At 35.8% G+C, this 72,089-nt stretch overlaps 5 protein-coding genes across 10 annotated transcripts; 3 read left to right on the forward strand and 2 right to left on the reverse strand.

The window, feature by feature from the left end:
* Positions 1-24,211: 24,211 nt before the first annotated feature.
* On the forward strand, positions 24,212-28,709 carry LOC121267266 (F-box/kelch-repeat protein At1g16250). Of its 2 annotated transcripts, none has more exons than XM_041171120.1 (4): positions 24,212-24,423; positions 24,860-25,457; positions 26,970-27,555; positions 28,275-28,709. In XM_041171120.1, the coding sequence occupies exons 2-4, from the start codon at positions 24,970-24,972 to the stop codon at positions 28,281-28,283; spliced, it is 1,083 nt and encodes a 360-aa protein (XP_041027054.1). In that variant the 5' UTR covers positions 24,212-24,423; positions 24,860-24,969; the 3' UTR covers positions 28,284-28,709. The 2 variants fall into 2 exon arrangements, with proteins under 2 accessions (XP_041027054.1, XP_041027051.1); XM_041171117.1 differs by having other exon boundaries at positions 24,213-24,423; positions 24,882-25,457.
* Positions 28,710-30,450: 1,741 nt separating this feature from the next.
* LOC121238765 (protein NRT1/ PTR FAMILY 4.5-like) lies at positions 30,451-33,251 on the forward strand. Its single transcript, XM_041135791.1, has 6 exons — positions 30,451-30,623; positions 30,781-30,880; positions 30,967-31,184; positions 31,438-31,860; positions 31,959-32,080; positions 32,177-33,251. Exons 1-6 carry the CDS (start codon positions 30,621-30,623, stop codon positions 33,063-33,065), a joined length of 1,755 nt encoding a protein of 584 aa, XP_040991725.1. The 5' UTR covers positions 30,451-30,620; the 3' UTR covers positions 33,066-33,251.
* On the reverse strand, positions 33,214-34,554 carry LOC121238774 (transcription factor HY5-like). 2 transcript variants are annotated; one of them, XM_041135803.1, is made up of 4 exons: positions 34,227-34,554; positions 33,902-34,091; positions 33,550-33,706; positions 33,214-33,408 (listed from the first exon to the last, which is right to left on the reverse strand). In XM_041135803.1, exons 1-4 carry the CDS (start codon positions 34,420-34,422, stop codon positions 33,337-33,339), a joined length of 615 nt encoding a protein of 204 aa, XP_040991737.1. In that variant the 5' UTR covers positions 34,423-34,554; the 3' UTR covers positions 33,214-33,336. The 2 variants fall into 2 exon arrangements, with proteins under 2 accessions (XP_040991737.1, XP_040991744.1); XM_041135810.1 differs by having other exon boundaries at positions 33,902-34,094; positions 34,227-34,551.
* A 16,186-nt stretch (positions 34,555-50,740) lies between these two features.
* On the forward strand, positions 50,741-55,458 carry LOC121237075 (chromatin structure-remodeling complex protein BSH). Of its 4 annotated transcripts, XM_041133657.1 has the most exons (12): positions 50,743-50,978; positions 51,078-51,166; positions 51,421-51,515; positions 51,666-51,737; positions 51,828-51,875; positions 52,012-52,095; positions 52,778-52,816; positions 53,001-53,083; positions 53,213-53,275; positions 54,242-54,337; positions 54,942-55,015; positions 55,102-55,458. In XM_041133657.1, coding segments are annotated over exons 1-12 (795 nt in total). In that variant the 5' UTR covers positions 50,743-50,928; the 3' UTR covers positions 55,104-55,458. The 4 variants fall into 4 exon arrangements, with proteins under 4 accessions (XP_040989583.1, XP_040989591.1, XP_040989600.1 ...); XM_041133649.1 differs by lacking the exon at positions 55,102-55,458 and having other exon boundaries at positions 50,741-50,978; positions 54,942-55,068; XM_041133666.1 differs by lacking the exon at positions 54,942-55,015 and having other exon boundaries at positions 50,746-50,978.
* A 690-nt stretch (positions 55,459-56,148) lies between these two features.
* Positions 56,149-56,850, reverse strand: LOC121237103. Its single transcript, XM_041133684.1, has 2 exons — positions 56,441-56,850; positions 56,149-56,314 (listed from the first exon to the last, which is right to left on the reverse strand). The coding sequence occupies exons 1-2, from the start codon at positions 56,532-56,534 to the stop codon at positions 56,193-56,195; spliced, it is 216 nt and encodes a 71-aa protein (XP_040989618.1). The 5' UTR covers positions 56,535-56,850; the 3' UTR covers positions 56,149-56,192.
* Positions 56,851-72,089: the final 15,239 nt, after the last annotated feature.

Below are 72,089 nucleotides of genomic sequence, written 5' to 3' on the forward strand. Positions count from 1 at the left end.
TGGCGAATATCAGAGTGCGCAGCAGAAGCGTGGTATTTTTGTTGTAGTCAGGAGTTCAAATTGTGCTGATTTGAAGAATTAACGGTGACTTGAATTTTGAGAAGATATTTGTAATTGGAGATTAATCATTTGGTTGTGCAATTTGTTATTGATGGTTAACATTGGAAGTGGCTATTAGGTTTCCAATAGTAGAATTCAATAAAGGTTTAGAAGTTGGAGCATAGGAGTTGATTGCAGTTGGCACATATTATTGTAAGGGCTTTTGATCATTGGAATTTATTGGATGTTGTATTAAGGTTCTCGAGGAAATGAGATTTTTGGATAGCAGTCACTCTAGGAATACTGGTCGTGATGTGTCATTGGGGACTAAAATGAGTATGATGGATAGTGCCATGCTCATTGAGGAATGTGCCACGTGCCGTCTAGTTAAGGTTGAGCATCAAGGTAGACTTCAACCTCTCCCTATTCCAGAGTGGAAGTGGGATGATATTTCTATGGATTTTGTGGTAGGGTTGCCGAGGACTCCTAGTGGGAAGAACTCAATTTGGGCGATTGTTGATGTCCAAGATATGTTGGCCATTTTCAGATCGTAGAGAAAGTTGCGCTTGTTGCTTATAGAGTGGCCTTGCCGGTCTATTTTGGCGGTATGTGCTCTTAGTTGAATCTTATTCCTGTCTTAGTCTTAATGTTGACCTTGCCAATTTCGAGGACGAAATTTTTTTTAAGGGGGGGAGGATGTAACACCCCGTATTTTAGTGTATTTTTACTGAAGGAATTATTTTTATGTAATTAAAATAATTTCTCTTATTTTAAATTGGTTGGATTTTTAGTGAGTTTATTTCTATGATTTTTATTTGGTGGAAATTATTTTTATATGCTTTCTTAATATTTATTTATTGTTATGCATTTAAATTGCTTTTAATATTTAAATTAATTACCGTGGAATTTAATTATTTCAATTTGACTTTACCATTACGTTTAAATTATTTTATTTAACTTGAGGTTTTGAAATCGTTTCCGTTGGATCATTTTTGTGATCCAAGTTATGAGGATTGGACCTCATTTCTTTTCCCTCTATTTTTTCTTTTCCTTTTCTTTTCTTTTCTTTCTTTTCTTTTTTTTTCTTCTTTTTTTTCCTCCTTATTTCCCCTCCCCGCGCGCGGACCCAGCTCCCTCTCACTCTCTCTCTCTCGCCGTGCATTCATCTCTCCCCCAGCCCGCCGCCGTGCGCCGGCGGTGGTCGATACCGCCCGGCTCCCCAGCTTCCCCAGCCACCGGCGACGCCACACCTCCGTTTCCAGCTCCATTCGCTCCGCTGTTAGCCACCACGAGCTCATTCAAGCCGCGGCGTCACTTTCGTTCCAGCGCCGCCGTCGCGCCACCTCCGGCCACCATCTTCCTACCACTTCATCCTCGACCTCTTAGCAACCCATTGGACCCAACCCCAGCTCCGATCCGTCACCGGTGAAGCCCCACCAAGTCCATCTCCGATTTGCACTTTTTTGGCCTAAAATCACCCCTTGCGCCGCCACCCACGGCAAACCACCACCACCACTAGCTTCACCGACCTCCCTAGGCCCTACCCTATCAATCTTGGGTCTTCGTTTGTCCTCGTTGAAAAGTTGGTATTTGTGACCCACGGCCACAGTGTATTTTACACTGTGGTGTTGCTCAAACGTCGCCTTTTTCAACTTCGTGATCCTCGAAAAATTATTATATTGCACTGTAAGTATTTCTCCAAAGAACTTTCGTAATTTAAATGTATTTTTGCACTAACCCATTTCACTGTGTTTTTGGCATGCCGGACTGAGTCCGAGGAGTTCGGGGGTCGGATGGATTTGTGATTGGAGTTGTTTGGTCGATTTGGTTGATTGGATATTTGTTGTTGATGGGTTGGTTAGATTTGTTGGTTTGGATATTGTGTTGGTGCATGTGCATTTCATTATTTCATGCATGATCATGTTTGTAAAAGAAAACTGGGTTTTCGTGTATTGCATTCATGTTCATGTGATTTGAAAAGCTATGATTTTATGTGATGATATTTTTGATGCGTGTGTATCACGACCCCAAGCCGAGATGGGGCATTAACTCGGTGGAGCTCCTCTGGTTACTCGGGAGCGGAATATACTGAGTAACGTCCCCTGGATTGTCGCCGGGCGACAATGGGATCGGACGAGATGGTCTCGTGCCGACTCCGTGGTCCTTCTGCTAGCGGGGACTAGAGGATGTCTGGCCACGTACGCGCTGGGCGCGGAACTGGGCATCGCTCGTTGCGTAGTGTGAGTGCTTGGCCATGTACGCGCTGGGCGCGGAACTGAGCACCGCTGCGAAGCCAGGACGTGCGGATGGTCCATAGGGGAGACCATGGTGCATAGGGGAGACCATGGTGCATATGGAAATAATGCATGGTGCATTTGGGATTAATGCACTATTTTCTGGGAAAATAGTGCGAGTTGATTTTTGGGTAAATCATTTTCTGGGAAAATGTTTTACGGATAATTTGGACCAAAATGAGATTTTGGTGTGTGTTGGAAAATTTATCATTTTCGGGAAAAATGATGTTTTGTGGAAAAATGCATGTTTTCATGTGCATGCATGTTAGTTGCGTTTAATGCATTTTATATTACGTTGTTGTTTGGGTTATACTTACCTGCGAGACCATTTTTTGGTATCGCAGATTTTGATGCAGATGAGGACGAGGAGGGCGAGCCTGAGGAGACGGCTCCGCCTGAGGAGTGATCTGGGATCACTCGTTTGTACTTTTAAAACTATTGTAAATTATTTTATGGATGACTGTATAACTGTTATTTAAATCTTTACTGATGTTTGATTGTAATTAAATTCTAGTACTTAGTTGACTATCTGCTGCGTTATTTTATTTGAACACTGTTGCATGTACACACACTGGCACTTCGTTGGGATGTGTGACCGTGTTGTCACCATCCTGGCGTCTCGATCCCTGTGTATTTATATAAGGGGGATTGGGGGCGCCACAGAATGGAGAGGATGTAATAACATGTAATGGTGGCACATGATAGTTAAAGTGAGTTGGCTATGTGGAAGTCACCTATTGGAGGGTTGTTGGATGGAGAAAATAAGTTTGACTGGTTATAAGATTAACTCAATGAGCAATATCATTTAATATATCTAGTGTTTTTGTATTTCAATTCTCAATATTTTTGAATTTGAAATTCTATGTTTAATTTTAAAACAGTTCACGTTCGAACGTTAATGAAGATTGTTCGAACATAAACTAAATCGTTCAAACTATAAGACAAAACATTAGAACGAAAAGCCTACACATTCTAACGTTCAAACGAATAACTTACATCTTCGCAAGTAAGTGGACTTAATGTACGAATGTACATGAACTGTTTGAACGTAATATTTTATACGTTCACATGTACTCATTCCAAAACGACATCGTCTGAGTTATGTTCGAATGAAATATTATTATAGTTCGAACGTATAACCATTTCTCATCCACCTTTAGTGGCAGTTTCCTTCAACTGTCACAGAAAAAAAAAATTATGGTGACGGTTTTAGGAATATCACAAATTCAAAATTGTCACAAAAACTCAATTATATTGTAATGACACACTCCTATTTTAAGGAAAACTTTCATCCGTGTTTATAAAAGTATTAATTAAAAGAAAGAAGAAAAACTCTTGCTGCAGTCGCCTCGTGCAATCGCGGGGCAAACGGGTCTGACGTGGACAAAATAAAAATGCACCGTTTTAACCAAATAAACAAGTGCCAGTTCCCCAAGATGAAGAAAACAGAAGCAACCAAAGTCACTTGCGAAGATATCACACTCACTGAAACAATTTTGGCGACAACTGATTTGGCTTTGTTAGGTTTTTATGTCATGCCTTTGGTCGAGAGTGTTTAGAGACTTACCATAGGGTTTTTGTTTTTTTTTTTTTTTGGTTTGGAATAGTAGATGATCGAACGATTGGGGACCAGTTGAGAGATCAAATGGGTCGGATTTCGTCACCGGATAGAGGGAGGTAGTGTCTCTAGACTTACTTGTTCTGGTATTGTTCATTTCCTACATTTCTTAAAGTGATAGGGTTTTTTTTGCATGTAAATTAGAGCAAAGATGTTTGCTTGGTTTGCTTTCAAATGGTGAGTTTACTTTCAAACAGTTACACAGCTTTTTTAACCTATAGCTTGACTGGGTACATACTTGGCACGAAATAGATCTAGAAATGTTTACTGGGTAATCCCTAAATTGATTGAAAAAATAGTTCATGTTTTTCTTTAAATTATTTTGGGGCGTTTTGGTTGTATCTAGATTCTGGGCATATGTGCTTGCATAACTGGTTTTAGAAATTGGTTTTACTGTCATTTAGTTGTGTTGGTAGGTAAATAAACTTTACATTTTTTAATAGAAAAGGGATACAGTTTGATTTTTCGGTACTCAATTATAAAAAAATTAGAAAGTTCAACCATTTCTATATGCATATCTATTTTTATTAGTAAGATAGCCACTTATTTAGAAAAAAATTATTAGTAAGATAACTGCCCTTTAGTTTATAGGTTTACTTGTTTATGTAGTATTATATTAATGAGAATGCTCCTTGGCCTACTTTCTTGAAGTTTCAGTAGTTTAATTTTGATATCCATTTGTGCCGGTGATGGCTTCCACAACCTGAAGGTAAGTTCTCTATTTCAAACTATTGATAATACGTCTGCTTGTCTCCCTGAAAATATTTTTAGGAGATAAAAACAATGGAACTTGTCAAGCCAACTAGCTGGGTTTATCTATCCTTGTTTGGAAATGATCTAGGTAAGTGACTGAAGCCATTTTTACGGGTTCTATTTTTGCTTTTCTCTCAACCGCTCGCATATTAATTATCTTTCCTTCTTGGAAATGATCCAATGTAGCCTTGCATTTGAGAACTTCAGAAATTCCTATGAAGAAGCTATAGCTATTGATTATTATTGATGTAAGCCATGTTAGAGCTAGAAGAGGCCAAGTTACTGCTAGTCACAACTTAACAGAAAGGGTTAGAAGGGGAAAGATCAATGAAAGACTTAGGTGCTTGCAAGACATTGTCCCTGGATGCTATAAGAGCCTGGTAATGGCAGTGATGCTATAAGAGCAGATGAGATCAATAAGAGAAAGATGATGCTATCCAACACTAATGAGGAGGTTTTGAAGGAGTTGGTGCTTCTTATTATGTATTTCAGATTGTAAAATGGTGTTCAGATTGTGTATTTCAGATACTATTAATTTTGCAAATGTATAGTATCTTTGGTGCTTTATTCTATCTAGGTCCAACTCTATTTCCCTCTTCATCAGTTTTGACTTATCCAATATGTATATGATGTCTTGAATTCTAACTGAGTAGAATTTATTGTGAGTCATCAAATCTTATTTCATAGGATTCTATGATTCTCTAGTATGTATGAAATCTGATATACTGCAAACAAATTCCATACCTGAAAAAAAAAGGTGACAAGGAGAAATTACTTGTTAATTTTGTTTATTTTGATACTTGCAAAACCAATCACTCATTCACCGGAAGGGCAAGTGTTTCATTATGGTGCTGCCCCCTCCTGTTGGGAACTTTGAAAATGTCATCTTGATAAATTGTTCACACTTCACTGGAGAGATACAAGAAAAAATAGAAGTCCCCATTTGAGAGTTCATCACCAACTCAAAAGTTGATATGCACTTATCCAAAGACAAATCTGGATATGCAAATCTGGAATGATATTACAACCATTCATCCAAAGAAAAATATTACCATAAATGTACCTATAAAAATTCATAAAGATTCATAAAAACTCATAAAAATTCCTTGAAAATTTCTTGAAATACATTCAATACACAGCGATAACATTCAATACATAAAAATTCCCTGAAATACATTCAATATACAAAATACATTCAATCCCAAGGAATTATATTCAATACAAGAAAATGCATTCAATCCCAAGGAATTACATTGGTTGTGATCCATCCAACTCAAGTTGTACCCGTTGTGATCCATCTAATCCAAATTGCATCTGCAACAAATAATATGAAAATATTAACCGTGATGTCGATACTAGTATTAAAGTATAAAAATATTAGAAATATTACACTTAGTTGACTCTCAAACACTTTTTTGGTTGCAAATGAGTTCATTGAGCTCTTCTATGATTGGTTGTCCAGACTTTTGATCATTGCCAAGCAAACGTGAAAGAATTGAATTATCCTTACTACTTTATAAAGTTTGAATACATGGAATTCTGATATGCATCTAATTATTTCAGGGAATGCCCAGCAGATCTCAAAGAAGGGATTGCTAGTTTAATATTTGCTGCTCCAAGGTGCTCAAAAATTCCAGAACTAGTGGCAATTAGGAATATTTTTAAGAAAAAAATATGGGAAAGATTTTGTATCTGCAGCTACTGATCTGCAACCTAACAGTGGTGTAAACCCCATGGTAACTACCATTTTCCTTTTGTTAATCATAAGTCATGCAAAAACTCATTGATTAGCTTGTATGTGAGTCAAACATTAGCTATCTTTTCTGTTGAACTCTGAATGTTATGTTCTCTTGTAACATTTTTCCTTCTTTATTTAAAATTTTAATTAAATTTTATATAATTTTAAGTAGTGTGATTTAAGGCAACAAAAAAATTGGTTTTTCCTTCTAATAACAGCTACCTAAGCTTTCTTTTACATAATGAGATGTAGACATCTTATGAACCTTGGATGAAGCTGCCCACGAAGAACACAAAAAACACACGCGAAGAAGAAGAAGACCCATACGAAGCTCTTACTAGTATGCACCAACTATTCCGACAAGGAGAGATCTACCCAGTTTGGAAATAGATGACGCCGAAGACAAAAACGGCTTCCAGATCCAGTTTTTCTCCACTTTATTTTAAAGCACAATGTGAAGAACACACGAAGAAGACCGCCAAGTAGAAACACATGAAGCCATGGTGGTTTGTGAACAAGCTCTGAATCTCTGTTTGAAGAACAAGCCTCAGACCACACAAATGCAAGATGGGTTTCGCATATTTTGTCTGCTTGAATAACAGGTTCATGCAGAATCTCTTTTCATATTTCTCTTTCTTGCATTTCTTCTCTCTCTCTTTTTTTTTTTTCAAATGTAATGACCGACGTGGCATAGCCGACTGCATGCCGTTTACATGACCCGACTGTCCCTAGAAGAATTGTATAATTTATTCCGTCGAACTACAACTGATCATTCAATCTGCGGATCGAGGACTAAATTATTAAGTGACAATTTTAATAATTTCGTAACCTGCATGTTACGTTACAAAATGAGTGATCATAAAATGTTTTCGTGAGATCAGTGCCTAGGGGTCGGACGTGGTGTAAAGAGCATATTTACACCCTCTAATAAAATTGTGACACGTATACTTTTTAGGAAGTGAAAAATAGAGTTTCATGTAGGGAATCGATTCTTGTGTACCTTCCCGGGTCAATCCCTCTCTCTCACTCCTCAAGCGAAAGCTACGTTCGAAATACCTCACGTGCGATAAATTTATATTGAGATGAGGTGATCTCTCGAATATCTTATGTTTGGTTGTTGATGGTGGCAAACCAATCTTGGTTTCTGACAGGAATGGTGGTTAACTACCTAAAATGTTTCAAAGCTTTTAGAGAAACTTTGCAAAATGAATCAGAAGCAAATTAATCATATGATTGCTCTTGCACAGGTCTTCTATGAAATTGAGTGGCTATTGATGTAATTTCCTATGCAAGAATCACACCAAGCATCACATCAAGCTTAAGGTTCATAACAAACTCAGATCTAGCTAAGGTGGGCAAAACTCTAATCCAGGTGATGTAAAATGGGCGAGGGTTTTGAGAAAAGAGAGCTTGAGGAGAAAGAAAGGGCTTTGCGAAGACGAGATGGGAGACGGGTTTTAGATGAGAGAGAGAGAGAGAGAGAGAGAGAGAGAGAGCAACAAACGAATAGGCATGAGAGTTTTGGATGGGCTTGAGGAGAGAGAGATTGAGGGATGCAGCTTGAGGGGGGAGAGTGAGTGAGAGAGAGAGAGAGAGAGAGAGGTGGGCACTTAGGGGTAAATGTTTGACTGAGGCCGGTTCTATTCTCACCTCCTTAGAACGATGATGTGTCATCCAGTTATTTGAAGGTGTAAATCCCTCTTCACACCATAATTGGTTTGAAGTTAATATCCTATTTTATTCTATATATTAAAAACAAGAAATTGTGCATATATATTATCTTCAAATATATATATATATATAGTTAGAATTAGGCTTGCACATAGGCCCGCCCAAGAACTGTTTTGGCCCGACCCGACTTGGCCCTCAATCATGGCCAGGGAAAAATAACTGGTTTGGGTCGGGTAAAAGTTATAACTTTTTTCTTTTTTAGTTTTTTTAAAATGAAAAAAAAAAAAAACTCATCACTAGCCCTCGTACATTATCATCATATGAATATAAAGCATTCTTAGCCACTTTCTCAAGAAATAATAATAGTTGAGAGTATTCAGATCTCAGAATCCATGAAGACATACAAAAAAGTTGGATTCAAGCTATTAAAAAGAACCTATCCATAAACATTGGCTAGAACCTTTAGAAACAAGCTGAAAAGCAGAGGTGCTCTCACTATTACATTTTGAGTTTACTATTAATCTGTATTTGTAACAAGACAACTAGCAACAGCAACGAAGGCAGCGAAATGTACACAGACCACGTAAATCATCAGTCATTACCCAAACTGGAATAAGGTTCAAAGCCACCCTGACAATCAAAAAAACTCAAAATGAGATTTTTCTCAATACTATAAATTAGACCATTAAAAAACCTTCTTTTAGGTACGAATACTAATATCCTCAAACGATACAAGTTAAAAAAGAATGAGGGAGCACAAAGACATTAACAAGCACGGGAAATCCAACGACACGGAACAACAAACAGGTTGCCAGCCTTCTTTATTCTTTTATTTTCTAGTTTTTGGCTAACTTGTGCACTCTAACTTCAAACTTTCATAAATTCAAAATTCAAAACTCAAATTTATGGGTATTTTGGTTCTCCTAATTTCAGAGAGAGATGCTACTTACAGAGTAGTCATATTTGTTATGATCACCTCTTGAAACAAACCACTTGATAACCTCTCAATTGCGGGAGGACTGCACACAGAAAAACAATGTAATAAGTTGAATGTTAACAACATAAACAATTTGGAGGAAGGGGCACCTCGAATGTTCCCAACGTGACCATACAATTCCATTTGAGGACTTTTATTAAATACCGGCTGTGCATCCATTTTCTTGTGGCTTCTAGCATTTTGTTAACTTTCTTCTTCACCATTTACATTACAAATAGACTGTAGTACATTAAAAGGGAAGGTTTCTATCAAAAAAATACTGAAGAACATCTAAAAATTCCAAAATCCAACACTGATGCTGAACTGAAAATTTATCCAGCCGAGGGGGGGGGGGGAACTTTCTCTTAGAGAAATGTGTCTGAGAGGGAGAGAGAGGCATGAAATGAGATCGAAGAGAAACATAAGCATCCAACGCATTCCAAAGTAAGAACGAAACCCACTTTTCAAAAGCATAACAACACTTCTTATGTGGAAGAAGAAATGGATCCAAATAAAACAAAGAACAAAAACTAAAAAAAAAAAAAATGGACCCAAAATGCTAGAGGGACTCACTGATCTAGATTTTGTTCTTTCCTCTGTCATGTTACTTCCCGCATAGTTTTATCTGAACCGTCCATTTAATCCAACCACTGGGAATTACCATCACGTGTTACTTTCAGAAGTCCAGTTGCTTAGTTTCTTTTGACCGAGTCCTTAGTTTAGTAGTTGTTATTTTATGTTATGGGTTTAGTGGTGTCCAGTTGTATGTAGTGGGTAAACATCATTGTAGTGGGTCCAACTTTGTTTGTTGGTTAGTTATTAATTGAATTGTATTTAAAGTCTTGTTATCTGATGAATGAACAAGAAGAATTCCATTTGACTTTTATCGATATTTGGAGGCACTGGTCCTTTGAAGTACCAGATTTCTTTACTAAAATTAGAGAGTTCGTAGCAGTGGTATCTAGGGCCAGGTCGGTTCCATGGCAAAAGGGACCCGAGTTTCACAACTTTCTAAAGTTGTTACAGAACTGAAAAATAAAAATACAAAAATGAAGGAGGCCCAGACTCGGAAGCAGACTTTACTGGAAGAGCTTGTCAAGCAAGTAGGCAAGCTTGCCAACAACTACACAACCCTTTCCCATACCATAGCCACCACACCCCACAAACAGTTCCACCCTCACCATTCCAATTCAAGTAGTACCAAAATCCTGAAATGCCCAACACCCATTTTAACCCAGTTTTTGAACACCAAAGTGGGATCCACAGCAGAACCATGAGACTTGATTGCCCCAAGTTTGATGGGTCTGACCCCAACGGGTGGGTCTTTAGAGCCCAACATTTTTTGACTACCACAAGACACCTGATACAAAACAAATTCAGCTAGCTTCCTTCCATATGGAAGGTAAAGCCCTTACTTGGTACCAGTGGCTATTGGCTTCCCATCCAATCACCACTTGGCCCGAGTTTGTGGAGGCATTACAAGTCCGATTCACACCCACAACTTTTGATGATCCAGTAGCAGATTTTACAAAGTTAAGACAAACATCCACTGTGGAGGAGTACCAAACTGATTTTGAAGTACTATCCAACCGTATCCCGGGGCTTCCGGAGGAGTTTCGAATTAGTACTTTTCTCAGTGGGTTACACGATGATATTCGGATCATGGTCACTATGTTTAGACCAACTACCCTCCCTACAACTTTTGGTCTAGCCCAACTATATGAAGAAGAAGTATGGCATAGGTTTAAAAATCAGAAAAATTCCAGCACATTCCAGCCAGTTCCAATCAATCAAATTCTCCTAAAAAACAACTTTCCTAGACTTCCAGCACCTAACCCCACTCAACTATTGGGACCCCCACCTCCTCATTACCCCCATCGACCAAACAGAGACCAACCCAATAAAGCCAACCTTCCCAAACAGCGTATTACCTCTGCAAAGATGAAGGAAAGAAGGGATCGTGGCCTTTGCTACTACTGTGATGATAAATGGGCTCTGGGACACCAGTGTAGAACTCCCAAGCTATTTCTTTTGGAAGGATTGGAGGCTGAAATTGAGGAGGAAATTTTTGAAGATGTCCGTGAAGAACCTGCAATGAGAGAAGAACAAAATATAGATGAGGAATGAGCATTACTTGGCATATCACTCATAGCTTCATCGACCCAAGCATGGCCAAGAAAACCAATCTAGGTGTTAGACGAAGCCACAACCTAACGATGATTGTAGCTAATGGGGATCGGTTACCTTGCGTAGACTGTTGTGACATAGTTCCATTTCATCTTCAAGGTAACTACCTTTTCGCTAATTTATATTTGCTGCCCTTAGTGGGATGTGATTTGGTTCTTGGGGTGGATTGGCTTTCCCACCTAGGTCCCATTCTTTGGGATTTCTCTCAGCTTACGATGAAATTTACTTGGTGCAGAAAAAGGATGCAGCTTCAAGGGCTTAGCCCTTCAGATTTAACTATGGAAGATGTAGAAAATTTTTACATGTAGACAAAGGGGACCCATAAAGGATTAGTGCTACAATTACTGGAAGTTTCAAATGAAGACTCATCAACTACTGTTCCTGAGAAGATACAGCCACTACTAAAGCGATTTCACTATGTTTTTCAGGAGCCAAAAGGCTCCCCCCACGCCGAAGTCACGATCATAAGATTCCTCTCATGGATGGCACTAAACCATTTAGCATTCGACCCTATCGCTATCCTTACTATCAAAAGGAAGAAAATGAAAGAATAGTTGACGAGCTGCTAAAAAACGGAGTCATACGACCTAGCCAAGTCCTTATTCTTCCCCCGTATTATTGGTGTGCAAAGCGGATGGCAGTGGGTGAGTGTGTGTTGATTATCGAGCTCTCAATCAAGCCACCATCAAAGATAGCATCCAATTCCTATCATTGATGAACTCTTAGATGAATTGGAAGGGGCGTCAATATTTTCTAAGCTTGATTTACGATCGGGGTAACATCAAATTCGTGTAGAACCTCATGATATCCCAAAAACAGCCTTCCAAACCCACCACGGCCACTATGAATTTCTAGTAATGCCTTTTGGCCTTACTAATGCCCCATCCACCTTCCAAGGGCTTATGAATGATAGTTTTCTCCCATATTTACGAAAATTCGTTCTTGTATTTTTTGATGATATTAGGATGACCATATTTTACATCTGGAAACTATACTGAAGCTACTCCAATAGCACCAATTGTATGCAAAGATGTCAAAATATAGGTTTGGATGTTCGGAAATAGAGTACTTGGGACATATCATCTCCTCAAGTGGGGTCCAAGCAGATCCCAACAAGATTTCTTGTATGTTGCAGTGGCCTTTGCCTACTTCACTTAAGGATCTAAGAGGTTTTTTGGGCCTCACGGGTTACTACCGCAAATTCATTAAAAATTATGGAACCATGGCAGCCCCCCTTACTGCACTACTACGAAAGGGTGCTTTTCAATGGAATCCAAAGGCCACAGAAGCCTTCCACCACCTCAAACAAGTTATGACTACTTCTCCGGTTTTGGGACTCCCAAATTTCTCAAAAATATTCATTGTTGAATGTGATGCGTTAGGAGACAGCATTGGTGCAATACTAATGCAAGAGGGAAGGCCTTTAGCCTATCTAAGTCAGGGACTCAGAGGAAATAACCTACATTTATCTACCTATGAAAAGGAGCTTCTTGCTCTTGTCATGGCAGTAAAAAAATGGAGGGCCTATCTATTGGGGCAAAAGTTTAAGATTCGTACAAACCAATAGGCACTTAAATATTTGGTCAAGCAGCCAATTGGTACCCCCAACATAGCAGAAATAGATCTCAAAGCTGATAGGTTATGAGTTTACAGTAGAATACAAAGTTGGGCGTGAGAACAAGGCTCGGATGCCTTGTCCAGAAGGGGGAATATGGTGCAAACAGTCTATGCAGTAACTCTCACACAGTTGGAAACACCTTGGAGTGACAGAGTAAAGAAGGCTTACCCAGCTGATGAGCTTCTTCAAAGACTTCTTAGACAGCTCCAAGATGGCACCCTCTTGGATCATAAGTTCCAACTATGGCAAGGCATAGTACTCTACAAAGGTAGAATCCATCTAGGCACTAGTCAAGAGCTTCAGCAATTGGCCATACAAGAGATGCACAATCACCCGTTAGTAGGACATTCAGGATATCACAAAACCTTAGCTCGAGTTAGAAAGAATTTTTACTGGCCTAGATTAAAGGTTGTAGTTAGACATCATGTACGAGAATGTGAGATCTGCCAACAAAGAAAAATTGAACACAACCACCCTGCAGGACTACTCCAGCCTCTACCCATTCTTGAAAGACCATGGACTGACATTAGCATGGATTTCATTGAAGGTTTGCCTCAATCCCATAACAAAAATGTCATCATGGTGGTGGTCGACCGTTTGACTAAGTATGCTCACTTTATTGCACTCAGTCATCCCTATGCTCACTTTATTGCACTCAGTCATCCCTACACTGCCACTACTATTGCTGGACTATTTATTGACAACATCTTTAGATTGCATGGTATCCCTAAATCTATTGTAAGTGATCGAGATCCCCTTTTTATCTCTCATTTTTGGAAAGAGCTCTTCCAGTTACAACAAACTCAACTCAACACTAGCACTGCCTACAATCAACTAACGGATGGCCAAACAGAGATAGTCAATCAGTGCCTAGAGGGGTACTTTTGCAGATTCACTGGGGACAAACCCAAAGCATGGAGCAGGTGGCTTTCTCTTGTTGAATATTGGTATAATACCAATGAGCCCGCCTCAACCAAAACAACACCATTTGAAGCTGTCTACGGCTACCAGTCTCCTCATATACTTCAATACACCTCAGGAACAACTAAGGTTCAAGCCGTTGAAGATGTGTTGAAGGACAGGGAAGCCACTCTCAAAATCTTGAAGGACAACCTACGAGAAGCACAAGAAAGGATGAAAAAATTTACAGATTTAAATCGGATGGAGAGGGAATTTACAAACGGTGATTAGGTGTATCTACGACTAAAACCATACAGTCAACTCTCAACTGCTGCCCATTGGAACTAGAAACTTGCACCCCGCTACTATGGACCCTTCGAGATTGAAGAAAAAGTTGGAAAGGTTGCCTATCGCTTGCGACTACCACCAGAATCGAAGATCCACCCTGTTTTCCATTTTCTTCCCTGAAGAAAAGACTGGGATCCTCCTCTACCCTACAGCCAAAGCTCCCACCAGTCAATGTGGATGGTTCTCTCTTCCCAAAACCAGAAAAGATACTCAATCGTAGACTTAAGAGGCAAGGACGGCGAGCTACCACAGAAATTTTGGTGAAATGGTCTAGTATGGGCGACGAAGAGGCAACTTGGGAGAACATTAGGGATTTCTGCAACAAATTTGGGGCCCTTGGGGACAAGGTCCTCGAAGAGGAGGAGTCTGTCATGTTACCTCCCGCATAGTTTTATCTGAGCCATCCATTTAATCCAACCACTGGAAATTACCATCACGTGTTGCTTTTAGAAGTCTAGTTGCTTAGTTTCTTTTGACCGAGTCCTTAGTTTAGTAGTTGTTATTTTATGTTATGGTTTTAGTGGTGTCCAGTTGTACGTAGTGGGTAAACATGATTGTAGTGGGTCCAGCTTTGCTTGTTGGGTAGTTATTAATTGAATTGTATTTAAAGTCTTGTTATCTGATGAATGAACAAGAAGAATTGCATTTGGCTTTTATCGATATTTGGAAGCACTGGTCCCTTGAAGTACCAGATTTCTTTACTAAAATTAGAGAGTTCGCACTTTCATCAACCTGATCGAGTTCCTTTTAAAGTAAGAGAGAAAGAGATAGAGTAAGGGATGGTGATGGAAGAACTGCAACTAGGAACGACGATGGCAGAACGGCAACTAACAAGGTTTCGTCAATTTTGACGGGTTCGACTTTGTTTCAACCCGACAAGTATCTTTTGACCCAATGAACCTATCTTTGACAGGTTGAGCGGGGCGGGTTGTTCGGATGGATCGGGCCCAAGCCCTATATGCACAGGCCCAAGTTAGAATTATTTAGTGAACGAAGACTACCTTTTAAAACCAAATTAATTAGTTTTCGCAGGGAAATTGATAACAATAAAACTAACATTAGTAGTACTAATAATGGAAAGAAAACAACAAGGGAAAAAATGTACGTTCTTACAAACACAGTATCGGATTCTCTAGTTTATCTTATTATATTTTTTTTTTCTAATAAGTTTTCCTATTATTAAATACAATAATACTAAATACAATCAATAATTATGCAAGTACTGCATACTCTATTTGAAAAAAAGTAAGATCTACTATTAAAATATTAATTTATTCACACAGATCTCATATTTATTCAATTTTTCAAAAGGAATGTGTGGCGCTTGCGCACTCCATAACTGTAAATATTATTTCTCTATTAAATAGCATGACTATCTAGCACTCAGAAAAAAGATATCAGAAAAAAATATTCTTTTATACATATATATGGGAATTGCTAAATGGTCCCATCATTTTGCTTTCTCATTTTGATCGCTCATTTATTTTTTTTTCTTAATAGTTAAGGAAATGACTACTAGTTAATTTGTATATTTTTTTTAAATGTTAAAGATATTTAAAAAATGTTTGAAAGAGAAAGAAAATGAAAATAAAAATGACAATTGCACTAATGATAACTTTAAGGGAACAAAATGATGGGACTGAGTAGCATTGCCTTATAAATATTTATATGCCAGTAAGATATTATTGAACATAATAGAGTTGATGGTAGTAAATTTAGCTAGGACTGCCTCGTGGATGCATGGCAGGCAACCACACTATAACTGGAAATGTACATTATCAGTTTCATTTTGATACTTATTCCTTCGAGTACCTAACCTAAGTGAAAAATCATCATGCATGAGGAGGGGATTTGTCCTTCAAAGCCATCAATACTGAATATGGGCTTGTCCAATGTTAGCAGCCAACTTAGTAATGACATGAGGGAAACATCTACTTCTGAAGTCAGTATGCACTCTAGTTAAGAAAATGATAGTTTTCCCGATGAGAGTGATCGATTATGAATCTTTAGTTTTAGGTTTTTTTTAAATAAAATAATAAATAGCCAAATGACATGCCACGTCACTCGATAAGTGTCATCAGTCAAAAGTGTCGGTCACCGTAGCATTGTTGCTAGTTATCAACTACACGAGATGAATTCCAATTCGGAACTTCCTTTCCAGTGCACCTGAAAATCAAAAGTCACAAAGTCTTCCAAACAAAAATATTTTCACAAATTAGTGTTTTCTTCCTTCTCAAATTAGTGTATAAAAAGAAAGGATAACCTTCCAAATCTCATAATTGAAGGCCATCTTTTCGAGCTGCAGTAGCAAGCCAATGCCTCCATTGTTGGCTTGGGTGGGTAGGCGCCTGTACCCAACCCATCCTCCCGCACGGATAGGCTATCGGGTGGACTACCTGCCCGGTATTACCTAGTAGGTGAATCAAAATCTTATACATAAAACACGGGCATGGTACCCACCCTCCACGCCCACTATTTAAGGCAAACAAACCTTACATTTAGTTGTTTACCCTCATTTTTTTCTCCCCCCAAATCTCTCCCCGCTCACTTCCTCTCTTTCTTCTCTTCGTCACCACAAGCGGCCTTCTCTGTAGCTCGTTTCTTCTTCTTCTTCTTCTTCTTCTTCTTATTCTTCGTCTCCTCCAATGGCCAAGTCAAAATCTTTTTTGTCTTCTCATCCTCCTCCTCACCTTTTTCTAGAGTTCTTCTCATAAATCCATGGTCGTAGGTCACTCAAATTAGTTGTGGCCGATCAATCCACGACCACGGCCATCGATCCCTACAGACTACAACCTATGGCCATGACTTAGACACAGTGGTCTACTAGACATAGTGGTTCACCATCTCTGTTTAACCATCAGATTGGGAGTGGTATGATGAGCTATAAGAAAATTGGGTGCCATTTTGTTGGGGTTGTCTCACATGACTTGTGGAAGGGGCTCGTGGTCACTTTATAAGTATGAGAGAAAGTTTCACCTCTTGAACTAACTTTTGGGGCTAAGAGAGGTCTAAGATCACCTAACATTGGTATCAGAGCCAATGTTTACCAACAGTCTCAGGCCCAACAGTTCACGGGAGAAACGAGTTGTTACTACTCTGACTCACGGCCTGATGTGTGAGGGGGAGATTGTTGAGGTTGTTCTACATCGGTTGTGGAAATGGCTGGTGGTCACTTTATAGGTGTGAGAGAAAGCCTCACCTTTTGAGATAACTTTTGGGGTTGAGAGCGATCCACAACCACCCAACACATGTAACGCAAACAACTCATTCTAAAAGGAGCTTGTGAAAGTTGCATCTTAATTTGTAACTATGGTTGAAGGCATACCATGGAGCTTGAAGACTTGTGAGAAGAAGAGGCGGGCCACCATGGTTGTAGTGTAGGGGTGAGAGAAATGGAAGAAATATACATACTTTGTGAAGCGATCTGCCACTACTAGGATCATAGAAAACCCATTGGATAAGGGCAAGGCCTCGATGAAGTCTATATAGTGTCCAACTCTTAGTTGGAATTAGTAGGCGCTGATAGGTATGACATTCTCTAATGTAACCAACAAGGCCTCCATAAGGAATGTCATGGACAAAGTGCAAAACTTGAGCTTTAAAAGAAGAATTCTTTGACGAATGAGTCATTCCCTTCTTCAACAAGAGATCATTCACTAGTGTAAACCCTTTATCAAGCATCTGGCCTTGCTGTACCTTCTAGCATAATTTAGAAAGCTCAACATCAGAGGAGAAAGGTGATGATGTACCTTTTGGCCTTACTGTACGCCAATTGAAATCTGTCTTCCTGACAAGCAACATATGAGAGGAGAAAGGTGATTGATTAAGCCTAATCACCCCAGCAACAAGCAATTCTTGAACGATCTTCTCAATTTCTAACTTGTGATAATATGGATACTTGTAGGTTCGAACAGATATCAGGATAGTACCCTCCTTGAGGTTGATATGATGGTTATAGATTTTTGGTGGCAGCCTCTTGGGCTCTTTAAAAACTCTGCTAAATCTCTATAGTACTTTCTCTAAGTCAAGGTCCACTTCAACTTCCTCACCTCCATAATCTGTAGAAACATTCACTTCTTCTCCACCTTAGCAAGCTGGGACAATTCCAATCCATCCACCAATTCTGAATTATTAGGGCAACCCTTGAAAGTAATTGATTTCTTAGTTATGGTAAATGCCATTGTAAACACTGGACTCAGTCTCTAGTAAATTTACCAAATCCTCTCTAAATGTGAAAAACGTGCCTAAGTCAGTTTCAACTACACTGAATTTCATTGCAAATAAATCACTCTTAACTTCACGTCACCCTTTCGTTATCCCTCTGTTTTCGGTATGATCACCGAGCCTTTCTCCTGCAAACTCCTTGAAGCACTTTGAGTGGGACACGTACAAGACGGTTTCCATCTATTTATCCCTTCCCCCGTTTGTAAATTCAATCACAAAAAAACATCAAGCAATCACACAACTACTCCCGCAACCTGATTTGTTCTTCATCTTACTTAGAACCAATATTCATCCATTTACCTTCAAAGACATTTTTGAGAGGCCTCCCTTAGTACTCCACCGCCGTCAATTTTCACCCGCTAGCCATCAGCCGTGTCTCTTCCACCCCGTGCCAACTTGCATGTCCAAAACCACCATAGGAGGACCCATTCCCGCAAACTTAAAAACCCACCAAGCATCTCACTAGAAACCACCTAGACAACCACGGAAACTGTCATCCAAGCACTCTCCCTCAGCCCAAATCCGCTGCATGCCCTCCCCTGCCTTTTAGTCGCACCACCCACTGTCAATCCAGCCCAGCTCCACCGAACCGTGCCTTCGTTCAAATGATGCCTCTTTTTTGCTCGGTAAGGTGTGCCGCATTAGTTCCAGAATCAATAGTTGAAATTTTGATGCTTAAAGTTGCTTTTTAGGTCTTCAGTTTTCATAAAAGTATAAGAATAATTCTAAACGCAAGAGACTCTGCGCACCCATTGTGCACCCGTCAAACATGGGACCCACAAAGTGAAAACTCATTCCTTCTTCTTTTCGCCTTGCAGCATCTGAAGCCTTGACTTCGCCCCAAGGATTTTCAAGTCCATTCTAGATGAGCCTGTACTTGGGTTCATATTTTCTTTTTTCCTTCTCAATAAAATCATAAATCAACCCAAAATTAGTTGATTTTGGAAAAAAACTAGTACTGCCGATTAATTTATGCTCTACTGGAGGAATTCAAGAACATGGGCACTGCTGCATCTTAGGAGGGAAAGAGGAGGACGGTAGTTCTTCAGGTATTGGCCGAAGGTGTTCCAGTCCCGGCACTTCTGGTTTTCATAGTGCCTGCTAGGAGCATAAGCTGTTGAAGAAGAGCTTGCGGCAGTTAAGTTGTTATTAATGGTAATAGAATCATTGATGCTAGTGTTGTCAGAGTTGGAACTCTCCATTAATTCTGGGATTGAGTCCATGGATCTCTTTTGGGTTTTTGTTTGGTTTTCTTGGATCTTAGAGCAACAGTAGCTTTTTTTCTAGGAGATTGTGATAATGTTGTATTTCTTTGCTTCTGCAATCTTGTACTCAAGCTTCCTGCTTCTATTTCTAAGATTTTGCTTCTTAAAGCAAGAATAATCTGAGGATAATGAACTGAGAGAGGGAGACTTTTATTTCAGAAAAGGATGCATATATACTGTGGTTTCTTGTATGGGAGCAGTGGATCATGAGTTGTCTATTTTATTCAAGGACATGAAAAGAGAATGGAAAAAAAGAAATTAAAGAAAACAAAAGAAAGATGGGATTTGGGGGAGGGGAGATGAAGGGGAGAAAAAAATGGATCCGAAAAGTCGATGGTGTTCTTCTTCTTATCTCTTCGTGTTTTTTTTTTCTTAAATAAAAAAAGCACTGACCGCAGCAAGCCACATCAGTTTCATACGCCGATTCGTCCGCCAAATCGTCTGTACCTAGACGAACTGTAGAAAGTATAAACCTATGTTGCTATAATTACAAGATTGCCATTTAAAGCTCTTGTCGCGTAGCTATCTGATGAAGAATTTGCACCCTTGGTGCTATGACCAAAATAACCCTAACCTTTTTAGGATAGACTTGACTCTTTTCATAGACTTAATTTTATAATGGGCTTAGCTATTACAGAAAACAGTATGTTATTTTTAATTTGGACTAGGCATAATATTTTAAGTTAGACTTAGTTTTAATTAAATAAGCATGTTAATCCATAAATCTATGTTTTACAGAAAATATTAGAAATTATCTATATTATTAAATATTAATTTTTTAACTAGATTTCAGAAGTAAATACTAAATGGTTTAATTATATAATGAGTCTATTTTATGAAACCAGTTTCCATTATTATTTAATACATCTAAATACAATACGATTTCCTACTAAATTAAAATATGTTATTAGTATTTAAATAATTTAAAATATAATCTTTCATTGATTTTATATTAAACAAAATATTTATTCATTATTTTCTACAGTATGAATTTAATTAAGTAGGATATTAGGACATATTTTCCTAGGCAGATTTAGTGAAGTTTAATACTTCATATAGGTGACGAGCTATAAAGTGAGATTTAGGAAGTAGCGCTGCGAGGTAAGTAATTTGATTACAAATTAGGATCATCACATGTTAGCTTAGATTAATTATTATTTAAGCCAATTCTTGCAAGCCAATATTTATGTATTTCGCATGTTATAATTATGCAAACATGTTATCTAGCATAGCATACGATCATGTCATTCCATATCATGTTCAGATTCAGAAATTATAATTATGTATGTATTATGTTATGTGTCTCACATCGCATAAGACACGTAAGATATCTTAAGTTCAAGTGCAATATAAGATCATATCAGTTTAATCAAATAGTCATTCAGATGCATGATACCAATGCAGTTTCAGGGTGAATGGGCAAACCATAGACTTAAGCGTGGTCCACCATAGTATGCCAGAATACTATCAGTGGCTCTCCTTACGGTCGCAAGACGTGGGGCCGGTGCACAACCTCGCACATAAGGTTAAGTGTGTTGACCAGTCAGATCAGTTAGTTAAATAAGATTAGTCAGTTAATTCAGATAAATCTGTCGTGTATAGCACAAGCATCAGCATGAACAATCATGGATTTTAAGCTCTTAGCATGAAATTTTTATGAAAAATCCTATATTTCTTACGTTTACGTTGTGATCGATTTCTTGCTGAGTCTTCGACTCATTTTAGTTTATTTCATGTTTTTAACCACCCAAATGAGGATGATGAATACGAGCAAGCAGACTAAGATTAGAAGGAAAAGTTGTTTTAATTTCATACTTCCTAGAATAAAATTTTCTTTTATGATAAAGATTTTATTCAGTTTATCTATTTAAGATTTTAGGAGGCCCAAGGTTCTCAACCAATGCATACCAAGAACTCAATCACATCCCCTAGGGGTAGTAAGAAAAAAAATAAGTAGTGAAGTGGTACCCTTGGACTAAAAGCTCTACCCTTCCAAATTACCTTCACTCCTAATCTTCTCACCATTTGCCACCCTGGCTTCAATTTGCTCCGAGGAATTTACAGCTAACTAAGCCTTAGAGGTAACGGTGGGGTTAAGGAAGTTGTGAGTACTGTCAGTATCGATCAAAATCATAATAGTCTACCCATTTAGTTTACCTAGTACTTGCATAGTTATGGGATTAAGTGAACCAGCAATTACATGCAAAGAGATCTCGGGTATCTTAGCTTCTAAACTCAGTACAACAATCCTTTCTTCCTCTAACTTATGTTCTACCCTACCCTCTACTTCCATCCCATCTTCTTGGGAGAATTCTACCCCTCTATAAGGTATAAATTGCCTTCTTACACCTGTGTATAGGGTTTCAATTTTCATCACAAAAGTAACAAAATCCCTTATCCCTTTCTTTGTTATTTATTTCAATAGCTCTAACCCTTTGAATGGGAAAAGTGCCTTTAGAAGGAAGCCCTTTCAAAGCTGGAAGGTCCTTCCCGATTTTCAGAAGGTGCAGTGGCGGAACCAACAATTTTTTTAAGGGAGCATAATTTTATTACGTGTGACACATATATACAATTAGATCTTGATAATTTGCAACATACATGTAGAAATAAAATTCTAAAAATAAAACTTAATATATGTTCAAATTTCTAACGATAAAGTTTTATGGAATAAAATTTATCTATTATTATTTTTGTAATGAAATATTTTAGAATTTATTTTTTTCATAGAAACTATCAAGTGATCAATCTTTTAAAAGGCCATCTTTTATTCTAGTATGTAAGGTAATTTATCAAGTTTAATGTAAAATCTAGATATTCACGTGTCACATTAAACATATGATACTATAACTGGGACCTTAAATAATTTTTTTTCTTGCTCAGTGAAGTCTAGATGATAAAACCTCACTTATTTCTCATATAAATCATCAACCTTAAATAATTTTTCTTATATTTTCACTTTGTATTCTATATTAAGAAGCCTAATTTTGTATAACAAAAAATTTTGGGATCTATATTAATAAGTTTATTATTTCTCCTAAACTTAGTTTTAATTTAATTTTGGTGAGGCCACATCCTTGAAAATGGATAATATATACAAATTATACAAAATTTTGGGATTATAGGGGAAAAAATGGAGAGAGAGAGAGAGAGAAATTTCTAGGTATATTGAGATTTTAGAAAATTTTAGAAAGCATATGAGAATTATAAATTTTTTAGAGGTCATTTTCTATATTTATAAAATTATGAATAAGATTTAGGGGGTATTTTGAATTTTCAGGTAAGTTTGCTCAACGTGGGTTCGCCACTAAGAAGGTGGTAATGATGAGCTTCCCACACCACCGAAGGATCTTGGTGAAGGTTAAATGTAATACCTCATAGGTTTATTTTCCCTCCTTGGGCTATTAATATATTTCTCCTGGATTTTAGCTGACCTAAAAGCATAGTTCAAATTATGCGATTTGATCCTTCTAAAGGGAGCCTAATTTCATCTTTAAGTCCATTGAGAAAATAACTAAGTTTATAACTCTCAAAGACTCTTCTTAGGCAATTAGGAAGTACTTCAAATTAGGTTTTGTAAGCTGCCAAACTGAAAGTCTACCTCAACCTTGTAATAGCCTCCATGATGTCATTGTAGGATGAACTCCCAAACCTAACCTACAAGGCTTGGATGAAAGAGTCCTTGGTGTGGAAAATGCTAGTTTCCTTTACATCTTGAAACCAAACCAGCACAACCCCTCCATATAGAAAGAAGACATAAAAATATTCGATGGTCCGGCATAGGGTGTAATGCGAAATAGTGGTTCACCTTATAGATCCACCCTGTTGTGTTTTCTCCTTCAAACCTTACAAACTCCAGCTTAATGTAGCAAAGTTGCATTTCCTCTAAAGCTCCATAACTCTCTGCATGTATTCCATTCTCAAGTGACCTATTGTGAGCATCCAGTGGAGGTGGGTGTCCCCCATTCAATGTTTTCAATAGCAAGTCCATCTTCTTTGATAAATCATCCAAGAACTTCTGCTGGTTTTCCACCCTTTCTGATCTTGATGCTGCTTAATTCCCAATATTAACTTCTCAAGTTCCTTATACCTAGTATGGTACCCTCTGCCATTGTTTATTATTTCAACCACCAAGATCAACTGCTCTGATGTCAACTGATAACAGTCTAAATGAGAACAGATGCCAAAAAAAAAAAAGGTGCAAAGATGAAAAGGCTAGAACCTTGATTTTCGTGAAAAACAACAACTCCAAAAGTGGCGATAAGCCTTCTATTATTCTACTTTCCATGTAATGTCACCAGAACATTTCTTTAGGTTAGGTTTGGATAGTAAGTTGAGATGAGATGAAAGTTGAATTAAATATTGTTAGAATATTATTTTTTCATATTATTATTGTTTTGAAATTTAAAAATTTTAAATTATTTATTATATTTTATATGAGAATTTGTGAAAATTATAATGATGAAATTAGAAAATAACAGAAAATAAGCTAAAAGAATGGGCCTAACCTGAAATAAGCTTGGTACAACTACAAATAAAGCCCTACATGTTCTTAAAATAAAACCCACAAGTTCTAAACGCCCACAGGGCCCACAACATAAAATCAGATACGATTAACTCCACCTGCTGTCGACTGCCTCCCTTTGCTGCCGTGGTACTTGCCTGAAGCCTAAGGGATCCCTAACAGAAATCTTGTTCGCGGCGTTTTGTTTCAGCTACTCAATCACATATGAAAGCCATATACTGTGATTTCAAGGAGGCGAAAGTTCAATGAGATTCCATTGACATAACTCATGTAAGATAATCGTCTATGTCGTATCTTGTTTTCCCATTCTTTTCTGTCATGGTTCATTTTTTGTGCTAAATCGACCAAATAACATATAAAAATACGCGTTTTAGAAGAAGTTTAATTTCTACTATGCTCGACTAAGGTGAATTTTCGGATGCGTGCTTCTCCCTGTCTTGAAACTGTACCTTTGCTTCACGCTTTCACGGATTCTGACCATCTGACTTATGAACGTCTTAGAAATAGTGCTTTGATGCCAGTGCCTTATATCGGAAAAGATGTCATATGGTTAACCATTTGCCAACAACACCATCCCATCCCTCTTTTCATCAGCTTAATGGGCTTTCTTTTAGATTTATTTCTAGTGTTATTTTTTGTTTGCGAACTTTTTCATCCTTTTATCACTTTCCCCTTTTGTTTTCTTTCTTCCAAATATGCTGTTCAGCTAATTAATCCCTGCAATTTAGGGAACATGTGGGTCAATCTATTATTCCCGGATTGCCGGATGACTTGGCTTTGAGATGTTTGGCAAAGGTGTCCCATGGATACCATGGAATGCTTGAAACCGTCTCAAGAAGCTGGAGAGATTTAATCCGCAGCCCCCACTATGCCAACTTTAAAGCTAGACAAGGATGTTGTGGGGATTGGCTATTTGTTCTTACTGAAGGGTCGAGCAATGAGTGGGTTGCCTATGATCCTGAGGCTGATAGATGGCATCCTATACCCAAGATTCCAATTGGTCATGTTGACTGCCAACACGTTGGATTTTCTTGTGTTAGTGTCTACAATATGTTTTTTGTGATTGGTGGGTCTTATGAGCCACATAATCCTGCATTTCCCCGTCAAAGGCCTGTCATAACAAATGACGTTGTGCATTTTGATCCGTACAAGAAACAATGGACTCGCATGGCAAGTATGCGAACACCACGATCTCATTTTGCGTGCAGTGTTATTTCTGGTAAGGTTTATGTAGCTGGAGGACGCAACTTATCTTGCACCCGAGGGCTTGCTCTTGCCGAGGTTTATGATCCTATGACGGACAAGTATGTTCATATATAAATTTTCATCTAGATTTCACAAAAGTTTATTGTTACGTACTATTTTTTGTTTGTGTTGAGGTATTTTTCTTGCACAGATTATATTTGGTGGGTATTCAATCTAGCACGAACTTGTTCCAACTGTTCCAACTCATTACTTTGTTTTTGCTGGTTTGATAGAAATTCAGTTCTCATTTATTTTCTTAAAACATTTTTTTTTATAAGTAAGAACTTTATTGAATGAAACTAGGTGAAGCCCATGTACAAAGAAGTATACAAAAAAAACACCTAATTACATTCTAGAAACCTGAAAAGAAATCAAAAACTCATGAGCATTCCCTCCCTTAAGAACAATAGCCAAAAACCACTGCAGCAAAGAAGACACAAACAATTTCCAGATATCCTCAACAGCTCGCGCCTTGTTGTTGAAGCACCTCTCATTCCTTTCCTTCCATAAACACCACATTAAACACAAGGGAATCATCCTCCACGCTGCTGCCAATTGAGAGCTACTGTGCTGCCTATTCCAACATGCTAGTAGATCCACCACTCTCAAATTGTCAACCGTCAAAATCTTCCCAAGTGCGGCTATCCAAATAAAAAAGGCAACTTCAGACGACACAAAAGCCCTCCAAATACTCTTCCACAAAAGAGAGAATTGCTGCTGAACAGACAACACTTTATAATAAGATTTAACTGAAAACTTTTTCTCCAGGTGTTTCCACAACATTCGATCCCTCTCATTTCCTCCTATATTCAGAGAATACAAGAAACTGAAAAAATCTTCAATCTCATCAAGTTCCCAATCCTGTACATTTCTAGTGAAAATAACATTCCAATGTACAGTCCCATTAGCACGACTCAACACCTCTGAAACAGCAGCCTGCTGATTTCCAACCAAGCTGAAAACAAAGGAAAATAGAATGAAGAGCTCTCTCACCACACCATTCATCGAACCAAAAATGAATTCTTGCACCCTCCCAACCTCAAACTTAATATGTTTTACGAAACTATCCACCCCCTTCTAATATATTTCCATAAGCATACACCATAAGATCCCCTACCCTCCTTAGAGCACCATCCCCCCCCCCCCCCCCACCAATCACATCCATACTTTCGATCAATAACCTCTCTCCACAACGAATCCCCTTCCATTTGATACCTCCACAACCACTTCCCTAACAGTGCCTTATTAAAATTACTCAAATTTCGCACCCTCAAACCTCCATTCACAATCGGACAGCACACCTTATGCCAACTCACAAGATGAAATTTATTCTCTTCTCCCATGCCACCCCACAAAAATGCTCTAAACAACTTCTCAATCCGGTTTGCCACACCAACCGGTAATGGAAATAAAGAAAGATAACAAGTGGGAAGATTGGAAAACAAAAGCAAAAAATAAGTTGTTCCTAATAAGATAATATGTGAATTGTTCATAATAAGTTCATTTGATTGGCAAAAGCATAATATGTGATTTTATGCCCTATATTAGCCATAACCAAGCATAAGTTGCAGATGGGAGGAACTGCCGCCACTGCCCAATCCACAGATGGACTGCTTAGGCTTATCATATAAAGGCAAATTCTATATTCTGAGTGACCAGGTGGGCCTGACTGACCAAAGAACTTTCGAGGTTTTTAGTCCATCGAATAGAACATGGTGCATAGTGGATGATTTATGGCCTTTCTCGAGGGCAATGCAATTTGCAGTTCAGGTAATAGGGGATGATCGTGTATATACTGTAGTTGATTGGGGCGATAGCTTCATTAGAACAAGGGATACTGAACAAGGAGAGTGGTATGATGTCGGCTCAGTTCCTCCTGTTGTTCTTTCTGACCACTCCCGCCCAATGGAGGCCTTTGGTTATGGGTTTGCTGCATTAAGGGATGAATTATATATTTTAGGAGGGAAGGTTCTCAAGTGGGAAGAATCAGGAGGTGGGAGGTATGACATTGTAAAGTTGGGTTTGGTAAGGGTTTGTAATCCTTCTGGCACACCATTAGGATGGAGGGAAACTAGACCCATGTGTGGATCAGCAAGTGGATCTATTGTTGGATGTGCATCCTTGGAAGAAAATTCTTCATTTTCCTCAAAGGTAATGTAAATTTTGATGCTGAACTAACTTTAGTTATAAGCCTTACCTATGGTTTTGTTGATTGTTGTGCAAAACCCTGGCATAAACTTCAGTTGAGAGCCTTCGAGTCTTCGAGAGTAATCCACCCAATTCATTGGTTTTACCTTCTTGTGAATTGAGCTACTTTATGTTTAAACCTTTTTTTGGGGGTATATTAGGCATTACGTTATGTTTTTGCTTCAAAGATGTATAGCTACCTAGAAACTCTCTTTTGTGGCATGTATCCTGCTTTTTTAAGTCAATAAGAGTGTCTTTTCTTTTAGAAATGTTGGTTCTTTTTTCCTCTTCTTGCATGATCATGAATCACAAGCAACTAATTCTATTTCTCAAAGAGCAACAAATATTCTTTCATGTTAGATTTACAACACTGCTGACATGTATGTCCATTTTTCTCCCTATGTTGATTGCTATCAGTATACTTTTTCTTTTTCTATTTTCACCTTGAGTTTCCCAGGTTTCTTTTATAACATGGATTTTTTTTTTTTTTTTTTATAAAGCAACATGGACTTGGTTATTGATATTGTCTTTCCAGGAAGAAAGTTTTCCTTTTCTTCTGGTACTTTCCTCTGTTTCTTTTTCCATATACTTTATGATCTGGTAAACGAAGTTTACGTATTTTAACCATTATCAGTTATTAGTGAGGAACACAAAGTATCCGCTGATAAGTTCTCTTTTTTTCTGGTTATTTTTGCTAGAGAAGGCAAATAAAGACTCATTTTCACTATGGCGAATGAAAAATCTGGGCTTTGTAACCATTTATTGTGTCCAATACTTGAGCATAGTTAGCAATACGAGTTGCTTCTCAAGACATTGAACAACGAGTGCAAGAAACAAGGGCAATGGATTGTTTCTGAGGTGATTGAAAGATTTAGCGAGATTGGAATCATTGGATGCATGGTGTATCTTTTGGACTGCATGTATCCAGAATGGTGACTGTTATCAGGCAGAGCATTGGAGCATAGTGATAGTGCGCCCTCTCTTCTCGTGTTGTTTTCCTTTTCACTTGGTTATATCACATGGCTTGTGTAGTTTTTAGGATTTGCTGCCTTTTACTCGATTGTTCTTATAATGTAGACAAGGGATTATTGATTTGTGTAATTCAAGGATGTAGTTTGGTGCTCCTTTATGCATTTCTCTTCGAATATATTTTATGTACTTTTTTTTTTGGGTCTTAGGTAAGAAGAAATGGGAATAACTCTTTGCAAATAAGATTGTACTCTTCATTACGCCCCGTGCCTCCTCATCCTGTTGCCTCCTCGTGTCCTTACTATGGTTCAGACTGTGAAGTATTTCCCTTGGTACAGCCTAATTAATTGGATCCTGGCTGTCTGGATGGACTCACATATTCCTGGTGGTTTTATTCATTGTACAAAACTAAGGCCATAATTAGATATTCCACGGGGGTTTATCCAATATCCGAGCTGTGGATTGACAGGGATTTTGTTGATAGTCAGACCGTAAATGAATTTTGTGGGGACAAATTTTGGGGTATTGCAAATGTGAGATGCTACAAAGAAATTAACCCATGCATTTTATGACCTGTAAACAAAAGAATTTTGGATTTGTTCATCACTTCCACCTGAACCTATCGCGTATGAGAAATGATAGTTGCAGTCGTAAGAGTGTAAGCGTTGTATAATCACTTTGAAAAAAGTGAATAAATACGAGATCTACATAAAAAAATAATAATATTTTAACAGTAGATCTCACTCTTTTTCAAAGTGACTGCATGGCATTTGTGCACTCCACGACTGTATGTAGCATTACTGATCGGGTATTATCTGTTTTTAGTGCAAGATTTTGAGTTGTAACAATGGCAGAAAGTAGAGTGATCGTTTTATGCTTTTGTGGTGTGGATTTGGTTAAAAAAATACCATCTAATCTAATTTTGGTGATGTTGATGCTAGCTAGCTAACGCAATTTACAAGGGGAGGAGGGGTTGAGATTGAAGATGTTTGTGGGTGCAAGCAAACATCATTGTAAACTTTTGGAAGGCTATGGCGGCGTCTCTAGCCCCAAGCCATTTTCATGGACGCCCGGAATCTTTACACTCCAAGAAATGCTAAGCACATTTCACTTTCATTGCCTTTGGTGATATTATTTTCTGGTTTTGCAAATGTGCTTTAGAGGGACATTTTTGTCGTATAATCCCTCTATTTCCCCATCAAATGTATAAATAAATGCTACAAACATCCTCCATATTATATAAATATGGGGTAACAAAGTTAGTTGTGACTGGGGATGGTGGACTGGTCGAGGCCGGTCGATTGGCTTTATTATTGCAGGTTTGGTATCAGAGGAGGTGTAGTCTGCTTTTGTATGCTTCCAGAGTCACTTAAGAAGTGCAGGGCAGCGTTATATTTTATGCCATTTAACTTTTTCTTGCTTGGGAGGGCGGACTCCTCACTTAGCAGGCCTGCAACTCCCATTGCTTTTAGAGCAACGTTCTTGTCATTCCTTTTACATCATTCTCTCGTATAATTATTGAAAATTTTTTATTATGTTCTACTTGTGAATCAATAATTTTAGCATCATTCCTTTTATTTTCATGTGGCAATGTTCCAAATTGCCCCTTGTTTTCTATTAACTTGGGTTGATGGAATTTATAATAAAATGATTTAATTTAAAATTGAGAAAATATATTTACAACTTTGAATTGTGTAACTGCCGTATAATCGTTTTGAAAAAAATGAATAAAACATAGAACACACATAAAAAAATTAATTTTTTAATAGTAGACCACACTCTTTTTTAAAATGATTACGCACTTTACAGTTATATATAGAATTACTCTTTAAAATTTGTCGTAACACGATGGAGAATTTTAATCGGGCGACGTGAAGGAGCTATTGTCCAAACTGTCTTTGATATTAACTTTTATCTTGCTTGGGAGGGCAGTGTCACTTCGGAGGTTTGGAGGACAGCGTTATAGTAATATAAGCATATGCCATCTTCGTTATTCACACAGCTGAGCACAATCTCCTCTCCCTTAGTATCTGGAACGTCTGACTTTCACTACCGACTTCCCAGCCATGGTAATTGCATTCACTCTTACATTGTTTCGAAAGATTTGGATGAGTTTTTTCTTTTCCTAGTTTCTTACATTGTTTTAGCGACTTTTGACTTCGTCTCCTTCTCTATCTATTGCCATTTCATTATCTCAAATCGGTCGTCATTGAAATTTGTACGTAGGGGTTGAGCGATAACAATGGTGTCAATGATTTAGCATACGAATCCGTGAACAAGAAGAATCCAAGACAAGGAGGGTTTAAAGCCACTTATTTCATCTTTGGTAAGCAATCAATATTGCATCACATGTTCGATCCTGAAAAGATCATAGCATGTTGGACAAAAACGTAACTGTTGTGTATATGGCAGTGATGATGGGGCTGGATAGCATAGGCTTTGTGGCTAACATGGTAAGCATTGTTTTATACTTCCGGTACGTCATGCACTTTGACATTTCTGGCTCTTCAAACGCCACCACAAACTACTTGGGTTCCGCATTCTTGCTCACGCTCGTTGGAGGGTTCGTCTCTGATACCTATATGACTCGTCTCAACACTTGTATACTCTTTGATGCGATTCAATTACTGGTAAAGTTTCGTTTCTTTCTCGAGTAGAATCAAGCTTTCATAATTCAGTTAGTGATCATTTTACAGCAGAAGCTGGAAAGCAAAAAGAATATAAAACTCAAATGGATGTCTTGATCAACTCTAATAGATTGTGAAATCCAAAAGATAGCAGCAATCTTTTAGTTCCTTTTGTTTGAATGAACCAGAGAAACTTATGTCAACGAAGTTTGTTATATAAATCAATGCCTTACGTTTTGGGGTGTTCTACTTTCAGGGATATATTTTGCTCATTATTCAATCTTACAATCCTAAACTGCAACCCGAAGCTTGTGGGAAGTCAAACTGTGTGCATGGTACAAAAGCTTTGCTGTTTTATGCTTCATTATGCTTGTTGGCACTTGGAGGCGGTGGAATCAGAGGCTCTGTTCCTGCTTTAGGTGCTGATCAATTTGACTCAAATGATCCTGAAGAAAGAAAGCACATAGCTTCCTTCTTCAATTGGTTTTTGCTTAGCATTACTATAGGGGCTTCCATTGGGGTAACATTTGTAGTATATGTCAGCTCACCTTTTGGATGGTATAAAGGCTTTATCATCTCCATGTTGTGCGCATTTGCTGGTCTTGTTTTTGTTGCTTTGGGCAAGCCATATTACCGTGTTCGGGTGCCAGGAGAAAGTCAGTTGTTGAGAGTCTTAGAGGTCTCTCTCTCTCTCTCTCTCTCTCTCCCCCTCCCTAATGGGATATTCAAGACTTCCAAGTCCTTGCAGAACTCATTTGAGAATAAATAGCCTTGCAGGTTTTGGTGGTAGCAGTGAAGAACTCGAGGATAGAAGTAACTAATGCAGATGAATTATATGAGCCACTCGATCATGAGTCATTTTCGAATGGAGAGCTCATCCGCCACACCAACCAGTTCAGGCATGATGATTTCTTAGCCATTTTTATCATCTGCTGCTATTTTCTCAGAACAACGAATATATATTTGATCCGACTTGTATATATATGCTTGACTAGATTTCTAGACAAGGCCGCTATAATCCCAAAAGGCAAGGAGGCAGGAAAATGGAGAGTCTGCTCAGTAACACAAGTAGAAGAAGTGAAGATTCTGACGAGGATGATGCCCATCCTCTTAAGCACCATCCTCATGAACACATGTTTAGCCCAGTTGCAGACCTTTTCCGTCCAGCAAGGAGCCATCATGAACACACGCATTAACGGTTTTGACATCTCGCCGGCCTCCATTCCCGTGATTCCTCTAGTGTTCATGTCCGTCCTCATACCTGTCTATGAATTTGCCTTTGTGCCGATCCTACGTAGAATCACCGGCCACCCAAACGGCATCACCCACCTGCAGAGAGTGGGAGTTGGACTTGTCCTCTCTGCAATCTCAATGGGTATAGCAGGTATAATAGAAGTGAAGAGAAAGCACGAATTCAACCACCACAATCATCGTATTAGCCTCTTTTGGCTATCTTTCCATTATTCTATTTTTGGAATTGCTGATATGTTTACACTTGTGGGGTTGATGGAATTTTTCTATAAAGAGGCTCCTGCTGGCATGAGATCCCTTTCCACTTCCTTCTCGTGGCTCTCTTTGTCCATCGGCTACTACTTGAGCGCAGTATTCGTTGACATCATCAATTCGGTCACTGGAAAGTTAACCAAGAACAAGATGGGGTGGTTGGAAGGGCTTGACATGAATAAGAACCATGTTGAACTTTTCTACTGGTTCTTGGCAATTCTCAGCATTCTCAATTTTGCCAACTATCTCTTTTGGGCTAAATGGTACAAATATAAAGAGGACGTTCCGAATGATGAACAAACGCCATTAAAAGTAAGCCAACCTGGTGGCATGAATCAAGAACAAGAACAACAACAAGAACAAGAACAGAAGGAACTTTAGATAGACCACCTTAATCATCCCCAGTTGCAAAGTGAAATAAAATGTATTGGTTCGCTTGTTATTTTCCTTTTAGATAGGATGGTTTTGTTTTCAAATTATGGCGATTTTGTTTCCTACCTTTAATGCTACATCTCAAGTAGTACTGGACTTAAATAAGTGGTAGTACATGCATAGTTTGGGAATTCTAAGGTATACATTTGCCTAAAAGGGTCTCCGATAATCCTAGATACAAAGTAATTAACTTGAAAATTAAAGAAACACCTTATGCTTGTCAGCTCTTGCTAAACTGATCCTGCTTCAGCTCAATACTTTCATCATTCTTTGGCCTCGTGTTGATAAGAACCTGACATGATGAACAGATGTTTTAATTAATTATAGAGATTTATTAAGCATCTGCCACTGTTTACTCTTACACCCCGCAATTGCAATTATAGCTTATGGTTGTGTGGGTGATAAAGAACTCAGACAAGTGATAAAACTTCACCTTCCTAAGCATGGTATTCTCATTGATCAAAGTTGAGATCTTCTCTTCCAACTTGGAGTTCTTGTCCTGCAATTCCTGGGCTCTTGATTCAAGATCATTGACATATACCTTCTTCCTTTCTCGGGCCTGTTGTGCAGACACCCTGTTCCTGAGCAACCTATTAAAAAGGAAAATATGCTTTGAAATGCATTCACCACTAGTCATGCTTCGAATCATTGCATCAGAATTCTACAAGAGAGAAGGAGATATCATAGAAGTAATTACACCTCACAAGTAATAAAATAGAACAAGAAATAAAGAAAATTCTTATAGAATTCGTCCAAGAACAAGTCAAAAAAAAGGACCAAGATACCTCTTGAGGCGTCTGTACTCTTTATCAACAGGGTTTCGTCCCCTGCGGCGTTTCATGGACAACCCGGTCTGGTGCTGAATGTCTGCATTATTTTCCCGGTTACTATTACCAAGGACATTGGATATGACAGCAGTGTTGGTTGGTGGTGCAGCTTCCACGTCTGGAACCGTGAACAAATCGTCATCGCTCTCTTCTGGATTCAACACAACAACGTCAACCAAAACCCAATAACATGAGTAATAATTAACTAATGATAACAAGTGGAAATATATATAAAGAGAATAAAGATTCATCATATATTTTTGAATTTTGTGCTTGCACCAACCTACTTTGCTCTTCTTTTGTGGAAGGAAGGAATGGGTTATAGGGCTATTGTTTTCACTGAGCCTCCTCCACGTAGAAGATCCAACTGCATCTTCCTCGGCCGTCTGAACCTGCTGCTGTTCCTGCATCTGCTCACTAGAGGATTCCAGCGGGGGAGTGTTGGCCCCCTTTCCATCTCCGGCTCTCGGAAGATACATCTGCTGCTCCTTAATTTTGAGTGATCTGTGTGCTTGCTTCCCTGGAAATGCAACGGTTGATAATATTGCAGTATTCTGTCCGTGACCCACTTTCTTGCTCGGATTTTTGTAATCTTTGGAAAAGCAAAGTTTGGCTCAAAAACGAACACGTTGATGTAAAAGCCGCCATCCCCCATGGATAAAAGTGAATTAAATGCTATTATTCATCCTGATCTTGCACTGTATTTCTTTCACTCTCTCATTAAGAGACGAAAGAAAAAAGAGAGAAACAAGTGAAAATCGATACTACGTCTTTTAATGTCTATGATCCATGATCGTTGGTTTGCTGCGACTCTTTGGGTCCGGGAGATCTCACACGTGCATGTGCTGAATCAGGACCGTCCGAGGAGATATCAGACCATTCTTTTTTCTATTAAAAAGCCCGCGTACGGAAGAAAATTTATGTGAGACTGCGTTGACAAGACATGGTGGGGGGTCCAGACTAGAACATGGTTTACCAGCTTGTGGCTTTGCGTTCCACAGACCAAACTGGTGTACGTGGGTGCCTCTATCCCACATGTATAACTCCCAGAAGCTATGTATATGAACATGAGTATTATGATTCAAAAAAAAAAAAAAATTGAACATGAGTATTAATATTCAATTGTTATTATTTTTCTATCAAAGGTAAAATGGGAGGGGCACCACGCACTACAAAAAAATTTTAATTTTAAAGATGAAATAGATGACTTTATAAAAATGTTCTAATGGCTATAAAAATATGTTTGAACAAGATCTTATGTGAAGAATTATATCGCCTTAAAATATTAAAACCGTTCGAATAGTCAAAAATACATTCGAACCTAGAATTAATGTTTGTTCGAATAATTTATAATTTGTTTGAATGGTAATCTTGGCAGAGAAGTAATTTGTTTTGGTGGAGAAAATTCAAATTCATTCGAACCAAAATATGTTGGTTTAAACATAAAAGATTTGGTGGGAAAAATAGGTAGGAAGGTTGCAAGCTCGTTCGAACACACAATTTATGCATTTGAATGGAACATCTGGTGGGAAATTAAGTTAAAATTGGTAAGAATTTTTTTAAACCTTGTTCGAATGGAATATAAAATATTTACAAATTCATAAATTAATTTTATGTAATTAATATAAAAAAATTAGTGATTTATTTTGTGTTAAATAAATGTTACTTATAGTGTCATTTTTTATATTATTGTAAACGGTAAATAAAATGAAAAAAAAACATAATTAACAATAAACCAGTTAGCAAACACTAAAAATAAAAATCATACATTAATTGCATTCCAAAAATATAATGTATGACGGGAATATAATGTATGGCTATTTGAATATTTAAATTAACTATACAAAATACAAATAGTCATGATTGTACATACAAAAAAGCACATTTAATACAAATAAAAGATATACTGTACTATTGAGCCAGATCGTGTAGCATCGCCTCGACTCCAGTAATGCGTGCTTAATATCAGTCACTCGAGATATGATCTTCGACTCAGTCTCTGCGAGGGCGACCTGGACTGCATCAATGATCTCTGATGTCTGTGCGCGCATCTCTGTGCGCATGATATTTGCAATCTCCTCACGAGTAGCACTGTGTAATGCACTCTGTGTAGATGCCTCATCAGATATGCCCTGTGTACCTCCTTGAGTGTCAACCGCCTCTGTAGTGGGTGCACGAATATGAAATCTAGAGTGTTCGGTGCTATGAGACAAAGTCGTCGAGTTGATCGGTTCAATCGACTCCTAAATACACTCAAACTCATCTGGCCTGACTCCTTTTACTAAAAGGAATCGTGTGAGCATGAGTCCAAATGGCAATATATCTATCATAATTTTATTTTTTATAAGTATAAGTATTATATATATCAAAAGGAGTAACCAAGTAGATTGAATAAAAAAAAACTCTACCTGTCATAATATAGGTGGCCTCTGAACGAATTCTAGCTAATATATATCTCGCTAAGTTGATAGGCACCCCATGAGCAACCTGTAACATATAAAATTGTGCCCGGTCCATGCTCACCTCAATTTTGTACAGTCGAGGATCGATGTTGTTGGCTATTATAATGCTCATGATATTAAAAAAGCTAGATAAGTCCACATGTTTGATGCTTTTGCTCCCATCATAGGAAGGATCATCTAGACCCACAACTAACTCACGAAACTCATGATCAGCGAGACCATCGATCTCATCAGGCATCACAATATCCTCTTTCTCTGCAGTCTCCCCATCGTCTGCAGGTGTAGATTGATCTCTAGGCATTATGTTAGGATATGCAGTGGACAATCGAGGGATACTTAGAAAATCAACAACTGCATCAATTGAAAGTTGTACTAAGACGCCTCGGATGGAGAAAATGTATGCCTCATCCTCCTGGCTGGCACGACCAAGTTCTCTATAGAACTCAGATACAATATTGATGTGTGAAACTATCTTGTCTATGCCTTCGTCCTTCTGATCAACGATCGGTGTCCAACCATGATCGAGAAAGACAGATGCAAGAGAATGTCTCTCCCACAAAATATCTCTAAAATCATCTATCTTCACCTGCCTCTCCAAGAAAATAGTCCTCTCTCGGACTTCTTCGCTAGATGATTGCCCTGACGCAACCCACTTCTTTTCCCGAGAAGCCATTGTAATGACACTAAATTGATGATATAAAATTAAGGACAATGATTACAAAATATCACAATTATAATTAGATCAAGGTAATTATATCTAAAAAATATTAAAATAAAAATGTATCATTCAAATGCTTAATAACATGTTCCAACGATGTTATATTGCGTTTGAATGGTAATAAATATTCGTTTGAACGCTCGTAGATTATCATTCGAATCGGCTAATTGTGGTTCAGATGAAAACCATTTGTATGTCGTTCGACTCAGCGTTGACGATTTTGAACTAGAAATCGTCATTCAAACGTGTATAAGACGTTCAAATGACTCAGCTGTTGCCAAAACTGTAAATTTACAGTTTAAAAACATTGTTTTTCCTCCCACAACAACGAGAGGCCAGGATAGAGTCATCTCGTTCTCCATTTCCAACCAACTACGATTTTGAAATGGATTTTTTTTTCTTTTTCAAAAACTCCATTTTCAACCCATTTAAAACATATTTAAGGAGAAATTAATTGATAAAAATGGTTGGGAGAGTACATACATGTTGCGGGTTGGAGAGTAGTGGTGGATGATGGCTTTGACGGCTGCATTTGGCAACTGGTGACACTGAAGCGGCTGAGTGGCGACGAGAGTGGGTTTGGTGCGTTCTAACAGTGCTGGGTCTGGACATAATCCCTAATATTTATTTTTTTTTCCGTTCGAACGACATTATTAACATTTCGAACGCATTCATTTTATCTGTTCAAAAGCTTACGAATACCGTTCCAACAGAAAAAAGTTTTGCGTAGGTTATTATTATATTTGTTATATAATATAGTATATATACTTATACTAGTTATAGGATACTTATATTTATACTAATACTTATATACTACTTATATATACTTATATACTACAATATATTATACTTCAAACATACAACTATATAATTATATACTACTATAATTATAATAGACTTATATAGTTATATATATATATATATATTTGTTAACTTATATTATAGTTAGATATGCAACTATAATATATAATATACTTATATATAATACATACTTATAATATCAGAGCCATTGGTGATAGTATTGTTATTGCTATTTTATTTCATTTATTGTTCTTACTATCTTATTTTTTGCTATTTTATTGTTCTTACTATTTTATTTTCCTGATATTTACGATGGATTTCTATTATGCTCATAGTGCTGGCTTTTACGATTTGTATGAGTTAAAATGCACAGAATATAATTTAAGAATGAAACTACAAATCTTGATGGATAATATAAAAGATTTTAAAAGACAACAACAATTAATGAGGCAAAATTATACATTAATGATGTCTAAATATCATGTATATCAAAGCAGACAATCTGCGATAGAATACTATGAAGCTGACTGCACTTTCCTAAGAAACGAAATTAATAGCATAAGAAACCATCTGAAAATACTTGCTTTATAAAAAATAAAAAAAATAAAAAAAAAAGAAGTAAGAAATCACTGATACAAATTTTACAAGGATAACCCATAACTAGAGAGAAAAATGTATATTGGGAAGCTTGTGTTGGTAAGCCAAGAAAAATCGATGGTCAGCTCATTCAAGCCAGAAGGCTCTGAGGGTGGTCCTGGTGGTGTTCCCTTAAGCTCTTAGTCTACTTATTTCTCCTTGGAAATAGGAAATTTTTGTTAAAAATCTGTATCAATAAATTCTTTATTCAAACCTAATGAATCTACCACTGCATCCCTATAGAATCTGATAATATTAATCAAGAAAACTACAGTATATTAGATATAGAAAGAAATCTACAAGACTGGACAATTTCTGATATTCCAAAAAATCAAATATACAAAATCTCTACTTTTTCTTCTAAATTATCATTCCTTACAAATTATACAATTAAAACAGTAGAGAAAACTATTAGTTTAAATAATGACTATGAATCATTACAACTCTTAACAAAAAAGGCTATTGATCATCACAAAAAATAAAATTATTCTTTTATTCATATTGGACTAGTACAAGTAGCTATAAAGCCACTCACTCGAAATGGCTTAAATACCTCAGTATTGCTTTGTTTAAGAGACGGAAGACATTATAACTTTTATGATTCATTACTTGGAATGGTAGAATCCAGCCTGTTCCAAGGACCGGTCTATTTTAATTGTTATCCCAATTATTCTTTATCATTATTTGATGATAATATTTTACACGCCTTAACATTAAATATTAAGACAAATGGCTATCAAATGATGAAAGGGTCACATGCTTTAATAGTAGTTTATAGGATTCATTATAAATTAATGAAAACAACATTAGAACCACAAGCTCTAATTACTAGCCCTAAAGAATATACATTATTATTACAATCTAGTACACAAAATTCTAGTATACAAATTCCTAAACAAATCAATTGGAATCAAGTCACACTTCCTAATGAATGGCAATTAGAGAATATTACCCCAACACTCAAGATAGAAAATAATTCTAAAGATAATCTCGAATATATAGATCAAAAAACGGATGGGACGGTTCAAATAGCTTTTCAGCCTTTTAGAAGATCTTTCTCACATTATTCCTCTCCAGCACCCTCCAGTTATCATACACCCAGATCTATTCTTACATCAATTTCTAGAAATAAATCCCAAAATTTTGACACCAGATCTTTTGATACTAGATCCCAAAATCTTGACACCCAGATTTGAGGGATCATTCCTGGAAACATTATTGATACACCAGTATATGCTATTAGCCATCCTGATAGAGCATCCACCTCCCATAATCCTGAAAAAGAACCCTCTTCTCCGACGTATTCTCAAGTAGTTGGAGATGATGCCCAAATATATACCCTGAATAAAAAAGAATTTAAAATTAACAAAGAATATCTCAAACAAGATTATATGAAAAAAGAAAATAGTCACAAAAGAATAACATTTTTCTCAACCTTTACAAAAATAGAAAGATATTATATTCAAGAAAAATATTACGAAGATTTAGAAAAAATACAGATCAATATACCTTTCTTTACATGGTTTGAGATATATAAATCAAACCAATTATCTACCATAAACAGGACTACTAATCAATGGATTAAAGGAGAAAATAACTAAATTATTTATGAAGAATATCCTCATTTTGAAGCCATAAAGTACAATCAGAGGAACTCAAATATTGGCTACACCAATAAAAAAACATAATATTGCAAATACTGAAAAAAACCTTGATAATATAATACAACAAAACAATTATACTAATTTATATTTAAAAATCATGAGTAAGTAATTAGAAATGATTGAAACCCAAATATCTCTTATAAAACCCACTATTAAAGAAATAGAAGAAACTTCCTTATTTGTTTCCCACGAAATTTCATCACATTTAAAATCGATTTTTTCCAAAAACAAAAATGATCTATTGGAACAGATCTCTAGTAAATTAAAAAAATTAACCATTAGTAACACTGCTACCACCTCAAAACAACCACATATTAATGTATTAAGCAAAATAGACTTACCCGTAATATCTGACTCTGAAATTAGTAATATTGAAAACCAATTTAAAAATCTAGATTTACAGATAAACAAGATTAGAGGAGATCATGTTAATAATTTTTCGGCTAGAGATTCAAAACAGCATGTCTCTATTACTCGTAATTGGTATCCCAGACCTACTCCACCGGATATGCAATTCGAGGAAAGAGAACATATAGTAAGATCAGCCTTCGCACCAGATGTATTATACGAATGGAATATAGACGGATTATCTGAATATGAAATACTAAATCATTTTCGAGAAATGATTATGGTAGCCAACGTTTATAAAAGTAACAGAAAAATTGATCATCAGGTAGCACACATTATTGTTACAGGATTTACTGGCCAACTAAAGGGTTGGTGGGATCATTATCTTTCATATGATGAAAGGTCACGTATATTAACAGCTTATAAATATGATGAAAATATGCAAATAATTAAAACAGAAAATGATTTACCCCTAGAAGATGCTGTCAACACATTAATATATGCATTAACTAAACACTTTGTTGGTGATCCCGTTCAATTTAAAGAAAGAACTAGTGATTTATTGATTAATCTTAAATGCCCTCAATTATCTGATTTCCGTTGGTATAAAGATGTATTTCTAACTAAAGTTATGATCAGAAATGATTGCCAACAGCCATACTGGAAGGAAAAGTTCATAGCCGGACTTCCATATTACTTCGCCCAAAAGGTACGAGAATCATTATTAAGATCAGACGGTACTATTGATTTTCATAATCTCACATATGGTGATATAATAAGTAAGATTAACAGAATTGGATTAACTATGTGCAACGGTTTAAGATTAAAAAAGCAAATGGAGAAAGAAAAGAAGTTTGCTAGAAAAGAATTAGGTACTTTCTGTGAACAATTTGGTTATACTCCTTTATTAGCCCCCTCAAGAAAGGGAAAAAGAGTTTATAAGAATTATTCCAATAAAAAACAAAAATACAGAAAACCTTATAAAAAGACTAATAAAAAGAAAAAGCAGATTGTTTGTTATAAATGCGGAAAATTAGGACATTATAAATCAAACTGTAAAGTCAAACAACAAATTAATGAATTAGATATATCCGAAACATTAAAAGATAAATTAATGGATATTTTTATAATACATTCAAGTGAAGATAAGGTTAGTTCTTCAGAAGAAGAAGAAATTTATCAATTAAAAGAATCAAGTTTTTCAGAACAATCTTCCGATAGTGAATTAGAAGAAGATGAAGTACATATTTGTAATTGTCTAAGTAAGGATAATTACATTTGTAACAAAACCATTAATGTACTTTCAAAATAAGAAGACATTATACTAAAATTAATAGACAAAATCAACAACCCTCAAGAAAGAAAAGATTATTTAGAAAAATTAAAAGATACATTTAATAATCAAAATACTACAATAACTTCATCCTCAACACCTTACAATTTTTCAGAAATAATAGGTAGATTTAAAACTGACAAACAAAAAATTACGATTCAAGATATACAACAAGAAATTAATGAGATAAAACAAGAAATTAGAAATTTAAAAACATCCAATCTTAAATTAAAAGTTTCAAACGAACAACTATTACAAGAAATTATATTACTAAAAATAGAGAAAAATAAGAAAAATCTTCATGAAGAAAAACATAATATTGAAAAGGGAGAATGTTCAACATTAGATGAAACGGACAATTTCATTAATATTCTTAATAAGATAAATTTTCAAAAATGGTATGTTGAAGTAACAGTTTCAATTAATCAAGAATTCTCTTTTACTACAATTGCCATATTAGATATAGGAGCGGACCTAAATTGTATACAAAAGAGATTAATACCTTCTAAATATTTTGAAAAAACAAAAGAAACATTATCCCAAGCCAATGGAATAAAATTGAATATAAATTATAAATGATCTAATGCACATATCTGTAATAATGGACTTTGTTTTAAAACAACATTCATTTTAATAAAAAATATTAATACCAAAGTAATCTTAGGAAATCCATTTCTTGCACTACTTTATCCTTTCTCTGTAACAGAAGAATGAATTTCTACTAAAATACTTGGACAAGAGATACAATTTAAATTCATATTTCTTCCGGTACCAAAAGAAATTAACTCTTTAAAGAAAATTTCATTAACCAGAGAAATTAATTTTTTAACAAAAAATAGAATTAGAAGAAAGGAAAACCAAATAAACTTCTTAAAACAAGAATTAAAATATAAAAGAATTCAAGAACAGTTAAAAAACCCACTATTAACCCAAAAAATTGATAATTTCAAAATTACAATTGAAAAAGAAATATGCTCTAACCTACTCAATGCCTTCTGGAACAGAAAACAACACATAGTAGAATTACCCTATGAAAAAGAATTTTCTGAGAAAAACATTCCAACCAACGCTAGACCTATCCAAATGAATAACGAATTACTAGAATATTGTAAAAAAGAAATTAATGATTTAAAAACAAAAGGATTAATAAGGAAAAGTAAATCACCATGGAGTTGTGCTGCCTTTTATGTCCAAAAACAGGCAGAATTAGAAAGAGGAGTTCCTCGTTTAGTAATAAATTATAAACCTTTAAATAAGGTACTACAATGGATTAGATACCCAATTCCTAATAAAAAAGATTTATTATCCCGATTATATAATGCTACAGTATTCTCAAAATTCGACATGAAAAGTGGGTTTTGGCAAATCCAAATCGTTGAAAAAGATCGATATAAAACAGCTTTCACAGTCCCCTTTGGACATTTTGAATGGAATGCTATGCCTTTTGGATTAAAAAATGCCTCTAGTGAATTTCAAAATATTATGAACGAAATATTTACTCCATTCACTTATTTTTCAATAGTGTATATAGATGATGTACTAATATTTTCTTCATCTATTGAACAACATTGGAAACATTTAAATATTTTTGTTCAAGTTATCAAACAAAATGGATTAGTTGTCTCCTCATCAAAAATAAAACTATTTCAAGAAAAAATTAGATTCCTTAGACATGAAATTTATCAAGGAACTATTATACTAATTAGTAGAGCAATAGAATTTGCTGATAAATTTTCAAATGAAATAAAAGACAAAAATCAATTACAGAGATTTCTAGGAAGTCTCAACTATGTTGCAAATTTTTATCAATCTCTCAGACCATTATATAAACCATTATTTAAAAGATTAAAAAAGAATCCACCTCCTTGGACAGAAAAACATACTAATATCATAAAACAAATTAAAGCCCATATTAAGAAATTACCATGTTTAGGGCTTCCATCTCCTCATACTTTTAAAATTGTTGAAACAGATGCCTCTGATATTGGATACGGAGGAATTATGAAACAAAAATTATCATCCAACTAGGAACAGATAGTTCGATTCTATTCAGGATGTTGGAATCCTACTCAAAAGAATTATAGTACTATCAAAAAAGAAATTTTAGCTATTGTATTATGTATTTCTAAATTTCAAGATGATTTGTTGAATCAAAAGTTTTTACTTAGAATAGATTGCAAATCAGCCAAGGAAGTTTTAATTAAAGATGTGAAAATCCTGGCTGCCAAGCAAATATTTGCCAGATGGCAAGCTATATTAAGTATTTTTTATTTTGATATTGAGCATATTAAAGGAGAATCTAATTCTCTTCCTGATTTTCTATCCCGAGAATTCTTACAGGGAAAATCATGTCATCTTCAAAGTCCAAAATAAAGTCCAAATGCTCATTCGCACGGCCGCCATCTCCTCCCTATCCTTCACCTTGTCCTTCTGCAACTCCAAGACCTTATACGGTATTGGGGTCATTACCACAAAATATTAGACCCTCTTACAATCCATTTTCACCATTAGCCTCTCCAAAATTACCAACCTATTCTAAAGCTGTTTCTCCTTCTTCTCCTTCTTCTCCTTCTCCTTCCCAAATTATCAATCCCCCATTATTATCTCAACCTTCTTCATCTCCTATTATTATCAAATCTCATTGGCATCCAGTCTTTCCTATTGCATCTGAAATTCAACATCTGTCTGACCCTCAGAAATTACTTGATGCCTTTCTCCTACTAGACTGGTATTATGTCCCACAAAACATTAAGAAAATCCAGCATTTTTATGAATTTATATTAGTAGATACTGACTCAATTATTCTCTCAGAAATTCCTTGTTCCCTTCAAACTCAACCTTCTCCACCAGCGTCTCCAATTATTGCTTTTCATAAAGCCATTATCAAACAAGTTCTCACCCTGGAACAATGGAGAAAAAATCCCTATTTAACAAGAAAATTCTCTCATCCCTATAATCCTCCTTATTATGATTATTACGATTACCAGCAAGTATGGACAAAAATGTTTTTAAAACAGAACAAAAATTTGCGATATTCATGGTTCCTTCATTTTGATAAACTACAGGAAATTAAAACACTCTCGAAATGGTTCTCACTATGGTGAGAATATTATGGACCCGAGCCTCTTCTCCTTCCTCTTCCCCTTCAAGAAAGTCTCCAAAATTTCATTTCACAAAATGACAGCCCACTAGCATTAAACCATTGCTCACACCTCTTGCTCTTCTTTCTCAAAACAAAATTAAATTGGATTATGAAATGGGAATACGTTATCAAACCTCATCCTTCTCTCAAAACCATTATGTTCCTAGCCCGTCAAGTTTCCATCAAATGGTGGGAAAAATACAATTATGATCATGTATTGAAGATGTTTTCAAAAGTTACCAAAGCTCCGGAAGTCTTAGTCCAACGGAGCAGATTTCAAGCACAATTAGCATCCATTACAAACAAGAAGGATTTGAAAAAATTAGCTGAAGTGATGTCACAAATATCAGACAGTGACGATGAAGAAGAAGCACAACCCAGATTATTTCCACTACAGCAACCCGCATTATCACCAGCCCATCAGGCCTCTCCTTCTCAGCAGGCCTCTCAATTTCAGGGCAACCAAGTTGCATCTCCTTCTCAAGATTATTCATCTTACCATCCGGTACAACTGATGGATTCTCAAGATCCATTTGAACTGGAATTAGCAAATTATGATCCTCAGAATATGTGACTCCAAAAAATTAATATCTGACTAACCAGCATGACATGCAGAAATTGTCAAAATATTATCCCTCTAGAAAGTTATTCGTGACAGATTATTGCCCAGCAAAGCGACAAATAATTCTGTATAAGATTACGTATTCTGTACTATGTTTGTTTTTAGCGTCGACTGACACTATTCTTGTCTTTAATGTCGGCCGGTACTGTGTTTGTCTTTAGCGTCGGCTGATACTGTTCTTATAACGGCCGGTACTGTTCATGTATTATTAGAGTTACTGTTTTAGTGTCTATATAAAGGGGTTCACGAGGCAATAAGGGTATTCAGAATTTCTAATCTAAAATCCCTTCCTCTCTCGTCCAAACCTCTCCAGTCTAGTCTTGTCATCTTCTCTTTGTAAATCTCTCAATCGTCCTACTCTCATGTCTTCAGCTCCCAACTCCTTTGAGAATTCATCTCCTTGTAAGTATTATATTCTTAATGAAGAAGTTTATTTCATATCTCTTTTCTTCAATATTTATTTCCTCATGCATATGGTCGGTTATACCGCCTGCCTTCTTTGCTATCATGCATATGGCCGGTCTTACCGCCTTTAATTTTTATTAATACATTTTCTTTTATTAATATCTTATTATTCATAAGATCAATACTTATACTATACTTAGACTAATAAGAAGATATATAGTTATGTATAGTTATACCTGCATATATAGTTATATATATACTACTATATGTATATAATAGACTTATATAGTTATATATTTGTTCACTTATATTATAGTTAGATATACAACTATATCTACTTATATACTACGATATATTATACTTCTATATATTTAATATACTTATATAATATACTTATAATACTTATACGGGTGTACTATATAACTATATAGTTTTATACACTACTATATCCTTATCTTCTACTATATATTTAGACTTATATATATTCTTAACTTATATTATACTCATTAACTTATACTTTATATATATTCTTAACATAAATATTAAGTGTTCTATATACCTATATTGTTATATATAGTAATAAAATTAGATATATATATATATATTATACGTTCGAACTACCTATTATCCATGTTTGAACGGTATAATTACCCGTTCGAATAGAAATTTACAGAGTTCAAACGTATATAATATATTGGCGCCATTATAAATTGTGGAGGGATCAATTTGCACCATATTACACTCTTAATTATCCGTTCGAATGTCTATAATTGATGTTCAAATGGATATGAGCTAAATTGGTCCAGGCGATAAATGTTTCTTGCTTCCCTGGTTTTGGGTTCAAACGGTTAGTAAATTACGTTCGAACGAAAAAATAAGAAATAAGACGTCCATAAGCACAAATGTGTTGGACATTTGTGCTTATTTTTTCTTGAGATTCAGAGAGCGTGAGAGAGAGCGAGCGTGAGAGATCAGACCATGAGAGGGCTGGACATCAACTCTTTCTTTACTTTAATATTCTATTTACATGTGATTGTTTTATTAAAAAAAACTTAAATTTATGTTCTCTTAAACTCAAATTAGTTATTTTCTCTTTTGTTTTTGAACAAAAGATTAAGGTTAGAAGAATATATTTGTGTTTGGATGTGAGAAATATGTAAATATATTTGTGTTTGAATGTGAAAATATATTTATATTTTTGAACAAATATGAAAATATATTTGTGCTTAGATGTGAGAATATGAAAATATATTTGTGTTTATACAATATTTGTGAAATATGCATCTTATAAGTTTGTGTTTATCCCATGAATGTATTCTCTGAGATGGTGCTTGTCTGTGTTTTGTGTTTGGAATTTGGATTGCAACCGTTCGAACACAATGATTTTCCATTCGAACACATTATCCTGTTCGAACAGATTTTAAAGTCTTTGAACTGGTGTACTCCTATGTTGTAATACTTAAACTCAAATTTAATACTTAAAAGACAATTTTTTAAAAACTATAAGGTATAATTAAAAAAAATAAGATTCAATGAACATTAATACTTAAAAGATAACTTATTAAAAACTATAAGGTATTACTAAAAAATAAGTAATACTTAAAAGAATAAACTTAAAAGATTTTACTTAAAAGACTAATAGCGTTAATAGGACTTATTTTGCACTCTAATTAAAATATATACTTAATATCTAATTAAAAAATTATAATGTAGAATTAAAACATATTTTGCACTCTAATTAAAATTATTAATGCTTAAAATATAATAAACATAAGAATTAGAAATAGTTAAATTAAACTATATACTTATAAAATATTTAATTAAAAAACTATAATGTATAATTAAAACATATTTTGCACTCTAATTGAAATTATTAATACTTAAAATATAATAAACATAAGAATTAGAAATACTTAAATTAAAATATATACTTATAAAATATTTAATTAAAAAACTATAATGTATAATTAAAACATATTTTGCACTCTAATTAAAATTATTAATACTTAAAATATAATAAACATAAGAATTATTAATACTTAAATTAAAATATATACTTACAAAATATCAAAAATTATTGATACTTAAAATATTGGTGATTTGTAATATAATTTTGCAAGATATTTATGATTTGGAATGTGATTTTGCAATGTATTTGTGATTTAGAAGATTGTTGGTTTACTATTTAGGTGCTGGATTTTAAAGTTATTTTTACATGCAGTTAAACGTTAGACCTGTTCAAGAGTTGTGGCCAAATATTCTCTTAAAGAATGTTTGGGTATTACTCTTGAATTGTCATAAGTGAATAGTTTGAGATTCTACCATCTATATAATAGATATATTCAGTTTAAACTCTTGTATTAGTCAATTTAAATTTTGGTCTAATTGTATATATTCAGACCATGATCTGACCCAATTGTATTTTAAAACACATAAAAATCGTGATGGTGTTTGGATCTGATTGATGATATGTATTTAATTCAATTGTCTAATAATATTTTTGTTACTTATACTAATTTTAATATTTTTGTTTTTGTAGGACAATATGATATCTCTTAAGGAAACTGCTGTGGATCTGACTGATGAATCATCTGTCAATGATACTCAGATCATTTCTCAAGTTTTTGGATTACGTTTTGGATATTTGAGGGGCCTAAGACGTTGCGTGAAACCATCATCAACATCTTCATTCTCTTCTTGAGCCAGATCGAATGACGAGAAGACTAAATAATTGTAGGAAATAACACTTGAGATAAAACGATTGAGGTCCAAGGAAAAATAATTGTTGACCTGATTAGATCAAGCAGCGGATTTCGTGACAAGATTAGAAGAGAACAAGCAGAAGAGATTGGAGTTGAATAACCAAAAAATGTTTGAACATTTCCAGTCAATGATGTCCCAAAACTCTATGCCACCACCATAATCTTAAAATTTATTTGTTTTTTAATTGCCTTTATATTATGATATTCCCAAACATTTGAACAATTGATATTTGAATTATAATTTGTGTAATATTAGTATGGTATTTTTAATTAAATTCTTATCTGTATGATTAATACTGTTCGAACAGTAAATAACCTGTTCGAATTGTAAATTACCATTTATAAATCCATTCGAACAAAAACAGATCTATTTAAACAAAACCTAACCCATTCGAATGATAACCGAGAAATACAGTTTGTACGGACGTTTGAATAATAAAATATTTATTTGAACAACATTAATATGCAAAACCCCGTTCGAACGGATATAATTTTTGAAAATAAAATTTCTTTTCAAATAGACATAATTTATATTCGAACGCAAGTCATTTGAAAAATTTATTAGTTCGAAAGCATAAAATCTGTTTGAACACTCCGTTTATCCGAACAGGATCAAATATGATCATTAGTTCGAATAAATATTTCATATTATTCGAATGAACGTGTCGGTTCGAACGAAAAAATATTCTATTCGAGCAATGTATTGAGACAAGATTGGTTCGTCTAAAAAAACAAGTTCGGTTGATTTCGACTGGTTCCACCCAATTTTATCTCTAAAAATGATTTTTTGAGATGAAATTTTATTTTCATCTTCAAAAACTTTTTAAGACAATCTTTTCAAGACAAAATAAAGACAAAATTCTTTTGTCTCCAAAAATAATTTAGGACAAAATTTGAGATTTTTGAGATAATTTTTTATCTTAAAAAATCCAATCTCTTAGAATGACGTGCCGTACTAATGTTGACATGACATCAATATTTTAAGATTCTTAATTGAATTATTGATGTGACATTAATATTTAATTGTTAATTTTTTTTTTAGAGAAATTGATGAAAGTATCTTATGGTAAAACTTATCGTGAAAAGTAAACAATTATGAGTCTCATATGTAGAAATAATAATTATACTCTCTAATTTATACCATTCATTTTACTTCTTTGACGTGACAACACATTGTATTTAGCTTATTAAAAAAAAGTAAACGAAGGTTTATGTTACAAAAAATCTTAAAACTGGTTCTAAAAATATAATAGAAAAGTGTACACTTTGTTTATCTATTGTTGTCAATTGAATGTCGAAAAAATCTATTTGCAGACCATTTTTTGACACTTTTTTTTTTATACATTGAGGGAGGGGGGTTGAACCTATGATCTCTATTTTGGAAATATGGGTCTTGTACTATTGGGCTTGCTGTTGGCATTTTTTCACACACTTAACACACCATTAAAACGAGTATAACAATATTATTATTGATGTTTTAAATTGACACCACAAATTTACTAGCAACAAAAAAACAAAATTCTTGTATGTCATAAGATACAAAAAAAGGAAAAAGATTTAGGTATCGTTTGGATTCGAAGATGTGTTGTAAATAGTAGTGAGATTTGTGAGTTAAAGTTGTTGAATAGTAATGAATAGTAATGAGATGAGTTGATATGAATTGAGATAGGTTGTGAATATAAACCGGGCCTTAAAAAAGACGACTAATAACTAATGGGCTGAATCCCTAAGGTGGAACGAGCATAAAAAAGTGAGAAATTTATAAGCCCAATTGGAAGATATTAAAAAGGCAGATAGGATTTGGGCTATCAATTTATTTGTTATTTGTTGGAGTATCACATTGACGGATAGGCTGGGCTTTAAGGCGAAACAAAGGTGAGGTGACCGAGCCGAGAGCCGAGAGCCGAGACGGACCATCACCGAGTGGCGCAAAGCGCAGGCAGTTTGAGCATCACATATCGACCCATCTATCTGGGGAATTAGAATTCAATTGACAGACGAACAAACAGATTTTACTTGCAAACTTCCCTGCTGTTCAACTCCAACTCCAACTCCAACTCCAACTCCACTCTCCTCGAGCTTTTGGAGCGCAATGAAAGCACCGGCGTCAACTTTCTCTAAAGCCCCCGTCAAGTTCAGGATGTAAGTTCTCTTCCTGCCCCCCCTCTCCGCCCCTTCTCGTTTTGTTTATATATATGGGAAATTTGGAGGTCGGGAGAATGATGGTGATCATTGAAACAGGCCAACTGCGGACAACTTGGTACCAATTCGTTTGGACATCGAAATCGATGGGCAGAGATTCAAAGATGCTTTTACTTGGAACCCTTCTGGTGATTCGTTATCTCTTAACTCTCTCTCCATTCCTCTTCTCTTTCGTTGTCAATTGTAACTCTCAGTCCTTCGGCTTCGGCTTCGGCTTCTATATCTCTGAATTAAATCCATTGCAAAAAGAAATCTCTTTTATGATGTCTAATCAATAAAATATATCAATTTCACTCTTACTTCACTCTTGTATATTTTATATCCCCCACATATACGTTATATTCTGTTTTATGTTTGCATTTGTTTCAAATGCCGTATATAGATCCGGATTCGGAAGTCGCTGTATTTGCAAAAAGGACGGTGAAAGATTTGAAGCTGCCTCAAGCATTCATAACACAGATTGCTTCATCCATTCAAGTATATGAAATCACTTACCTGCCTTTACCCACCCCCCTTCAGTTTTTATGCTAGACTCTGATAATTACTTACATTGCTCTATCCATATTTTTTTGCTCATCCATTGCCCAATCCATTAATGCATATTATATGTTGGTCTTTGCTTATCAGTTGCAGCTTGCAGAATTTCGATCATTTGAAGGACAAGATATGTACACTGGCGAGAAGATTGTTCCTATTAAGGTTTATCTTAGTGAAGACTTGTTGTCTAATTTTTTTTCCCGTTTCGATCATTTGGTTGTTGACATTAAATTCACGGTGCTTTGTTCCCAGCTTGATCTTCGAGTTAATCATACACTTATAAAGGACCAATTTTTGTGGGTAAGGTTGAAGACTAGTTGTTTTATCATATGATACAATGTCTAGTGATAGTTTATTTCCTTGCTTTTGTCTTTAATGGACTTGTATGCACTTAAGGGTTTGAGGCTTTAGTGCTTTTCGAATATTTGGATTTCAGGATTTGAACAACTTTGAGAGTGATCCGGAAGAGTTTGCTAGAACCTTCTGCAGAGATCTGGGCATTGAGGACCCTGAAGTTGGAGTAAGTCAATTTAATAGCTATAGCATTTCTATATAAATCAATTTGTTGTCTTTGTGTATGGCTAAGTAGAGGTTGCCAAGGGCGGTGGCTTAATGTTCTATGGATTATTCCCAAGTGGTTTAGTATGCACTAGGTCTTGGGTTGAATCCGAATATGGATTGGCCTTTGACTATTGGTATTAGTCACATAAGGAACTATTGAATTCCCTGGTAGGCCTGGGGTCTAGGCTATGGGTTGAACCTGACTTAAGGGAGCGCCTGCAGCTTCTTGCCGTCTAGGCACCTCTTGTCCCGATCCCAATGGTTAGGTTGCTACTATGGTCATGGCTAGGGAAGCCACCTCCGGTTGCCTCCTACCCTTTTTGCTCAGGGAAAAAAAAGGTCGCTTCAATAATTTCATGGTCAGGAAATATTATTCCCCCCCCCCCCCCCCCCCCATTAAAAAAAAAAAAACCCAAATTCTAATGATGCGTTACTTGCAAGTATCTGTTCTTGGTTTATTAACCATCACTTTGAATAGAATTTCTGGTATGGAAACACTTTGTCTCTCCTTTTTTGATATTGCCAAAAGAACATAGAAGGAAGTTGGGACTTAGTTGCAATATTAGGCTTATGGACATCATTTTTCTCCTGCCTTTTCAAGTTCTTGATAACATTTTAATACATAAAGTTTGTTGTTGCAGCCGGCAGTTGCCTTTGCTATTAGAGAGCAGCTTTTTGAGGTTAAGATTCTATTGCTTGTTTGAGCTCTCTCTCTCTCTCTCTCTCTCTCTCACACACACACACACACACACACACACACACACACACACACACACTTTGGCTCCATTTGCACCTCATGCAGTAGGTGGACATGCCATTAATTTGGTATCTTAGTTCAATTTTTCGTATCTATTTGTGTTGTAGGTTGCAACTCAAAGTGTAGCTTCAGCAAGAGAAAGCAGACTAAGCAAGAAGGGTCGGCGGGGGTTTGAATATGTTCCAGCCAGGTTTGTGTATAATGTTCTTATTCCTGGGATTTGCTCATTTCCTCTCTTAGAATAGGACGCTGGAGCGTGAGTATTGTGATCTTATGAATTTGCTTGAGAAATAATATAATATTATTGGTCCTCCTTCAGTAAAGCAGGTGGTGCTGTACTGGACCTGGTGAAGCTATTTGGTCATAAATCTAGTGTTGTTCGGTATGTCTGTTCACTTTCTTACTAGTTTGAAAGATTCCTTGTTTGTGAAAACTTCAAAATTATACTCCATCTAGTATTATGCTGGACTTTGAATGTTATAACATGTTCAGCATTTACAAATCATGGCCATAAGGTATCAGCTTTTCATTCTGGAAGCTTGTAGGATCAAGTCTTCTAGTTTTCCTAGGATTCAACCTGGAAGCTGAACTCCAGGCCTTATGAATACAAAGAACATATGCTTCCTACTCTTTCCCCCAGCACTGAAAGCCCAGTATCTCCATTTCTCTTTTCATAAAACAGAGACCAGAATCTGAAGAGCGATGCAAAGATATTGAACTCATATTGAAGTTGTCAATTCTCATTATAACATTGGAAGGATATACTCTTTTCCAGCTGCTTCTCCATGCTTTCAAGCACTGTCCCTCTGAGTTTAAAAGCTTACTTATAAAAGAGAGAATTGGCTCTCCTCCTCTCTGCAATTTCATTGACTGCTAGAACTTTTTTTATCGACCACTTTTTCCCCATTCTTTTTCTGAGCTATAAAACCACTTTCCAGTGGGGCAACTAAGCTTCTTAGAGACTCTGACCCAAACACAGCCTAAAGCTTTTCCAAATGGCAGTCTTTCTATCAAATGGTGTTAGAATTCAAGAGCTGAAACCTTCACCTCTTCTAAATTATCCAGTAGTGATTCTCTCATCAAGAATCATATCATCCAACTTGTGAATGTTTTTGGATGTTCACAAAATTTTCTCTCTCTCTCTCCCTCTCTCTCAACACAATTTTTTGGATGAATTATACTTTTCATAATATTTTTATTTTGTAACTTGGGAATGTTTAATTTTTGGAGTCATCCAACTACTTTGGTTCTATCGGACCCACCTTCATATGATGATTTGACTCAGTTATCAAATTCTTATCTTAACTTGCGTAATAGTTGTTTGACACATTGCTTTATAATGCATCAGGAAAAGAAAGGAGTGGGAAGTATACGAACCCATTGTTGATCATCTATCTAATGAGGAAGTGGATGCCCTTGAAGCAAGAGAAGAGAGGAATTTCCGGTAAATCAACCCTGAAGGTGGGAATAGATGTAGATTATAAGCTCCTTCGAGTTGACTAAGATTTGTCAATATCATGAAAATCCTTTTGCATTGTTTACAGACTTTTGCAAGTTCTAGGAAGTTGTAAGTCACGGGATTGCACATTGAATGTTGTATCACTTGGAGTTTAGTTTCACCCTCAACTTTCTGTAGACACGTGATTTCTAATCTTTTGTAAGTTGCATCTGGTGTAACTCATGGATTTTAACTTTTGAATCAGTGATAAGTTTCCAGTAGAGTTGCCGAGTTATTTCCGTTTTTTATACATTGTTTGTTTGATTGTCATTATTTATCATAATTTGCAAATAAAGATCACACCAAAACCCTCCCTTCTATTAAATTGTGCCAAGCCATTTTAAGCTCATCTAGCAATTTGGGGTGTGAAACTGAGCTAATGCCATAGAACAACACTCACCCTTGCGAGACATTTTTGTAGACATCGTCTCAAATATGATCCATGCAGTTTACAGACCTATGAGGGGTTATCTGTCTACAGAGTAACTGATTCTGATTTCAAGGTTGGACATGCAATTAGTAATATGGGGTTTTGCAATTTTATTCTCAGATTTAACCCAAATAAGAGTTTGCTTCGGGCAGTGCTATTTAGGCTCCCTTTGTTGCATATTTTGATATTGCACTGTAAGAAGTCTGATGGTATAATTACTTTCTGATATTATTATTATATGGAGGCTTATTATTTTCTGATATTGCACCATACGTGCAAGAATGATATTATTATGCAAGTGAGACGAGATGGAAATGGGAGTCATCTCTTAAATGCGAACCGGTACTGGGGAGTCCTTCCCATTCCGTCCCAGATAAAGATCAGCGAGACTGTCTTCAGGTGGGGCTCCCTTTTAAAGCTTGTGGACAGATCTAGCTAGGTCTTAAGCCAGCTGGCCCGGTCAAGCCTACCATTGACATACAATCACTCGTCCCTCATAAGCTCATGCACTGTGCTCGGTATGTGTTCTAGAATAATGCTATTTTTCATATTTTGTTATCCTTACATCAATAGATATGACTCATTTAATTAATTTCATAGACCAAATGCACTTAAATGAAAAGTCACATTTGACAAATTAGTTTATGTGATTGATAATGACAAAATTTAAGATGAACATTTCTCATGTTCTGTCAGAATATTACCAGAGATGCAATATTCTAGTCTTCCACTGGTAAGGCAGTGGATAAGAGATGAGGTGTGAAATATACAAAAGCTATCGTGGTATCAACTTGGTGACAGCAAACACAATAAGTGGCAGCACGCAATAAATAACTAAATGAAGGCAGGTCATAAGGAAAAATTTGAATTTCTTTTCTTTTTTCCTTGGCAAATCTGAATGTCTACTAAAAATCTCACCATGATATTAATCATGCATCACGGGGATTACCTATAAAAAGAAAATACATGCTGAGAAAAAAAAAAAAAAAAACAAAAACAAGAAGAGTCAAACTGCCACCAGCATCAAATGTATAGGGGCATAAGGCATTGCATTAATTTTGCCATAACACCCTCCCCCTCCACCCCCTCCAATTTTTTCTTTCTTTCTTTCTGTGACCCTATTTATCTTCTTGGGTTTCCTTCGTCCTGCTACCATTTTAACAAGTTTGTCAGCCCAACTGACATATATACACAAAAGTGTCAAATGCATACCAGATCCGGATGAATAGAGCCAGTATGATGAAACCATGATTCTTAAAATTCCATTTCATAACTAGCTGCTGACAGCTGAGGCGGGCAAGGGCAAACTTCATTGTTTTTGTATTTCTGGTTTTTAATTTCCTTTGGGGGTGGAGGCTTTGGGTTGATATATCAAGAAGTAATATTGCAGGATGTGGACTTGGACTTGTCCAGAATTGACCACATCACCTGAACATCTTCATAAGCGCATGCCATCACTTCACCATGCAAATCCAACGCACGATTCTCATTCTCTGCTATCATCAAACAATTCAATACAAATATATAAGATGATTATTACTGATCTGCTGCATATGCAAATGCTAATTTAGAGAAAGATGTTGATAATATTTACATATAACATATACATATTTATGTACCTGGTTGTGGCTTCTTTTGATCCCTCGGCTGCTGGTTGAAGAAAGTGCAGGCTTTTTTGAATGGGGTTGTGATGGTTTTTTTCCAAGAAGCCATTGTATTGGGTGTTTCTGGGAAGGAAGAGGCGCGTGTATCTTGCAAGCCTAGAAAATCTCGACGACTGAATTATCTAGGCCCTGTAACAGCTAAGGGTGTTTTATATATAGAGAAAGATATATAGAGAAAGATGGGATAGGCAGGAGAGAGAGAGAGAGGCAAGATCCGTGAGATGAGCTTTTAGATGAGAGGAACATCACTACTTTTTTAATCTCTTATCTCATCATGGAAAAAGGTTGCCGACTGTACACAAGCACATGGCGCACGCTCCCAAACAGACCTCCTTACTCCTTACACGTGAAGCCCTTTACCCCTCTCCTCTTTATTTCTTCTCTCATTTCTTTTCTTTTATTGCCCTCTCCTAGTCCCTATCTATAGACTATACATGATCTATTTTCATCAAAGTGTTTGGTTAAGGTATTTTCCTTGACTAAAAAGTGAGTGTTTGGTTTCTTAACATTCTGCTAATTAAAGTTCTTGTACGTCTGAGTTTGACAGCATAAAAACACCAATTTCTGTGGACCTGCATTACTTTGTTGGGTTCATCAATGCTACTCAAGTACCCAATGCCGCAAACTGTGGGCCTTTTTGCAACGAAATTAAGCAGAGAAGGGTTTTATTTTATTTGCCCGTGGGCATGTGATGGCCACATGTTGTAGTGGGAACATGAAAGACTGACCAAGACATCCATATCTCTATGTGGGGTCTACATGTTCTACTTCCACAGAGTCACCCCCCAAAACATCCGTATAAATATATAAAATTTCAGACTTTTCCTTTGCTTGCACAATGTTCTTTACCTCTTTTCCTGTATTGGGTTTCATGATTGAAGTTATAATATATAATATGATGCAGTCCATGCAATAGATTTAATCTCCGGCATCAACCCCGATTAGTTTCATAAATAAACTATGATGGGTTGCATTGATTATAATCATGGGTTGACCATGACATTGAGTTACATCGAAGGAAGTAATGACTATAAAATATGTTTGTTTATTGTCTTATTATATTATCTAAGTAGTATGATGCTAAGATTATGAGGATTAAAGGTTTAATCCAATTAATATTCAATAGTTTTAGGGCTTTGAGATTAATAGTTGAGTTTTTAACAATTAGTATTAAAGCAAGGATCACGTCATGAGTTCAAGTCAAGAAGGAGGCAACCTATACGTTGGATTAAAATGTCTTGGTACTTTATTTGGACAAAGTATTAAGTCATTAAATATTGATAGATGAGTGAAACCGTAAAAAAAAAATGGCTATCACTGGATCAATATTGAGCTGTTGTGAATGTCGGATTTAGAAGCGTGATAAAATGTTATGATCCTGAAAATTAAAAGTTTAACCAAATTAATATCTAATAATCCTAAAATTTTTAGATCAATAGTTAAATTTTTAACATACTGTTATATATCGTCTCGATAGATACGATTTTCTTAATTTGCACATCATCTTCTTCATAATGAATGGCATTCCACAATAATATTGGTTATCAGAAATCGGGGGCTTTTACCTTTCATTGGACTCCTAAACGCAATAATTAATTTATATGCATATTTTAACAATGCATGTGTGAGAGAACTAGCATGCACGTCGTCGGATGACGTGAAAACACTTCTACAGAAAATGTCACCTTTAATTGACAGTGTGCATCCCCCCTTTGTTTCGAGCTTGGGTAACGTAATAATTTGTTTATTCCATCCCCACATGCCAAGCCCTAGCTGATAATTATTTGGCCAGTACAACTACTGCTGAAGAATTATTTTGCTCATAAACAGTAGAGTGAATATTGTTTTATTTATTTTAAACCCTGAGAGATAGATGATTGGCCTGAGAACGGTTTTCACTTGTAAGACAGAGTACTGACTGGATAGTCGGCTAGCTAGTCTGTCAGTCTTCTTTCTTCTTCAGTAATAATTCTCAAAGATCAGTACATGAGATCGATAGATCATCATACGCAAACAAACTACTTAAACCCCATTAATCTGATTCTTATTTGGATTAAATCAGTAATTAATTAAGAATATGCAAGCATGCATCACATTTTCTAAACCATATGCATGTGTAATTGAAAAAGATTGAAGAAATTATAGAAGGGGGTGGAACTAGAGTTTGAGAGAAAAGATCAATTATATTGTACGTACGTAGTACTAGTACGTGATGATTGTGTTGCTGTCGGTGCATGGTGGGTGAAAAAGGAAGACCCCACGAAGCTAAAAGCTCAGAATAGACTCGGCCATTGGGAAGAAGTTCAAAAAGGAGGGATACGAAATACGGCCAACCAAACCACTCACCTAAAAAAGGTTAAGCTAGCTAGCACCTTCAGCCAGCCAGAGGCCTTAAATTCACTTTTCTGGAAGTCCACACAAGGTGCTGCTTCTTGTCCCTTAAAGTTGGCTTATTTAGTCCGCTCATTTGTTCATTTTCACCACCGTCGGTCCTCGAAACCGACAAATTTTTAATAATTGTTCTAGACCGGTCGTGATAGACAGCGGTCGATCCGGATCAGCCTCGATCGGCCTCCCAATTCATATATGAAAGCAAATTTTGCCAACAAAAATTAAACAAGTAACAATGATACACAATTTCTGCTTTGTCCTTGATGATCTTAACAATCAATTCCTCAATTTTTGTAGATGTCGAACTGAATTTGTCGGCCAGATGATCTTAACAATCAATTCCTCGTGATTTAGAGCTCTGCCTCGCCTCTCTGATCAAGTCCCCGCTTGTAGCTCTATTTCCATAAAAATTTTCATTTGAAGTGGTTAAAACATTAAAAAAAAAAAAAAATCGAATACTCATTAAATAGTATACATAATAAATATAGTGTCTAACTGATGAAATAAACAGGATATGACAATTCTGCAAGAGCTACAACTGCCGATTATTCAAGCTCGTCCAAAACATGTGCATGTAGTTTCTTGGCACAAGTAGAATCGGGGATGGTTTAAATTAAATGTGGATGGTAGCACTCTTAATAATCCAGGTGATCAATTTGGTGCAGGAGGCGTGTTACGTAATCATGAGGGCATTACTCAGTTTGTGTTTGCTGCATATATTGGCATTAGTTCTAATAATCGCGCTGAGTTGATGGCGCTTCTTCTTGGCTTGCGATGTTGTAAGTTATATGGCATTAATAATATTGTCCTTGAGTTGGATTTGCTCTTGATTGTTAACTGGCTTAAAGAAGATTGATGTAATATTTTGTATTTGGAGGATTTTTGTGAAGAAATCAAATGTCTTCTCATTGGGATGAATGTGCGGTATCAACATGTTTTCCGAGAAGGAAATTCTGCGGCAAATTGACTTGAGAGACTAGGTAGTAGTGGAAGTCCTGAAGAGTTTACTCAAGGAAATATTCCTTATATGCTTAAAGGAATTTTGCGACTGGATCAGTGTGGTTTGCCTAATTTGAGAGTTGTTTAGAGTTTTCTTTGTTCAGCAGGTGTTGAGGTTTGTTTTTGTTTTTGTTTTTGTTAGGTTGGTCTTTTTTTGAATGCTGGGTTTTGGTTTTATGTAAACCCCCAGATGCTGAATATGTAACCATGGTATTCCTCCGCCATAAGTGAAGGTCTATTAATAAAATTGGAGAGGGGTCACTATTGGACATGTGGCCCTAACTCTTTATAAAAAAAAAAAAATTGAGTTTTCTTGAAAGAAGTGTGTACTTAATACTTCTACTTATATTAACATAAACATGTAACATGTACTATGCATAACTCTTTAAACTTGTCTCTCACTTTCCTCAATGGCTAGCACACTTTAAGCCCCGTGTGCAGGGTTGTGCACCAGTCACCGCTTGTGGCCACAAGGAGAACCGCTTAACTCATCATAATATACTATGGTGGACTACGCTTAATTCCATGACTTGCACATCCACCCATAACTGTATTGGTATAATGCATCTCTTATGGTCATTTATTAAAGCTTCTTTTATAACTTATCTTTTATCTTTTTTATTTTTATTTTTATATTTTTATATTTTTATTTTTATCATGATGCATTTAGAACATACAATGACATATTTTATCGTAATTATAAATGAAATCATATCATGATGTATGTAAAACATATAATTAACATGACATTGAAACTCACTTTCATCATATCAGAACTTGGTACGTCAAAAAGGGCTTCCAATGAAGCACATACATACATAATATTTTTATAAAAGACATGTCATTTACTATACATACATGAAAGGGTATGATCATTCTACTTACCTCATATTACTAATCCAAAAACTTACTTACGTAGTTCGTCACCTATACAAAATAATGTATTGTCACTTAGTTTCTAGTAAAAGCATGTTTTGAAAATCAATTAGTTATTTTAATCACAAGAAAACCTAAATTATAAATGAAAATGTAGCATGTAGAACATATTTTACATGACATTGAAACTCACTTTCATTATATCATAATTTGGTAGGTAAAAGGGACTTCTAATGAAGGGCATATATACATAATACTTTTATAAATTAAAGACATGTCGTTTACCTGATATACATGAAAGGGCACAATTATTCTATTTACCTCATAGCATTAATTTAGAAATTTACTCATGTAGTTTGTCACCTATACCAAATAATGTATTGTCGCTTAGTTTCTAGTAAAGTGTATATTGAAAATTAATTAATCATTTTCATCACAAGAAAATTTAAATTATTTTCTTAAACCAATTTGCTCACTGCACTACCCACGCTCATGGGGGCAATGAAGCTCGCCTGAGCAAAAGAGTGCCAGATACTTACTTTCCAAATGCTACATTTGTTATCGACCAACTATCATGGCGGACGAGCAATGAAGCTAGTCTTGCCTTAAAAGCTTGCAAGCATAGTGCTCACCAACCAGAGCGAGCACACTAAAAACTAACAGTGCTTGCCAATCCCGGGGAAGCACAATAAAATACAGGAGTATTTTTATAATAGGGTCTTAAGACCCGTCAAGCTTGTTCATGTCTCACATTTTAAGCATGATATCTGAGTTAAAATAGAGAAATGGATGGGAGGTGGTTTACTGAGTCTACGCCGAAAGGTTAAGCAATGGATTCGTGCAGCTGGGCCAAGGTTTGGTGGATATAAACAATCTCCTACTCTTCTAGGGTGGTCCACGGTGGTACACCTTGCTGTCGTGGTAGTGCGAGAGTGGTTGAAAAGGTTAGCCGACGGTTTTTGGGCTTCCTCAACAACTTTACAAGGTGGTTTGCATTCGATATGGTGTCTACGTTCGGGGTTTGTGTTCTATGTGGTATCGAGAGATAGAGAGAGAGCTCACGGTGTGGCTTGGGGTGCTTGATGTATTATCCTTAAGGGTGAAAATCGAAATCAACAGTTTTTTCCAAAAACCAAACTGACAGACTTGTTTTTTTGGTGATGGGAGAAACCGACCGAACCGACTGATTCTGGGGAGGGATACCGACCAGACCGGTTCCGGCCAGTTCTCGGCCGGTCCATCTGTCTATTATCGGTTTGGGCCATTTTTTGGGTCTAAATTTGGGCTTATTTGTTATACACTATTTCTAGTATACTTTGGGCCTTTTTGGGATTGCTTTAAACTCTTAATTTACTTTAAACTATTTCTAGATCATTATTTCTATATTTAAGTTTCATTTTTTTTAATATCATTTGCATTTACAATGTTATGTATAAAAGAATAAATAAATTACTAAATTAGCAATAGATGTTACTTACCATAACTATAAGTTTATAATACTAATACTATAACTATAATACTAATACTAACTATATTACTTACTACATAATTAAAAATAAAAATACAAATAACTTCACTAGATGTTTAGTATTACATATTACAAAAAAAAAAAAATTGTCTTAAGCATAGCAAAATGCAAGTAAAAAGCATAACATAAATAAATGAAAGCAAATTGTCTTAAACAAGCAACAGTGCAAAAAAAAAAAAAAAAAAAAAAAAACTTAACATAGATAAATGACAACAAATTGGGAGTGATCTTCATGTCTGTTGCTTCAACCTTCAATTTTCAGTAGTTGTTATGTTTGATTGTCCGTCCAACTCTATATTCAAACATTAATAAATATTAATAATAAGAATAAAACATAAAATATTAGTGAATTTGGATTATGAAAAATACTAAAATTAAATTACAATGAAAACAAAGAATATATTACCCGATTCAGACTACGAAACTCTCCACATTATCCATAGCCTCCCGGATATCAATGGTTGTTGATGGATGCCTTAACCAATTTTGATTACAAATAAGTATCTCAACAATTCTCGGAGCCAATAAACCCCAAAAAGGATCAAGCACACAACCTCCCGTACTAAATGCTGATTCGGATGCAACCGTGGAAATAGCTATGGCAAATGAGTCTCGTGCAATCTTCGTAAATATAGGATAATTAGGTTTATTAATTTTCCACCAAATCAACAAGTCAAACGATGGGCTAAGTACCTCACAACCATATGATAAATATTGAATCACTTATGTTTTGGCAATAGTATATCTCATGGTGGAAGATACTTTATACCACTCGTAAAAACATTTGGTCTCACATTTGCCATCACCATCATTCATGGTTCTAGATGTCGGATGGACTCATGTTCTCAGGTACTAATAGTGGAATTGAATGTAGCATTATACTTCGCATACAAATATGCTAATACCTTTATCACACTTGACTCCAACTTCTTAGCACGAAACTCATCATGAACTTTCTTTAGGTGAAAAGTAAAAAGCCCTAACTTGCTTTATGGATCAAGCACAACTGTGATTTACATGAACAAGTTCATCCTATCTAATGACCCCCAATACCTATTATATTTTGTTTTCATTTTAGAAATCACAAATCTCCAGGAAGTTGGTGTTGACTGTTTCATATAAAGACCCAAAAAATCTATTAGTGGCATCATAAAATATTTTCAAAAACTTGACAAACACCCGCACTGGCTCCCACTCCCTAGCTTTAGGAGGCTCCATGTTCCCATTATCAAAGTAAGAGAGGAAATTATAATCCCCACTCTCCATCCACTTGAAAGCCTTCTCAAACTTCTCAGTCGCCTCCAACATCATATATGTTGAGTTCTATCGTATCTGTACATCAAGATACAACATTTTCTCACAATCAATTTTTTCTTTTTTTTTTCACATCTCTTAACTTTGTCTAATCTTGTGGGGGATGAACGCATATATCTAACTGCATTTCTAACTATTGTGATGGCGTTATTGCACTTCTTCAAATCCTCATTCACAATAAGATTCAAGATATGAGCACAACATCTCATGTGCACATACTTACCCCCAACACATTTCCTATCAAAAACTGTTTCAAATATGCAATATCATTTGAACTTGTATTATCAACAGTTACAGTAAATATTCTATCAATACTCTAATCATGCAAGCAAAACTCAACATATCTTCCAATAGTATCCCCTCGATGATTAGGGATTAAACAACAATTAATGATTTTTTTTTCTACAATTTTCAATTCTTATCAATGAAGTGTGCAGTTAGACACATATAATTTAAATTTTATACCGATGTCCATGTATCAATCGTCAACGAAATCCTCATGCCACCATTTTTAAACACTTTTTTAAGTTTTCTTTTTTCTAATTTATACAATCTCTTGCAACTATGACACGACTTGGCACTTTAAACCGAGATTTAAGAGACCAACACACTTTCCTAAATCTCTGTCCTTCAACAACTCTAATTGACATCTCATTGATAATTACCATCTCTGAAATTGCCAACCTCACAGCCTCTTCACTATATTTATGAGTTACAAGACTCTTTAATGTACTACCATCACTCTTTCCAATCCCCTTTTCAGGTGTTGCCTCACTTGTCAATTTATTTTTGTAATTATCAAAATGTCTATATTTATGAGGATTTTTATGACATGAAGGTAAATGGTTTTGCATTGTTGAAGTTTCGTTCCTTTTTACGTGGCAAGCGTACGTCTTGTCACGATAATTACATTTAGTATTCAGATCGTCTATAGGATAACCCTTCACCTTCGTAAAATGGTCTCATACAATCGATGGATCATTTACTTTCCATTTCTTAGGTAATGGACAAGTACTATTAGTAAGGGCACTAGGGGGTTTTGATGTTTGGGTCTCCCTTAAATAATCTTCCATGTTTGTGGTTAGTTCATTTGAATCAACATCAATTGAAGTCAACAAAGAATCCATCTAATTTATAAAATAAAACATAAATATTACATGGACATCATACATAGTGGTTAACACAAATTATAATTACATATCTGCTATTTTGCAACATGACAAACATCACAAGTCTAATACACAAATTTAGATTTTAGTTCACTCATTTTTCCTCAATTTATATTAAACTATTTTTACAACACAATTATAATATCATAAATTAAAAATAATAATTTTTTTCATGTAAAATAAATATTAAATTAAACATATTCAGAACACTCACAGTAGGGATTCAAGAATAGCTCTCGGATTACTATATAGAGTCTCAAGAATTTGCTCCAAAAATTTTACAATGTCTGTACATACACAACTAAATAATTTAAATATCAAGTAATATGAAAATTAGTATCTCAAAGACTCAAACATAGAAAACCGATCACTCCATAACAGGCTAACAACGTTACAAAACTTAACAAATAATTTACAAAACTTGTAAATTATAATAAAAAAGAAATTAACAAATAATAAATATGCTTAAATGATAAATTGAGTCATTGATATCCTTGCAAAAGAATAGGCCACCAGACTGATAGTTTGCTCGACGTGAGAGACGAAGGAGAGGGAAAAAGATGAGATTGCTCGGTCATAGGACAGACTATGGAGAACTGGGAGTCTGAGAGAGGAAAGAGGCGTTGGCCGTGACACGGCCGCCATGGGGCATGGGGGTTTGTCGATGGCTGAGACTGAATGGGAGGCTGAGAGAGGAGAGAGAGATTCTGAAATAATAGAGTATTAGAGGTGGAGTTTGGCAGAAGAAGAAAGGTGGGGGGCGGGAGGATGCGATTCTTAACCCTAACCTAGGAATGACGGCGTCGTTTCATTTATTTATTTTTTCATATGGTTTAAAACAAAAATGTTCGGTAGTTTGAACCTGGTTCAAACCGGGATTGAACCGGCCGACGTTGGTTTAGCTATTTTCTACCGCCGACTGACCAGTTCTTCACCGGTTACGGTTGGTTTCTGTTCACTCCTAATCATCCTAGCTGGCATAGTTATCCAAATATAGTTCACATCATGTTATAATTAGTTATATACTTCTTGTATTGACCTATGTATATAAGAAAGACCCGAATGCACTATTCTGTACTTTTTCAGTTTAATTGAATGAGATTACAAGTTTTCTTTTCCTTCATTCAAGTTCTTTGGTACTTTCTACTGTTCTTGATACTCTTGAACTCGATACATAAAAATCTGCATAATGGTCATCACAACTTAATTTCTGATATGGTATCAGAGTGATAAACTCTTGTATGGTTTCCACGTCTAATTCTGTGTTTTTTGTTTTGTTAGAAGATTGTTCAAATCCTTATTTTCTTCACCATGGAGAAAGTCATGGTTCCATTTTGGTTTCTTAGCCATTAAATGGTGAGAATTATTACACATGGAGCATGCCAATGTTGGTAGCCCTCAATGCTAAGAGTAAGATAGTTTTGTTGATGGAACGTTTAGTCAACCTTTGAGTCAATCAGATCCTTTGTACATTCTCTAGTTTCGATATAATAATATGATTCTTTCATAGATTCTTAGTCCTCTTACCAAATAGATTGCTGCTAGTGTGATTAGTACTCCAATTGCTGAAGAGGTTTGGAGAAATTTGAAGACTCGATTCATGCAAGGTAATGGTCCTAGCCTTTTCCAACTCAAGAAATATATTGCTTCTTTAACTCAAGATCAGTCCTTTGTGAGTTCCTATTACACTAAATTAACGGTTGTAGGGGACAGATTTTATAATGTGAAACTGATTCCTAGTTGTTATGACAATTCAGGATGCTTTTGTGAGGCTTAAAAGACTGTGATTGATCAACATGAAAAGTATGTTGTTGAGTTTCTAATGGTGTAAATGATCATTTTACCCATATTTGAGGGTAGATATTGTCGATGGATCCAATGCCATTCATTGACAAAGTGCTTTCTTTGGTCTTGCAAGAAGAAAAGCATCAAAAGGTTGTAGGAGTTTCAGCGATGACTAAATCTACTGCTTTGCATAGTAAAAATGTAGTTTCTTCTTTATCAAACCAAAGGTATTAGCCTAAGCAATGTTACAAGCTTGTTTGTACTCACTGTGGCCTCATTGGACATACTGTTGAAATGTGCTACAAGCTACATGGTTATCCACCTGGATTTCACCAAAATCCAAGAACCAAAACATCATATGTAAATTAAGTTTCTTCTATTGGCCTTGATGAAGTAACCAAAACTTTAGATACCATTCCCCAATTCCCTTTTTCCAAACAGCAATGTCGTCAGTTGCCTGCTCTCCTTCAATCATCTCCACAATCATGCCCACAATCATCCCAACTCACAACGATTATGGGTCCCTCCAATTTATCTTGTTTTAGCTTGTCAAGTATGGAATTTCCATATGTTTTTTATTCTAATAATTGTCTCAATAATAATACTCCTTGGATAATTGATTATTGCAAATGACAGTCAAAGAAAACAATTATAATTATCATGTTACATATGTAATTAATTACTTAGTGTACTTTCTTTATTCTTTTTTCTATACTTGGAGACATTTCTGAGAAAGGGCTCTGAAATTGTAGATAGGTTAGAACTTTTGAAAAGTTGCTTGGATTTCTCAGAGTCATATATTTTGAGATTGTGTACAAGACCTTTAATTCAAGGTGGTAAAATATCAAATATTTCATGGAAAATCGTTACACTTCTGCCTAGCTAGCATATAGAAAACCAACGAATGAGCAAGTTTTTACAACATTCGAGGTGAGATCTGAGGCTGGGTGGCCGATGTGGCAGAACTAAGGCCATCAACCAAAACATTAAAGGCTCGGTTTGGATAGGTTTTATCTCATTTCATTTCATTTCATTATTAGAAATTTTCAAAATTCTTACAGAAAATATAATAAACAATTCAACTTTTCAAATCTCAAAACAATAATAATATTAAGAAATAATATTCTAACAATATTTTATTCAATTTTCAACTTTCATATAAAATTATTTCATCTAATCTCAATAGCCAAACGGGTCTAAGAGATTAGTTCTATTCATTTTCTCATAACAAAATGGTGTAGTTGAACATAAACACCAACATCTCTTAAATGTTGCTTGGCCTCTTAGGTTTCGTGTCGATTCACCTTTTGCCTTTTGGAGTGAATGTATTCTTACAACTACATACTTGATCAATCGAACACCATCCACTTTGTTGGCCAATAAAACACCATATGAACTATTATTCTCACAAACATCTACTTACTCTCATCTTCGTGTGTTTGGCTATCTATGTTTTGTTTCCACTTTATCACATAATCATTCAAAGTTTTTCGCCTAGAGCTCACTCTTGTCTTTTTCTTGGATATCCATATGATACTAGAGGCTATAAACTCTATGATCTAAAAAAAAAAAAAAAAATACAATCTTTTTGTTTAGATTTTTGTTTAGAGATATCATCTTTCGTGAATCCATCTTCCCTTTAAGAACTTCAATGATTCTTCTAGTGAATTTGTTGTAGTACCTATTCTTCATTTAGATGAATATCTTCAATATCACACATCCATTATCCCAGTTCCTTAGCAAGATGAACCTAGTTCACATCTAATTTTGTAGCTATAGAAAATACCACATACACTTCTACAGACATTTTAATTTCTGATGAACCTTCTGTGATTTTACAACCCAAGCTACTCAGCCTCGCCTTCGAAAATCTACTAGTACTCATAAAAATTCATCATATCTTGTATATTACCATTGTAATTTAGCCAAAACTGCATTAGCCACTTGATCTAAATCCTTATAATATGCTCAAGTTTCAGGTACTCAACATCCACTCTCTTCTACTATATCATATTTTAAACTATCTCATTCTCATAAAGCTTTTATACTCTTTATTTCTTTTCAAGAAGAACCTTCCTCTTTTCTTCAAGCCATTTAACACTCTCATTGGTCTGATGGCAGTTGAAATAGCCTTAGAAGGTAATAAAACTTGGTCACTAACTCATGTACCTTCAAATAAACAAGTTGTTGGATCTCAATGAGTTTCCAAGATTAAACACAACTCTAATGGTTCTATTGAATGATACAAAGCCTGCTTAGTTGCTAAGAGCTATACACAATAGGAAGGACAACTACTTGAAATCATTTTGTTGCAAAGCTAGTCACTATGCATACTCTTTTGTCTATTGCTGCTTCTTGAAATTGGTCTTTTTCACCAACTGGATGTGAACAATGCTTTTCATCATAGAGACTTAGAGGTGAGGCTTTATATGTCACTTCCACTTGGTTTTCATTGCACTAATAATGTAGTTTCTATTCAAGGGAGTTCTTACCCTCTGTAAAAGCAGCTGCCACTTCTTCTCATTCTCCTTTTGTACATCGACTACACAAGTCTTTGTATGGTCAAAGTTCTCCATTGCACTCCTTGCTCATGGTCTTGTTTGGTCATCAGCTGATTATACACTGTTTACTCAACAGATGGGGATTCCTTCATTTCACTATTGGTTTTTGTTGATGATATCATCATCACCAGTAATGATGATAACTCTGTGGCTAATTTAAAGCAATTTCTTCTTTCACAATTTGAACTTAAGGACCTTGGGCCCTTAAAATACTTTCTCGGCCTTGAGATTGCTTGTTTCACAAAAGGTATTTCCATTTCTCAAAGGAAATATGAACTTAAAGTTCTGTTTAATGTAGGCTATCTATATTGTAAACCAATTCCATTCCCTATGGACCAAAACCTTAGATTGTCTAAAACATAAGGCTCTGCTCTAGATCCATTTCCTTATCAAAGACTAGTTGGTCAACTTCTATATTTGACACTCACAAGACTTGACTTATCATTATCAGTTTAGGTTTTACGTCAATATGTTGCAAGTCCTAATGACAGTCATCTTGCAACTGCACATCGTGTTTTGAGGTACATTAAAGGTAATGCTGGCCAAAGTCTACTTTTTCCATCTTTTACTGATTTACAACTTAATGCATTTTGTGATACGGATTGAGCTGCCTGTTGAGATCCTAGAATATGTATCACTAGTTTCTGTGTCTTTCTTGGCCAATCCTTTTTTTCATGGAAATCAAAGAAGCAAAATACCATATCTAGATCCATGGTAGAAGCTATATATCGTGCAATAGGCACTACAACATGTGAGATCACTTGGTTGCAGCATCTTTTACAAAATCTCTCAGTTTCACGTCCCAAACCAATGATACTTTTTGTGACAATCAAGCTCGTCTTCACATAGCAGCAAACCCTATTTTTAATTAGCATACAAAGCACATTGATATTGATATTCACGTTTTTCGTGAGAAGCTACAAGCCAGTTTTCTCAAAACCATGCATATTTCTTTAGGCCATCAGCCAGTTGACATTTTTACTAAGCCTCTTGGCTCTGTTTCATTCTTTAATATTCTATCCAATATGAGTGTAATTAACATATACATTCCATCTTGAGAGGGGTATTAGCTTATATAATCCTAGCTGGCATAGGAATCAAATATAGTTCACCACGTGTTATAGTTATTTATATACTTCTTTTATTGATCTATGTATAGAAGATAGACCCGAATGCACTATTATGTACTTTTCCAATTTAATTGAATAAGATCACAAATTTTCTTTTCCTTCATTCAAGTTCTCTCATACTTTCTACTATTCTTGATAGTCTTGAACTCAATACATAAGACTCTGCATAAAGATCACCAGTTTTAAGCTTAAACTCTTATATTTTTCTGCGCATGGAGGGCAACCGACTGCTCTCAGTTTGGACGGGTTTCAGTTTACTATGCATAGGCAAGGAGGGAGAGACTGGTGGAGGAGACGGGCGGCACTTTTTATGACATTGAAGCTCTCTTGAAAGTAGGGTGGTGGTGGAACAACTTAAACTAGTTGTGTGATGGTACTCGGTTCGTGGACTACAACATGACGTTGTGTGCTGTACGTGTGATGGTTGTTGGAGGGGTTAGGTTTTAGGTGTTCCCAACACTGTATGCATGGTGGCTTGCGTTTGGTGCCATGGGTTGACACTAGTTTAGGTAGTGGCAGTTCTTTTGACGATTGTTGGTCCTTCACAATGGTGTCGAGAGCCTTGAGTGGTCAAAGTGATTGCTCTGTTTTGAGACTGGAAAATAGAGCATGTCGATCTTTATGGCATTGCAAGAGCTGCCCGTGAAAAAGCTGGCAGTGAGTTAGTTCTCCCTTTGTTCAGTGAGGTAGTGTCTGTGGCATACAATGGCCAAACGATGGTGGCCCAACGTGGTGCAATGGCGGTACGGAACATGGCACAAGGTTGCGTCTCAAGCAAGGCTTATTTTGGTTCTCTTATTGCCCGTAGTGGTGGATGGTGGTCAGCGCTATCTGTGGTTGGGGGAGGTGATGTTTACTACAATTGTATCATGAATGTTGGAGCATGTAAAGTTGAAGGAGCAGAGATGTTCATCGGAGAAGAAGTATTCATGTAAGGGAAAAGAAGTATAGGGGCTAAGGGTAAAATATTGCATTAGAGTTTAATAAAACGAGGAATTTAGAGTTTAATAAAAAGTAGTGTTATTTAAAGGCCTTTACACTGCACACCGTCAATATGAAATAATTTGATTTATAAGATTCAAATCTTAAAATTTATCTTCCAAATCAAATAATTATAATTATTCTTTAATAAAACGGGGAGTTTGAGCTATATGAATAGTTTTTTAGTTAGAGGGGATTTGTATTAAACGAGGTGTTTTGATCCTGTATTTATAGTATACCATATAAAATGGGTGGGAAAGAAATAATAAAGACATATGTGAAGTGTAATCTGGACTATATGAAGGAGGTGGGGTTTTTCTCAAATAAAGTTCAATTCTTGGTTTTTTGGTTTCATTCTTGATTTTTCATCATTTTCTTGCATTCCAAAAAGACTTGTAATAATTGGTATTAGAGGTTGAACCTCTAATGGCAGAAGGCACTCATTCCACGATTATGAAGGTGCACCAGGAGAGTAATCAGAGACAACATGAGGCAATAAATAGGCGATTTTATGATCAACAGAAGACCATTCATGCCATTACAGACAAGTTAGATGAAATGACTAATATGATACGTACCTTGATTGAGAATCATCTTATTAATCCCCTAGTGAAGTAATGCAAGAATTGGGAGTAATGATTACAGATAATAGAATTTTTTTACCAAAGGGGGACGTTTGGAGTTTCCTCATATCAATGGAGTAATGAAGTAGGCTGAGTTTTCAAGGCAACCCAGTATTTTGAATTTCACCAAACTCCTCCAAATCAACTACTTTTGATGACCTAATATCATATGGAAGTAGAGACTTTTGATACGGTACCAAGATGCTGCAGATGAGGGGCAGTTTATTGGAGGAGACTCATTTGTTAA

The sequence above is a fragment of the Juglans microcarpa x Juglans regia genome, chromosome 1D (assembly GCF_004785595.1).
Source record: "Juglans microcarpa x Juglans regia isolate MS1-56 chromosome 1D, Jm3101_v1.0, whole genome shotgun sequence".
In the NCBI taxonomy this organism is placed as follows: domain Eukaryota; kingdom Viridiplantae; phylum Streptophyta; class Magnoliopsida; order Fagales; family Juglandaceae; genus Juglans; species Juglans microcarpa x Juglans regia.

Excerpts from the sequence above, each read along its gene's own strand:
- LOC121267266 (XM_041171117.1), top strand. Across the intron at positions 25,458-26,969 it reads TATGATCCTATGACGGACAA|ATGGGAGGAACTGCCGCCAC; the intron begins GTATGTTCATAT and ends CATAAGTTGCAG.
- LOC121238765 (XM_041135791.1), top strand. Across the intron at positions 31,185-31,437 it reads TTGATGCGATTCAATTACTG|GGATATATTTTGCTCATTAT; the intron begins GTAAAGTTTCGT and ends TTCTACTTTCAG. Across the intron at positions 32,081-32,176 it reads CGCCACACCAACCAGTTCAG|ATTTCTAGACAAGGCCGCTA; the intron begins GCATGATGATTT and ends ATGCTTGACTAG.
- LOC121238774 (XM_041135810.1), bottom strand. The coding sequence starts at position 34,422 with ATGTATCTTCCGAGAGCCGGAGATGGAAAGGGGGCCAACACTCCCCCG. Across the intron at positions 34,095-34,226 it reads ACAAAAGAAGAGCAAAGTAG|AAGAGAGCGATGACGATTTG; the intron begins GTTGGTGCAAGC and ends TGTTGAATCCAG. Across the intron at positions 33,707-33,901 it reads GAGTACAGACGCCTCAAGAG|GTTGCTCAGGAACAGGGTGT; the intron begins GTATCTTGGTCC and ends CCTTTTTAATAG.
- LOC121237075 (XM_041133649.1), top strand. The coding sequence starts at position 50,929 with ATGAAAGCACCGGCGTCAACTTTCTCTAAAGCCCCCGTCAAGTTCAGG. Across the intron at positions 51,516-51,665 it reads AGATTGCTTCATCCATTCAA|TTGCAGCTTGCAGAATTTCG; the intron begins GTATATGAAATC and ends TTTGCTTATCAG. Across the intron at positions 53,276-54,241 it reads CATAAATCTAGTGTTGTTCG|GAAAAGAAAGGAGTGGGAAG; the intron begins GTATGTCTGTTC and ends ATAATGCATCAG.
- LOC121237103 (XM_041133684.1), bottom strand. The coding sequence starts at position 56,534 with ATGGCTTCTTGGAAAAAAACCATCACAACCCCATTCAAAAAAGCCTGC. Across the intron at positions 56,315-56,440 it reads TCAAAAGAAGCCACAACCAG|AGAATGAGAATCGTGCGTTG; the intron begins GTACATAAATAT and ends TGATGATAGCAG.